Consider the following 71,202-nt stretch of genomic DNA (forward strand, 5'->3'; position numbering starts at 1 on the left):
TGCAATTCAATGTATTGGGCGTGTAGATGAATTTTTGTTTTTGTTTTTTTTTTTGCTAAACTGAAATTTTGTTTTCTTAGCTATAAATAAAAGGGTGAAGTTTATTTTTACAAAGTTAAATAGTAGTGAAAATTACAACAATGTCTTGAGGTATGAGTAAACGTCAATAATTTTTCAATTTTTTTTTTGGCGAAAAATTACTAATTAGGATAAAGAAACCCTTTTTTTTTCATTGAATTATCAGATTAAGTGTTCCTAATTCTTGGATAAATAGGATAGATTGAATAATTCAAGAGAAATATAGAGGTTTTCTTAATAAATTAAGGACAAATTAAGAACATTATTGCTTAACTAAAAGCATATTCATCTACAAAATATACTAATTTAAGGATAAAATTGTGATTTTATTGTAATTAGTATGTAATTATGTTTATCAAAAAACTCAAGAGAAGAATGTTATTTTTCCAAAACTTATGGGGCCACTGTCTTCTTCTTCTTTTTTGAATTAAATTAAAATTTATTTTTATAAACCATAACGAAGATTAGCATAATTTTCCTTAAATAATATTATTGTAACAACCTAGAAATAGTACTTCATATGAAATTGTCACATTTTTTTTTTTGAAATCACATTCTTTGATTATACCAATGAAGTAGCTCTGTCACTTTCTCCTCCTAATTCTTTCCCCCTTTAAGCATGCTGATTTCTCTCTACAACTGTCTTTCTCCATCTTTCTTTGTACCGTAGCTATCAAACTATTTAGTCTACAATATATTTTATTTATCTTCAATTTTATTAATAACTTTTTATTTCTTTCTTCATCATGTATAGTATGGCTATTTATAATGAAAAATAAAGCGGGAAATTACTGAACCATACCATTTGGATATTTGCTTGTGTCTGTTCTAAAATGGGGCCTAAACCGTATAGTGGGCCAGTGAGTATGGAGTGATGGGGCCTAAACTATATTGTGGGCCAGCATTTTGGTGTGTGAGTTAAAGCCCACCTCATACATTTCATAATTTCATACGGCTACCCATTTTGGCCATGGAAGCTTTTGCGGAGATATGTTCGGTTAAAAAAAGTGGGCTTTACAAATGAGAACGAACATTAAATCCCAAGATGGTGACATATTTGCACGTGTGGACACTACTTGAACCCACAGTCCACAATATATATAGTTTGATAAGGTGTTGTTGGTCCACAATGAGAGAGTACTGTAATAATGAAAGGATAGCAAAAAAGTTGGATTTGATTTATAATTAAATTATTAAAAAAAAATGGAAAGGAAAAGAATGGGGGAGACTTTGACTAAAATCCCATTTGAGAACCAAAATCCTCATGCTAAATCTTTTAATGGGTTGGTAAGTGGTACTTTGGTTTCAACTTTCAAGTTCAACAAGCCTGCTACAGAAATGTTAGCTTAGCTCATGTTTGAACTATGAATTCGATTTTGCTCCTGTTTTTGATGCCCTGTGTGATAAATGTGCTACAATTTTGTACCATGTAATTAGTCTAGTACTTGAAAGAGAAGAAAGAAATTGCCAATAGTTTGGTATTATTAGCACTAGGATTAATAATAAAAACAGAATAAAAAGCATAAACAACAGTAACACCACTAGGGTGATGGAACTTTTTTTTTCTTCCATTGAATAGCTTTATAATAAACCTAGACACCAAGGGCTTTATAGTTGAATTGACATCTCTCCATGCACAAAGTGCTTGAGGGTTTAGGGGGGAAAGGGTTTGAGTTGCAGGATTAGTATTGTAATTATCTCTTAAAAAAAAAAAAAAAAACCCTAAAAGATAATGGGAAAGTATTTTATGACTATATCTTCTTATGTAAACTTCTTTGGCTGCTTGCTCTGTAGTTTAGTGAGACCATATTAAAGGCATATGGATTCTGGAATCTATTTTGAACTTTCATGTCTCCATCTACATTTAATTTCTCAATATTAATCAGATCCTGAGTCCAATTGCTCCTTCAATTAGGTCCATTCATTTGCTTTGGCCAAGCATTTCACCAATAGTGAGTTGATTGGAAATTCATTCTATCATAGGCCATTGAATAAAAAGTTTGATATGTGTCCCCCCAGACATACTGAACAAAAATCCCGTAGAATGATTTCCTTCTAACTTATTTCCTTATTTTTTTCTGTTGTGAAAAGTCTTATCACGTTTGTATGATAATTTAGAATTATGGGCCTACAAGACTCAAAGGGCAGGTTCGTTGAATCGAAGTTATGTCTGCTAGATTTTGGGATTTCACAATCGATTTAGAAAATCACAAGACGGTATAATATCAATACATTTGAACACAACTTAGTACTTTGTCCCCACAAATATCAAGGACTGATTGGTTGCTTCCATGAAAAGGTAAGAGATAAACAACCAAAACACAACATTTTGAACTCCACGACATTAGGTTGCCTACAAACCAATAACAATTCATAACCCCCACCTCACAATAGCGACATGGACCACATGGTAGATGATCAAGCTCTAGTAGAATAGTACAGAAAGCCGATCGAGTTTTTTTAGAAATTCTGAGGAAGAAAAAAAAAGAACTATACATTTTTATTGATATTCCCACAGGCTCCTGACTCAAATTTCTAGATGTAAACTTCATACCAAATTTTGAGATGGAAGACAAAAGATTTCTATGACTGTCTATGCAATATGGTCCCAGACTCGACAAGGTCAGCACATCTAACACCTGGATGCCATGATAATGAGTAATGACTATGGCCATGTAATATAATCCCAGATTCATAAAAATTTGAGGAGCTGAGGATCATATATTGTGGTCTTGATATGACCTATATGATCTTAAAGTTTTACCTTGGGTGCACGCAGTTGTGAAGAAGTCAAGAATATCACACTGTAGGCTACTTTATTGATAATCATTCTCAAAGGTGAAAGGATGGCAGAGGCAGTGCGTGACAGGCTGCTAGTTTAGAGTAAAAAAAAAAAAATCTCCAAGTTGATGATTTGAGATAAATCAATAACATGTGCTTACTGGATGAAATGCGCATCCCGCGTAAAGAGAAACTCTAAACGTGAGGCATTTATATCAGAAAATGCTTCCAACACAAGGGTTTGATCAGACTATTAGATCATTCAACGCTGCATTTGTTAGAATAATGTGGCCAACATAATATATATGATGCCTTTATTATTAACAAATAAATATTCAGTCTCTTGTGAAATTATGCAATACTTATATGATGTAAGATATTGATATCTTGAAATAGGTCTACTTGGTTTAGTAGACTAAGATTATGAATGCATTCATTGTAGTCCTTGACTTGACCATATCCATCATGATGTAGCCTATTCTGATAGGTACATTGTTGGACCATGATGGAAAGGAGGTGCAAGTTAAAATTGCTCAGAATATGGAAGACATTAAGGGCTAGTCTTTCGATGGTTAGTGCATAATAATCTCGGAAGTCCTTCCATAATGAGATTCATGCACATTGAGTGTTGGCTTTAGTAAATCTATCATTTCATTACCAGTAACTTGAACTCCTATTAAAGGTGTTGTCATTATAGTAGTTCTGGATATGAACAAGAGATGAATCCATGTATTAGCACGGAGTTACAAAAGTAATAACACATTAATGAACTTCTTCATTAATAAATCTAATTAATAAAGTTGTTTATTAACAAATGTAACATATTTGTTACATGAAGTGTTGTTGCGATAGGAAGGGTTTTATGGCTGGTCATGTCATTTCTGAATATCATAAATATTGTCAAGGTCACACTTGCAAGGGGGTGTGAAAAGAGAAAATAAAACTCTTGTTAATCCTGACCAGCTGGGGAGAGCATCCTGATTGCTTGTGAGGTCCTTGAATAACATTAACCTAGTATGTATATTTCTCACATTTTATTGTTGAATTTTATTACATATGCACATGATATAATTGTTAATTGATAGATGTATTATATGTGTTTCTCTTGAATTATTACTTTTTTAAGTATTCCAACAGCATTGAGGCATGTTTTCAGTCTGCACACATAAAGCTTTGTCCTCCAAAATCTATGGGCTCTATAGTGTTGGGAAAAATCAGTACTTTAACTTGACTGGCAACCTTCAACCAAAGAGAAGGAGGACATTCAATTTGGTTCATCAATTTAGCCCATTCGCTTAATTCATGTTCAAGATTGACTTCATTTCATTGGATGCGCTAACTGTTCAATTATACTATTTCAATAATTGAAACACAAGCAACTGACAGTGCTACAAATATTCTAACTAGTAATCAACAAAATATCGATATTATAACATGTACAGTTCTACCTGTTCATAACAAAATTGTCAAAACTCACAAGTATTCATGAGTACATCAGACTGCACAAATCCCTTAATTCTAACTAGCAAAGCGTTAATGAAAGGGACAACCTTGAAGTTGCCTGTATTCAACTCATACAGGTCAATATCAAATCTGCATTGCTCACCATGGTCTACATTTAACTCGGGACTAGCATTAGCATGATATGCACATTAAATTTTGTCTAGTTCTACCATTTTGTAACAAAATCAACAGGCCTCATAAGTTTTTATGAGCATATCAGACTGCACAAATCCTCTATCCTTGCTTGTGAAATGTTAGTGAAAGGGAAAACCCTGAAGTTTCCATCACTCAGGCAGGTCAATGTCAACTGTTCATTGCTTACCATGGTCTGCATTTAAAATTTACCAGCATTAGCATAGAATATAAACTAGAGTCTATCGAAGTATCAATTTTCTTTTTTTTGATTGGTCTATCAAAGTATCAATTATATCATAACATGCTGTAGCCCATTTGTAGAGACTTGGAAGGAAGAAGAAATTTTATGTACAAAGAAGTCTTTTGAGGTAGACATTCTTAAAACAAATATTTTTTGCCCCTTACGGAGAAAACTTAAGAGGGTATCAAACTACGTAAGTTGCAGACAGAGTTGAAATCAAAGCAAGCAAGAAAGGCCATCAGGAAAGTACAAAAATACAGATGAATATGAACTTAATTGATGCAGAATTGTATTGGGAGAAGCCATCCATCTTCATTAAAAATAATTTGACTAACCATACTGAGAAAAAATCAGTTACGGCATATGGCAGTAATTTTAACAAATAATCTACATTCAGTATGAGGCAATGGTTTCACTTCCTTTGTGCAGTCAGAAACATACATACCAGTACTATCATACAAATCCAAAGTTGTTATCCTATCTCTCCTGATTTTTTTCCCATTTAGATTGCTACTTTCAGGTTTTGACATTATAAACAATCAAATTGCTAAAAAAAGCCATTAGTCTTTGGACCAAGTGGCATTTCCTCCCTCCATAAACAAGGGGTGAAGGGTGAAGTCACAGGTTCAATGTCATACTGGAGCGTGAATTAATTGTCATTAATCCATCAAAAGAATTGCTAATAGTAAATAAATCTATACCTCACAAGAAGTTGCTTTGTCTATGCAGCTCCACCATTTGAAAGGAACACAATCAACGTATTGACACCATTTGCAATATGGGCTGATGTTAACACCTTGAAGAACTGCTACAATACATCCAGCAAGTCTGCATGAAGAACAAGCTCCTCTTATAACATATCACCCGCCAAAAATTTCTAGCAACTAGTAAGAGAAAGCTTGCCATGCAAAGAAAGGAAGAAAAAGAACTTACATAAGACCAAAAAGAAGAAGAGAAATACTCCTCAGGACTGGCCTGTCTAGCTTCTGCTTCAACTTCAACTTGATAGAATCTTTAACACCATACTCAAAGAGGTCTCCTTTGTTTTGAGCCACTAGCCTGAGCTGAGGGCTGAACAAAAGCACAAATCCAAGCAGGAAACCTGATATAAAACCTCCAATATTTGAAAAATTGTCTACATAAGGTAGCAAACCAAGGACGAAATTGATCATGGTGACAAAGAAAATTGATGCTACAGCTGAAAACTGCAATCAAAGAAAAAAGCAATTATTAGACCACTTAATCAGACTAATGGTATGTCTTCTTAAAAAAAAAAAAAATCAGACTAGTGGTATAGAGTGATAACTGGTAGTTGAGAAAAGAAGAAGGTGAAGGACCTTATTGGAGTAAATCTTCCAGTTACGAATAAGCACAGAGAGCATAGCTCCAAGCAATCCATATAGAGCTCCGGATGCACCAACTGCTGGAATGTTTCTGACAAAAAGTGCAGCCACCAATGTACCAACAAAAGCCGAGAGTATATATACTAACCCAATCCTTACTGCCCAACAGAAATAAAAACAGCAAGAAGGTAAAATTCTTTACAACACTTTTCAAGATTTAGCTGTATACTTATTTGATTAAGCGAATCAGACTAAAGAGAAGAAAATAGTTACACTGTCCAAATTCTTTCTCTAGGAAAACCCCTATAAGGACAACACTGCAGAGGTTGATGACAAGGTGGATAGCTCCAGCATGCAAACATGGAAATGTGAAAAGACGCCAAGTTTGGTGATATTCTGTTAAGAATGAATGTTGAAGAGCTCCCATTTTACCTAGCCTGCAACATTGAAAAGCATCAATTTGAGATTGTTGGAAACCACCAGATAGAGCCAACTAATAGCATTGGGCTGAGATCTGTCTGATCAGTGAAAAATATAAGGCAACATATTAGAATCATGTTCTAACATGTAGTTGCAATTATTCAGTGAAAATGACAAGTCAAAACACAAAAGGCTAAGAGGATAACAAACAGAAGATTTACATACTAAAACATGAACTAAAGACAACACAAAGTACTATTAAGCTGCACTACAAAACTTTGGTTCAGTCTCCAAAATTAGAGGATGTTAAATTGGCTTTGGAACTAAAGAACCACTGAACCACACACACATTTTTAGTTCTCTAGGGCTGAATCACCATCACTATCCGAACTCCAAAGGTCCTAACTTTTATTAAGCAAGCTTAAGTCCATTAAACATATAGAGAGACCCAAAACACACAAAAAAAAGAAAAAAAAAGAAAAAAGAAGAAGACATTTCTCAAACTTCCTTGTCAACAATATTACTATATATAAGAAAGACAGGTAAGAACATAATTTTAGAGACATACATGATAAAAAAGGGTAAACTACATTTTAAACCCTCATAATCTATATGCATTAATTTCACTTAAATTGATTCTAAAGGATTTAATTTGTTACACCCTAAACTATAGGCATTAAAATGTAATTTTCCAAAAAAAAAAAAAAAAATTCTCAGAATTTACTAGAAACCCAGCATAAAAGATTAACAGCTGCTAAAACCATTACTAATTTCTTCAGCAATCAACAACAAAAAGACAGTTCCAATACAAACTTTTCAGGTCAAAGAAACTCAAACCCCAAAATGAAATTAACCAATTAGAGAAGGAATCATCAAAGAAACTGAAACCCAGATAAAGAAACCGATTAAAGAAGAAGATTTTGTTAGTAAAATTGGAAAAAAAAAACTCACGTGGAAGCAGAAGGACCAAGCAAGGGATTCTCAGAGAGAGGCTGAAAAGAGAGCCTCCCAAGCAGCTTGAAGGCGCAGTCTTGGTGGGAATTGTTCCAGCAGTCATTGACGAACATGGTGGCGAAGAAGGCAACGACGTGGAGGATCACGAAGACGGAGATGATCCACGTGTCGCCGCTGCGGCGGCGCTGAGAGCGGGAACCGAAGCAGCTGAACTTGATTTGGTCTTGGAGTTGGAAAGTAGTAGTGTCAGCGCTATCGAACGTGAATGGTGGTGGTGGTGGAGGAGGAGGAGGAGGAGGAGGGGCCTTGATTTCGATATGGGTCTGGAACTTGGAGTTGGAGTTGGAGTTGGTGTCTTCTTCTGCCATTGGAATAGAATAGCGGGCGTCTTTCACTCTTGCAAGCTGCAAGAAAAATGGTTTCTTGGGTTGGAAGGTACTGTGTTTATTTAGAGAGAGAGAGAGCGGTTGGTTCTTTCTGTTTCTCGAAACGGTTGGGCTTGGCGGGAATCTTTTTTTAAGCTTAGCATACGATATTTTACTACTATCTCATAAAATAGTAAATGAATTGCAATAATAATAAAAAGTGAAACAATCTCACACTTACGATGAGTGTTTTTTTTTTTTTGGACCAGGGAAATTATTTTAACCCTTAATATTTTTGTTGAAAATACTATTAATCGATTGAGTTACAATACCCTTGGTCACTTATAATGCGTCTAATTATCAAATTCTAATATTCATAATTATAAAGAGAAAGAATATCATTAGATTGTGAGTAGAGTTGATGATTGGATTTGCCTTTGGTGCAAAATGGAGGATGAAAGCAGTATTTCTGTATAGGATGAAACCCACCAACACACGTGAAAAAAAGAAGTTTATTGGTAGTCATGTGTAGAGTTGATGATGATCAGTTTTGCCTTCTGTGCAAAATGGAGGATACATGAAAGTAGTGTTCAATTATTCATCCCTTGTAACTCTGATGCCAGTTCGAGTATGGACAAGATGTTAATATCAAAACTATCTCTAATCAAAGTATTCAAATTCTTCTCTGCCTGAACACATGATGCAGCTAACACTTCACCTACGTTGTTGTGTAGAAGAAATCCAGAACCCACTGATGTAGTCTTCTTTGACAGTGAAATAGACAAATACAATTTCATGTTGGAGAAGTACCAACGAAGTATTGCAAAAGACTCATACTATCCCTACCTATAACTTGTTTTTTGTGAGTAGGAGAATCCAAAGGAGTGGAGGCTATGGATGCACGCTTGGCTAGATGAGAAGAATGATTCAAGACATCAATGGATGACTGGTTGTTGGGATCAGGTAATATACGTTTCCATGATCGAAGGGATGATTTGTTGTGGCTTGATAAATCCTCAGGAAAATTTGTGGTTATCTCCTTCTCCACATCAATGTTTGAGTACCCCCCATTTGAATTTTTGTTTTCCATAGTTGGGATCGTTTTCAAATTTCCTTTGATAACCATCTTCTTATCCTTCTCACCTACTAGTTGTGCCCCAGACTCAGATACTGGGGTGTAACTTCCTTATCAGTTGTTGTCGTAGTTGTATTTAAAATTCTCCTTAGAAACAGGATTAGACTTATCCAAAGGAATTTGACAGGATCTTTGGAAGTATTCAAAATGATTTGTTGTGGGTTATTTGGTGATTTGGAATTTAGATTTGACGAGGGGATGAGATTTCTGGATATTGTGGATTTAGTTAGGATACTATCTTGTTCGAAATTAGAAATTTGATTATGATCCAACCTTTTGGACCTATAGCACAAAGCCATGGACCAAATTGGAACTCATCCTCATCAGAAAAAAGACAACCTTTTTTGAATTTTTTGACATTCATGATCTTGATGACCAAGAATACCACAATGATAGTAGAAACTAGGTAGTCTCTCATACTTAAAAAAGACCCATCCTTCTTCCACATCTTCAATATGAACTATTTTTCCCCTTATTAAAGGTTTTGTGATATCAATGTCTATTCAAATACGAAGGATAGGGCCCCAAGCAAGACCACTCTTTGGAGCTTCAACCAAAAGAGGAGTATCAATCTCATTGGCAATATGAATATCAACAGTTTTATTCATACTTTTAGTAAGAATGTTGAAACCCTAATCCAAAAGGGAGAACGTTGGAAAGTATCATTAGTTAGGCTGAGATCACCATCGAAATGCAATAACAAAATAAGTCTTTTATCAAAATACCATAGACTTATGTCTAGAACTTCAACCATGTCCTCCTCATTTGCAAAGATAGCCATAAATAGATTGTTCCCTACTTCTTTGATAGTTACACCATATGTGCATCTCCAAAGTTGTTGAATGGTAGATTTGAATGTCTCCTTATTAAAATATTTGTTGATCTGTAATTTGAAAAGAAGGCTAAACTGAGCTTGTTTAGAGAGAGCTACTTCTTGAGAATTAATAGCTAGAATTCCTTTTTCCTCTTAAAAAAGATGGTACTTCTTCCAAAGCTGATAAAGATCTATTGATCCTTAATGTTCTTTTGACCTTTAAACCCTTGTAGTTCTTCGAGGGAACTAGGCCTCTAATAGTAACTCAAAGAGAACTATTCAATGTATTATTCTTCAACTGAATCCATATTACAATCAGTTTAGTCTTATACTCTACTCACTAACTAACAGAGTACAACTACTGCTACTAACAGAGTACAACCCATTACAGCTTAGTCACTCAACTAACTAAGTACAAGCTTTTAATACATGTCTTAATCAACTAACTAACTCTGTACCAGTATTCACTGCATAAGAATGCTACAGTAATGTATTGTACTAGAGTCTTAACAAAAGCTCCTTTATAGCTGCATCCATAATTGGTACAAACTGAAGAGGTTTGAATCTTATATTATACAACACAAGTTGGTTTCTTTTACTTTCTAAGACTTCTGAGAGCAAGTTGAAAAAAGTTCATTTTTCACTCCTCAGGTGAGTTAACTAATTATAGCTCTTCCTTAGAAGAAAAAACCTATAGTTATAGGGTTTTTTTTTTTTTTGTTGTTGTTGTTGTTGGAGGATAACCTATTAGTGATAGCTAATAATATTACATATTAAGGAGGGAAGGAAGAAGAGGCTACCCGCTACCCTCATTATGCAGTCCATTAGGCCTCTAATGGGCCAATAAACAATTGTTATCATAAGAGGTTTCTTCCAGCTGTATAGTCCATTGGACCTAAAATGGGCCATCCAAAAAAACAGTGGTTATAAGACCAAATCCTCGTAGGTAAAAGCCTTTCGGTCCACAAAAAGGGAAGGAAGTCATAGGATTCAACTCCCAGTCCCAACATGATTAAAATGATCTCAGCTGTCTCTTTTAAAGAAGTGGTTAGTGGATGGTGATCGATTGTGACTTCCTCACAATCCTCCTTGGTTAGAACTAATAGACCCAAAAATGTACCTTATTTAATGTCTTTGATCAACAAAGATAAGCTGTCCAAATCATGAACTAAATAGAAGTTGGATGGGTCTAACTCCAGCCTAAAAAAAACTAACACTTACGGGTTTTTAAATGTAATTGAATTATAGTGTTGACTTTGATAACTACTTAAACTTTGCTCCTACGAATATGTTATATCTCCATCATCACAACTTGCTTTGTCATATGAGTAGAATAGGATGCGGCAAAGTCATCTCATGAAATGAATATGGTGTCGGTATGCCGCAATTTCAGATTTTTGTATTCATTTTTCTCGTGTTCCAACCAGTCCTTGCCCTAAAATGAGAAAAATGATAGAAAGAAAATAAAATTTAATTTTGAAATCTTAGATTTTGTTTAATTAATTGAGCGCGGAATTAAATTAGTTACTTGGTGTGGAATTGTGATAAAAGTTTTTGGCCCCTAATTTGGTTCTCTGGCTTATTTGTTTGTTTGGATTTAGATAAAATTCCTAGAAAGGTGAAAATCGAACATCTTCTTTTATGTATTCGTTTTTCGCTATTTAGAATTAGAAATTTAACTAACTGATTTGACCTATAACTGATTCAATGTTTATTTTGTTTTGGTTTCTTGGTGGTCAAACAGGAGCTTTGGATTCTTCATGTTGTTTAATTACTTGACTTCATATGATTACGATGGATTTGTAAAAAGTAAAAAGTTCTATGCAAAAGGTTTAAATGGATGACGTTTGTTCATCTTAAAAATTACTATAACTTTTGAGTAAGTTTGTGACGTGCCTTTATATTAGAATATTTTTTCCTCTTCCTCCTGTGCGTGTTTGTTTCTCAAAAAAAGAAAAAAGAAAAAAAAGGTGGTGTCTATTTCTCAATTTTTTTAAAAAGGGTTGAGATCATTATGATCCAAGATATTGGAATTGTATGATTCATATCCCAGTGTGACCCATAATTTCGTTTTTTAGAAGACAATGTGCCCTATAATTAATTTGTTAAAGACTTAATTTTTCTATGAGCATATAACAACAAAGAGCACATTGAAACATTAGGGAAAAATACCCATACACTTCCTAAACTTTCAACCAATGGCCAATTTACTCTGTAAACAATATACATCTGCCAAATCAATATCTCTGTTAGTTTAGTGTCAAAAAACTAACAGAATAAAAGCATGTGAAATGCATGTGTTCCTTAAAAACTAATTAAATCACACACGATAGAAAGAAGAGAGATGAGAGACTAGAGGTCTGACCAGAGAGAGAGAGAGAGAGAGAGAGAGAGAGAGAGAGAGAGAGAGAGAGAGAGAGAGAGAGAGAGAGAGAGAGAGAGAGAGAGAGAGAGAGAGAGAGAGAGAGAGAGAGAGCCACTGCAGAGCGTCTTTCCATTGTTTCGTTGCCCTTGGATTGGTGGCATCTTAGTGGTTCCGTCATGTTGTTCACCAGCCACCAACTGGTATGTTTTTTTTCATCTTCATGTGCGAATTTATATAGTAAAAATTCTTGGTTTGGTTTAATTTTTCAATTGGATCTCTGTGAAATTCCTGGTAGTAATTCTTGGTTTGGTTTAATTTTTTGTTTGGTTTAAAATTGAAGAGTGATAGTGGACATTCATCCATGACTACAACAAAAAATTAACAAGAACATTAATAAAAGAGCTGGAGGAAAAAAAAATAAAAATAAACACAATATAGAGAATAGAGGGAAAAAAAAAAACTTGAATTCAATAAAAAGGACAATTCCTCTCTTCTTGAATGTGGTGGCTTAGCAGTCTATCAAATTGGATTAGAACTATACGAATCTACAGCTTCCAGTTCAATATGATAACATCTATCATTCTGTCTTTGCACTTATCACACCTGTTGGAGATTGCAAAACGTGGGGCCAAGTCAATTATGAAACTCAAGAGGAATATCATATCTCTGAATTTTTTCCAGCCTTTTGACTTTTTTAATTATGATAAGTCTTTGTAGTTAACGAAAATTTGAAGCCAATGTTTTTGTCAAGACCTGTTTTGGACAAGTAAACACACCCTAATTATAAGAATTTATGAGAATAATTGTTGATGATGCAACTTTATCAACTATGGGAAGTTAGTGATTAGTTGCAAATAAAGTTGCCATATTGCCCACAAGATTAAGCAATGGATTTTAATTATAAATTCTGCACCAGCTGAAATAGAGTGAGGAAGCATTATGGTTAATTAATTGTAAACCAGTTGGCTTTATGGATTTAAGTAGAATTCTGCAACAGTGTCAAAAGGCGAACAAGTGTCATTCCCCTCGCAGCAATACTGGATGGCAGACAAAAGTTGCCAAAAGATTACTATAAAGAATTTATTTGTCCCATATTTGACAATTGCAACATTGACATTAGGTGCATATTTTGCACACCCACTAATAGCCTCCACATTAGTGGAGTTATTTTTTTAGTTATTTAGTACCATAAAAAGTTATTTTATCTATTTTACCTACTCACTTTACAAAACATCAAGTAGCATTAGTGGATCTATTTTAACTTTCAACACAATAAAATAATATAAACATCACAATAAAATAAACGTCACAATAGCAGTGTGAATGCACAAACAATATATAGCTGTGTGAACACTATATAAAAAAAGAAAAAAGAAAAGTAAAAGATGTGTGAACGCACCAATAATAACAGTGTGAACGCAAAAGAAGAAAATAAGAATAAAAGAAAGAATAAAAATGAGTAAAATAATCAAAAGCAGTGTGAATATACAAATAATATATATATATATATATATATATACACACATATATATATATCAGTCAGCTAAAAGTAGTGTGCACTGTAGTTGTGTGTGGAGCCAAAAAATATAGCTTTGGCTCCACCATTATAGGGCACATTTTGGTACTTGGTGATGCTAAAAATAGCAATATAGCTATTTAGCACAAATGTGGATGCTCAAATGCGTGTAGCTAGTTTCAAGCATTACTGGTAAGATTAATGGCCCATTTGGTATTGTTGTTTAAATAATCGTTTTTGTTGTTTATACACCATAACATGTATTTCTACAACACTCTTTCACCCACTCGTATTTTCACAATATTTAAATAATGTTACTAGAAATCTCTTATCAAATGGACTCTAAACCATTAGAGTAGTAATCATATCTCTCTCAGACACTTAAACAAATAGCTGTGTAGCATACTCAAAAGCAACAATTGGTAAATGACACATGGAGATAAAAAAAATCCAAGAATATCACTGGGACCCAACCCAAAAATTAAACTAAACCAAGAATTTCTACTATAGAAATTTGCACATGGAAATAATAAAAAAGTTCTTTGTGGAATTAAATAGCAATATGTAAGAAAGGGGGAAAAAAATTACCAGGTGGTGGTTGGTGAACGGCTTAGCGGAACTACCGAGGCGCCGTTGGTCCAAGGGTGGCGAGACGACAAAAAGATGCTCTATAGCAGCTTTGGTTCTACTGTCTCTTTCTCTCTCTCTTCTCTACCAGTCAGACCTCTGGTCTCTCCTCTCTCTTCTTTCTATCATGTGTGGTTTAGTTAGTTGTTAAAAAACATGTGCATCTCACATGTTTTTATTTAATTAGTTTTTTAACACCAAATTAACATAGGTATTGATTTGGGAAATGTGTATAGTTTATGGAGTAAATTGATCAACATAAAAGTTTAGGGGGTGTTTTGGCCATCAGTTGAAAATTTACGGGGTTGTATGAGTATTTTTCTCAAAACATTATTTTTTTTAAAAATTATGGATTAAATTTTGACACAATTGATTTTATTAGGAACAAAAAATGAAAAGCAAACTCTAAAAATTAAGGACCAAATGTGATTTAATTTTTTTTTTGGTGTAAAAAATGTTCAATTACAAAAAAAGATGTTTTTTTTTTTTGGGTGAGTAGAAAAGAAGAAGCAGGTTTAAGCTGTTGAATTGGGGAACACAAGCTGACTTACAAGTTACAGATACTTATATAAGCAGTAACTATGTATATATCAAATAATGGTACCCACTTGTCTCCAATAATCAAGTTGTTTGTGGGTTTCAGTTAGCTTAATTGGTAAAGTCTCTGATGGTTGAATAAGAGATTTGAGGTTCAATCCCTGCTTACACTAAAAACTGATTGGTGTCTTGGTCTGATGACAAAGAGCGCTCATCAGAAGCGGACGACATAAGTTGAAACTCTTTATAAAAAAAAGAAAAAGAAAAAGAGAGAGCTCAAAAAAAAAAAAAAAAAAAACTATCAAGATGTTTCCATAAATGAACTCAAATTTAATTCATATGTATATTCCCTATCGGCTACCGCCAAATGGATCACTCACCCCAAACCCAAACTTTATTCTTTTAGGAATTGAGTGGGACATGTTACTTGGGTCGGTGCCTCACCCTTACCTTAATTGTGGTCTTTGAGTTTGTGGTAAAGCTACTGTCATCGTTGATATTGGCGGGCGGCTATTAAAGTCTCACTCTTTATACATTTGACTAATAATTAAAATCACTTTAGAAAAAAAAAAAAAAGAAGAAAGAAAGAAAGAGATAGACTAACGTTTAAAATTAAAAGATCTGATAAATTTTTTTTGATAGTTGAATAAAAGATCTAAGATTTAATTACTGTTTATACAAAAAATTAATTAGTGTCTTAATTTAAGAGTATAATCATTAAAAGTAGACATTGAACGCAAAACATTCAAAAAACAAAAAACCAGAAAAAAAAAAAGAGAAAAATTACACTTTACCCACATATGATTTATTCTAAAAATACCATAACCACTTTGAATAAACAAATGAAATTTTACTCCCCTACAGCAACAAGACTTTCCCCACATGTGGCCTTGTGTTAGTCTAACACTATTTAACTTTTTTTTTTTTAAAGATAATTACAATATGCTGCTAACCTCGCAGTTTGAATTTTTTCTTCTTTTAGACCCTAAGCACTTTGTACATGAGGAGGTGCCAATTCAGCTACAAAACCTTTGGCAACACCATTTAACTTAAATACATAATAGAAATTGATTCAAAACATAAAATCTTAGAGAAACAAACCTGCCCTAGAACCTTCACCCTCTCTCTTTATTATTTATTCCTTTCATTTTCTTGGTTGAAAAATACTAAAGCCGTTCATCAGAACTTAGCCCTCAAGTAAAATAAGTTCCCACCAAAAATCAAGGTTCCATATTTCACTCCAACACTTCCTTCCCAGTTACCAGAGTCCTATGTTATCGGACAAATCCCGTACGCTTAACAGAGTCCTATGTTATCGTATCAACAAAATTTCATTATATAAAATTACAAATCCAACTTTACATGTCTCCTCCTTCAATTTCAACCCAATTAATATTCACTCTCCTCTCTCTCTAGCTTCATCAGAGTCCCTTGCCTTTTAATTTATCAGGTAAGACATTCTATACTTTGGATATTTCTCTTTGCGTTAAATTATAGAGAAAAATTAAAATTTTTGTAACAAAATTGGAATCTCAGATTTGTTTTGATTTATTCAAACTAGGTTTTTTTTTGGTTATTTTCCTTGGTTTTCTCGGCAACCAAACAGATGGCTATTGTATGGTTATGTAGGTTTGATTGCCTAATTATGAAATTGTGTTGATATTGAAGAGAGAGGGTGAAGATTCTAATGGCCTGTTTGGGAGTTTAGAGAAGGAGGAGAGTAGAGGGGAGTAGAGGGGAGGGGAGTAGTGGGGAGGAGAGTAGAGTAGAATGATTACCCTCCACCTTGTTTGGATGTTTTTATAATTAGTAAGGGGGAAGGGAGTAATTAGCCCTTCCCCTTGTTTTTAACATTGTAATTTTATAAATATAATAAGGGTAAATTAGGTAACTTACTTTATCAATAATTTTATGTGCTCTACTCTCCCTCCAAATCTCTCCAATTTGGGGAATTAAAAATGAGGGAGTTGGAAGTAGTTGAAACCCCTTCAAACCCCTCAAAATCCCTCCCCCTTCTTCCTTAAAAAACTCCCAAACAAGGTAATTGAATTACTCCCCTTCCCTCTACTCTACTCCCCCTCCTTTTTTAAACATCCAAACAGGCCATAAGGCAGGTTTGTTTCTCAAAGATTTGGGGCCGTTTGGTATGGTAATTCAAGCAACATTTTTCAGTTTTTAAACAACACCACACTAATTTTCAAAAAATACAAACAACGTCATTAGAACAATGTTACCAAACGACCCTTTGGTGTTATTAGAACAACGTTACCAAACGGCCTTTTGGTGTTTTCATTAAGTTTCTATTGTGTTGATTCTCAAAAAAAAAAAAAAAAGAAGTTTCTATTGTATTTTTAAGTTAAAATGTTAAATGGAGTTAAGTGACGGCAAGTGGACAGCATTTTAATAACAGATTGGAACACAAGTGAGTAAAGTATCATTTTTAAAAAGTGTTTTTCACAAGCAATAGGGGCTGTTTGGTGTGGTTATTTGAACAACACTTTTTAATATTACACGTATTTTTATATACATTTTTTATCTAATCATATTTGAAAAAAATATAATCAACGTTACCAAACAACGATTTTTTAAAAGTATATTCCAAGCAACAACACATGCGGACAAAAGTGTAATTTCCCAAAAAAAAAAAAAAAAACAGAAAAGAGAAAGCACTACTCTTTTATAGTAAACGAATCTCACTGCAGAAACATTTGAGCTCTCGAAACAGTCTCCCTGGGAATGGGATATCTATATAAACGCTTTCAAGTCTTCTTATCTCTCACACACAATTGAAAACTTTGACCCTTTCACTCATTTCTCACATTTTTGGGGTAAGTGTTTGTACTGTAAACTCAATCAAAGTTCTTCTTTTTTTTTCTTTGCTTCGTTTTTATATTGGTTCTGGTAGCTCAGTAGGTTCATATATATTGATGGGGTTACAAATCCCATCATTTAAAACTAGTTTCTGCGTGGGATTTGTTTGTTATGCTTTCTCTGAGGTTAACATTTATCTAAATTTTAATGGGTATTCTTAAAAATTAAAACTTTATTGCCTAATTGGATCTGTTTTCAATTCCTTTCATATTACAGTAATGATCTTACGGTTATTATTATTATTATTTGGTTGGGTTTAAATTTAGTATTCATATACTTGAGTATGAGGTAGCTTTTATATCACACTGAAGTTTCATATTTCATTCACTATCTTTTTTTTTTCTTCTTTTGTTGTTGCACTTAATATCCTCTATCAACTATCTAGTCCCAAACTTGTGGGCTATGACATGATTTCTGTGTGTGTGAATTCGAGTTTGGGTTTTTTTGACAAGAAAATAGCTGTAGGATTTTTTTGATGGATGTAACAAATGAACTGGGAGTTCCACAAGAAACACTGGATGCAGAAATCAAATCATTTTTTGAATCAGCTCCTCCTCTAAAAAACAGTGATGATATCGGTGAAAAATTGAAGAAATTCATCGAGAGGAATTTGTTATCACTAGGCAAGTTCATCCTCTAGTTAATCACATGGATACATTTTTTAGTTTCTTGACTTGAATTGGTCTCCATTTATTATATATTAAATAGTGTGTTCGTTTTGATTTGAAACATGCTTTTAGGAAATGGAGAAGCTAGGAGAGTTGTGTGTGTGACATCCGGTGGTACAACTGTTCCTTTGGAGCAACGTTGTGTGCGCTACATTGATAACTTCAGCTCGGGCCATAGAGGGGCAACATCCACGGAGTAAGGCACTTTACTCCTTATTGAACAACTTTTTTAATTTGCAAAGCTATATGATATGTTAACTATATTGGTAAGGTGATTATCTTGCAGGTATTTTATAAAGGCCGGATATGCAGTTATCTTTTTATATAGGAGGTGAGTTCTAGTCTTCAATGTGTTTTATGCTATCCATTAACTCCAAGAAGTTTACAAGTGGGAATTCTTCTTGTCATATGGTGGGTAATGTATGTAATTTATGCAGGGGATCCTACCAGCCATACTGTAGATCTCTTCCTGAGGATCCCTTACTCGAATGTTTTGAATACACTGATGAGTCTAGTATACGAGGTTTGTAGCTTCTGTTACTTGAAAGCCATGACCCAATTATTCAATATAAAAAGTGCCAAGATGTCAATTTTTCTCCACAATCACCTTAGTTGCATTATATCTTGTTGTCTATTATTTATGTTTCTCATTAGGAGTTTTAATTTTTTATATTTTTTTTTCAGATTTTGTGAACTGATATGTAGGATTTAATCATAGAATGACATAAATAAAGTAGAATTTTGGGGGGGTTTTGTCTTTTGATTATGGGAGGGGAATTTTTTACTGTTACTTTCTCCTTTATTTTTTTTGAGAACTTTAATTTGTCAAATTCTTACGATCAAATATTATATAATGCACTGATGGTTCTTATAAAAATGACTGAATTTTGTTTCATAATTCAGTGCGCGAGTCACATTCTGAAGCAGTGAAGAAGGCTATTTCTGAGCATCATGCTGTATGGACTATTTATATATGTATATATGTTCTGCATGTTTTTCTTCACCTTTTCCCCCTGAATTTTGAATCTTTGCTCTCTTTGTTTATAATGGGATGGATGAAGATTAGCTCAGCATAACAGTGGGCCACTTTGGCTTTTTGTTATTGCAGGCAGTAGCAGAAGGCTTCTTGTTAAAACTTCCCTTTACAACCATATTTGAGTATCTTCAGGTAATCATTATTTTTTTTTCTTTAACACCAAAATGTGCTGCTGTCAGTTTACTTTTAATTATATAACTGTGTATTTTTCTTGAAGACAGTGAAAGCTACAGTATATTGCTTAGATGAAAAAAAAAGTTTATATATAACATTTAGGAGTCCTAACTCTTAAGGTTGTATGATTTGTTTTCTGTTGGATGGCTTTATTTCATGTACCATGCCCCTTGAACAGTCAACATTTTTTTCCCCTTTTTTATTATTATTTTTTGGCACTGAATGGCATTTGATGATTATATTGAATCCCTTGTGGTGCAAATTGCTACCTGTGTATGGTTAGCCTTTCCCTTGTATAAATTACTATTTCTTTTTGGTAAAACCATTTTGTTAAAGTGCCTAGGTATTATAAAATAGTTGCTTTATTTCTTGTTTTAGGCTAATTTTCCAACCTAGGAACTTGTTGCTGCTTTATTTGATGTTGCTAAAGTGTGTGGTGGTTTTGGATACAATAGTTGACTACCTACTCCTTGATTATGAACAGATGTTGCAGATGGTTGCAACTTCATTGAGGAGTCTTGGGGCACATGCAATGTTTTATCTTGCAGCTGCAGTTTCTGACTTTTATGTTCCTTGGAAGAGCATGGTAATGGTTAACATGTTGAATATTGCCTTTCTTTTATTTCATCCTTTTGGATGCATTTGGTACTCTGCCAAAAAAAAAAAAAAATATATATATATATATATCCCTTGAGGGTTTTTAATTCTTTTTTATAGGTGAGCTTATGCCTGGCCTTTATGGTCCTTGAATTCGCATAGCAATGATTTAATAAATTTAGAGCTTTTAAAGATTGCACTTTATAGTTTTTACTCCCTCTGTACTGCTGCATTTGGTACTCCGGAAAATGGATTTTGTGAACACTGAGAATTTTTACTTAATTTGTAAACCCACAATAAGCTTGGTGCTATTTTTTCTGATATTGAAGAAAGTCTGACAGATGATTATTTATAATTGTATGTCTGAGGTTTTTTTAAAAGGGGAAAAAGAAGATAAAAAGGTTAGTTATTGTATTTTTTTTTTGGATAGGTATATTGTATTTCTTATTCATCTTGTCTCACACATCACTTAATTGGCAGTCATATATTGCAGGGGTAAAATAATTTTGATCTTCTTTGTCATTTTATTTCGACCATGGTAGAGCACATGATTGTTTACAGAATTTTCCCAATATCATCATCTATAACATACTGAAAATCAATTATTTGTTGTAAATGTATTAAAAAAAATGTTATTTAACAAAATGTATCAGATATTGGTCTGACTTGGAGTAAGTTCAGTCTTTTGTTGGTTAGTTGCATATTGGATTTTAGGCTGACTATATAATTCAAATTCATCTAAAATTAGTATCATATTTTATATCAGTAACAACAAAAACCTAAAAAGAGCACAAATTTGCTTTTTGAAGCTCCAACTATAGCCAAGGAAGTTAGGTCAAATTTATTTAACTTAGCATATTAGATTTTGTGCCATTTCCTTAGCATAGGCTTCCTCTCTAGAAACTTGTGACTGCTCTCATAACTGTCGCCCACTCTTCTATTGACTCAAACAAGTGCTGACAAATTCTTTTCATGAAATTTAAAAGTCTTGTACTTTTCTTTATAAAAGATATGGTTTTGTTTGCAGGCAGAACACAAAATACAATCAGCATCTGGTCCTCTGGACATGCGACTTGTTCAAGTGCCAAAGATGCTCACGGTACTGAGGAAAGATTGGGCTCCAATGGCTTTCTGCATATCTTTCAAGGTTGGATATTTTTGCCACCACTGGTTAATTGTACTTGGGTGAATATGATAGGTTTGACATACCCATAAATTATTTTATAAGGATACATAGCAACATCTACAATGATGTCATGCAAGAGAGAATCAGTGAGGCAAGGTCATCTGTGGGGGACTTACATAGGTTTTGTTTGGGACTTCCACTAAACTAAGATGTAGTCACAATGTTTTTAGCTTCATATACTTCTTTGGTAGTGTGAATTTGAGAAATAGAAAAGGGTAGGCAAATGATGTATGGTCTTTCATAATCCCTTATGTCTTGAAGAAAGTGGAGGGCCTATTAGTCTCCCTTCCATTGGAAGTTTGCATAGAAAGCCTTTTGCTATAAGTTCCTGAACTTATTTGTTATTTTATAATGAGATGGGACTAAAAGTTTTCCTCTGCCTAACTAAACAGCTAGAGACAGATATAAAAATACTTTTGGAGAAGGCTGATATGGCTCTTAAAAAGTACAAGATGCATATGGTTCTAGCAAATGAGCTTTTAACTCGCAAAGACGAGGTTGTAGTTGTTACCAGCAATGAAAAGATATCAGTTCGCCGTGACAAGACTCAGGTTGGTGATGTTGTGGAGAATCACCTTATTAGAGTTATTGTGGAGAGACATTCAGCTTATGTTGAGAAGCCGGATATATGATTTCTAAGCCTAAAATATTATCAAAAGTTAATATAACAGACATTTACCAAAAATTGCTTTATGGTAGCAAGTCCTTATGATAATCATTTGGATTATCTGGTAGGCTGACTTGCCTTTGGGCATATTTTGATTTCAATCAAAGTGCTTATAGAATGACTTCAAAGGGGGGAGATTATGGCAAACATTGTAATCTCTCTATATACTGTGACAAAAAGTGAATAAAGTTGTTCCAACATTGTAATCTCTATATACTGTGGCAAAAAGTGAATAAAGTTGCTCCTTGTATTGATGATAGAGTTTCCTCTTTCCTATTATGTCTCAAAGAAATTTGAAGTTATGAAATATAAAATATTATTGTCCATTGATGCAGTCTGACTTCGCATACGTCTGTATTTTGTGTTATATATTTTGTTAACGGTTAATCCCAAGCCCACAAAAACAAGGGTCGTAAGTTGATGGTCAACGTACAATTTATTCACTTGATTATGAATTACTGCAGTTTCATTGAACATCATAAGCAGCTACACTAAAACCATGATGTCGTGCACTTATATGTATGTGATATCAGGCCGATATATGTGAAATTGGAAAAGTTAAAAATCCTTCTTAAAAGAGTTGACGTCTGTCAATGCTGTATGCTGTGGTCTATCAAATAACATTGCTTGACCTCCTTTCTGTACCTAACCCTACAGGCCAGAGGTGCGTCTCCTGAGTCTTTGAATCCAAAGAATTCATGGATGGTTTGTTTGTTGTGAAATTGTTATCTATGTTTTATATCTTTTTTATTTTTCAGCGTGAAATGGAACCAACACAATTGTGTTTGCACTAGCATCTGACAACCCATGACAACCCAAAAAACTGGACGTCAAGTTTTTGGGCTGATTGCATTAGTCAGAAAATATTGAAGCCACACTATCAGAGATCCTAAGCCCAGCTAGGTGCATTTCAAATTTTGAAGTAGCAGAAAGTAATTATTGGCAATAATGTTGCCTCTTCATTCGCTTGACAGCCTTGAGTTTTAGGTCCTGCTAGATGAGCTGCATTGTTGCCATTTTATTTATTCAGATAGCTCTTTCCTAGTTGTCAAGCCCTGACCACCTGGAGTCAGTTAACAAAGCTGCGATCCTAATACAACATTTCTGAATACAACGTTTCTAAATGATTTTATCTTATGTAACGGTTGTATATAACACCCCGCTTACATGTGAATTATACGGAAAGCAAGAAATAAAGCTGATTCTAAAATACAACTTCCCATTGTTCAAATTGTAATTTGATTACCAACACCCAAATTAACCGGTTTAACTCAACCTCAAATTTAAAGAAATTGCAACTGTTTAGGTCGTGAACTTACGGCTCCTTAAGTTTCAAGCGCATTAAATACCAATGTTTCAGCCAATAAGGCTGTATGGAATAGTTCCAGGAAAGAAGGGATATGTGGACCTGATATCCCTTGTGAAACACTTTTTTTTTTTTTGAGAAGCAATGTCCCTTGTGAAACTATCTATTGCCTAGTGAGGGTACAAGTACAACTTCCAAGTCAAGAGCCTATCAGGCTACAGGTCCGCATACAACTTTATCACGCTTATATAAGTTTCTTATAGCATAATCACCTTTCACATTCCAGCAAAATAAATACCAGGTACCAACTAAAAACAAAGGCTCCATTCCAAACAGGTGAACAACTGACTAAACATCATGCCGGGCGTGTGAGTGTGACACACCCAGAAAACACTTTTTCATTTGTAAATGGTAATTTCCCATTCATTTCTCTGAACTCTTGAAGGAATACTATACAATTTCCCCTTTTTATACAATAAATTTATGTATCACCAACAGATACTCTAGAATGTATTCTATAATAAGATTTGGGATGACAGTGAGTGAAGTAAATTGTCTACAGCGCCTCATCATCATCTGTCTCAAGTTCAAGACCCTCTGCAGCTAAAAGCTGACTGATTACCTTTTTCTTCTCTTCTTCTGCTTTCTTTCGCATCAAATCCCTTTTCTTTAGGACAAGTGTATGCCGTTTAAGGGTGCTGGAGAAATACTCCTGGGATGCCTTTTTTTCTCTGGCCAGAATTCTTTTCTCTTCTTCAGGGTCAACCTGGAATTGCAATAGATTTTAAGCAAGAATTGCAGTAAAATGTGGAGAATATATAATTGAAGGATTCTATTAGAGAAAAGTGAGATCAAAGAAGAAACTTCGCGGAAGCTATTATTTTAAATGTGAATCACCAGAAAATATGGTGTGGTATGATGCCTATAGCTATACTTTTCTAACTGCAATAGGCAGGGCCTTTCAGCATCCATCAAATAATTAGAAGGGAAGAATTATATCTTTAATGCTGCACAAAACAATTATGATTTGCAGAATAATTGTCTCAATTCTACTTTCCATCCAGTTTTGAGAATCAATTTTCAACTTATCTTGTTTTAAATAAAAGGTATTTATATGGTGTGCAGAATCAGTATAATTTTATTTGAAAAATATAAAAAAGAGAACAAAGAACTAGGTCAATAGGCTGTTAGAAGAGAGATATGGAGCTTGACAGCATTCTTTTACTGGTTAAGTTACATTCAAACCTATTTTTAAACCACAACCTCACCCTCCACCCCAATCTTGTCAGAGGAGGAAGTGTCGTTCGAGTCAAGACATAGGTAGCTTGAGAGCAATTTTTTCAACTAGCTGGAGATATAATTTAAATCAATACCTTTGAACGAGCAAGACGGCGAGCCCGAAGACTCATTTCACGCTGCTGCTGCTCAGCCCAAGCTGCAATGGCCATATCTCCCCGCTGATCAAAAGCTTTTCTCTTTTTCATAAGCCACTCCATCCATGCTTGAGATGCCTGATATATTAGTGAACATAAAACACCGTTACTAAAGCAGCTAACATGAGGATTCAATTAATAAATTTGCAAAAAACGCATCATCTAATCAATAACCAATGAATTATATCATCAATTTTATGCATATATAAAAGAGATAGTGCATTTGGAGGCTGGAAGTTTATGTATTTTGGAAGCTGAATGATGCACTAAGTTGAAGATTCGAACGTGAACAGTTTAAATAAAACTGAAATTGATTATTTTAGCATCAACATTTAGGTGAAAAATAAACTCCAAAGCATCTTGGTCAATATCTCAACCAAGAGTTTAGAGCCTTACATATTTACCCTGTAGGACAACCTATGTGAAACACTAAAACAAATTATGTATATTTACAGGTATGATATTGAATATATTTATACCTTTCATAAAACTAAAGCACAGAATGAAAAGCAAAGACTTAAAAGTAACTATACTCAACAAAATTGTTAGAAATCAAAATAAGGCTTAGTAAATTGGACTAATTGATTATGCTAAAATACTTTGCAAGTATTGCACATAAAAGCAGAAAAAGTTAGAAGGATTGGCTTGATTTTTTTTTTTTGATAGGTAATAAGAGTATTATTAAACAAACTGTAAAACTGAAGAAAGCAAATACAAGGCGTTCATGATGGTGAACACAAGAAAAAGCAACAAAACAACAAACAACAATGAAAAAACTTAAGGTGCAATACTAAGAGAAGAAAGAAAATGATAGAAGAACAATTCAAGAAGCCCCAACACCTAGACCAATCAAACATGGCTTGATAATTGATTAGAATATGAAGAGAGAATTTAGAGTGTTCCTTGTATTGCTTAATGATTGTTATATTCTTGCTTTCATATGTTTGAGCAGTCCTATAATCTCCCCAGCCAAAAGTTTCACACTGGAGTAGCAAATAAAATTTGCTAATGATTATCTATGTATTTTGTATGTCACAAAACTGCCAAATTATGCTAACTTAGAACTCCTAAGCTTATTATTATAGTGATTATTTTCACATTTTCTTGTATAAATAGACTAAATAGTGGTATGAGAATTTGAGTTTTGAAATTATTTAACAATACCACAATAGGTGACTCATAACACAAAGGTCCCAAAATATCTCATGAATATGCATGCTTCATGTGGCATTACCGTGAAACTAGAAAATTTTAAAATTCATAAATAAAAGGGCTTTGCTCATTCTCATGGTTATGTTGTGGTGAAGAAATTCTCCAGTACTGCTTTTTACTAAATAGAACAATGATACAATTCTTGTGAGCATGTGCAAAGTTGTCAGATTACAAATGCAGCTAGTATTGTGCTACAATAGTTTATAATGCAATCATGAACTTCACAAAGGATAAATGACAGTAACAACATATGATTCATAATAAAGGTAATCACCAATTATAATAATCAATAATTTCAATATAACACTAAAATTCTTAAATACCAAGCTGTCCAATGATTAACAAATATAAAATAAAAATTAGACATCTTTTCTATGCTCCATAATAATACTAAAATATATTAACATGTGGACATCTAAAGCAAACTATGAAGTGACACAGTGATTAAAATATAAATTATTATAACTTACTTTCATTGGGTTGACCCGGTTATCCATATCATATTTCCTCCGCTTCTCATCATCTACGAGCAACTCATAAGCAGCTTGAATCTTAATAAATCTAGCTACAGCTGTTTCTCCTTCCTCAAGAGTCCCTCTACCATCATAAACTTGAAACAAGAAAGATGACTGGATCAATACGAAGTCCACGAATAAGGGCCAACTTCTAAGCATACACAGTACAGAATAGCAAATAAGAAACAAGTTGCAAAGAACATTTTGCGCTGACATCGACCATGAAATTAACAAACCCCCCCCCCCCCCTCCAACCCAAAAAAAAATCTATAGAAACAATCTGTATGAAAACTTAACCCGAAAAGTGAAAGTCATAGTAAAGGACAAACCATCTGGATGATAAAATTTGGCCAAGCGTCTGTAAGCCAACTTTATTTGCTCCTCATCTGCATCTCTCTCTAACTCTGTATCAAAACCAAAGGAAACAAATTTGAGACACAATTTGTTAAGCACCCATCAACATTAAAATAGAACAAACCTTCCAAAAGTCTACAAGTTACCTAACAGCACATAAACTTGAATAACATGCTTATGTACAAGTTACAAACATATATAAAAACCATACCTTTTAAATGTATAAACCTTTAATTTTTTCTTCTTCAATAATCTAATTTATCCTTTTGTCCAATTATTCACACATATAAGGATGTTACAAATTGTTACATTAAATGATAAATTACCGATTATCTAAAATGTTTAAACTTTTGAAACAATCAGAATTTTTCACGATATCAGGGTAGATTAAAACCCTGTCTCCTGAAATTTTGGACCCCACAGCAGTTTCGTCCCACAAGTAAAGGAATGTTAGATTAAATTATTAAATTCATCATTTCCTCACGGCTTTTAAGACAATAGGCAATTTATCACAAATTATCCAAATTCAGCAACTGATCCACACGCATATATTATTGTAAAAGCTTACAAAGCACATAATCACTAAATAAATAAAATAAATAAAAATTGCTTGTAATTGTAATTGAGTTTATAATTTCTAGAACTGATTTGAAAGCTATGAGGAACTGGAAAAGAAAAAGGAGAAATAGATACCGAGAGTTTCGTAGGGAGATTTCTGATCGGACCAATTGGAAGCGTGAACCATGGTCCTCCTCTGGTTGACACGAAACCAGGGCTCAGCACCATTGGAATTCAAGCCCAAGGAATCGAACCAGGTAGAGGAGAATTGAGGCCTGTAATTAGGGTTTGAAAGCGAAACCCTAGGTCGAGCTCGCTGTCTCTGTCTGCAACATATGATGGAGGAGAACACCGTGTACGGCCTACATACTGTTCTCAGATTGCTCATCTTCTCAGTTTCGAACCCCCCAAACCCTAAAAGGCTTCAATTTTATTTCACAAAATTAAAAAAAAAAAAAAATTAAAAAAAAAATAAATTGCGTGATTTGCGTAGCTGAGCTGAGCTTTTAGCTTTCACAAGGTTGAAGACGTGAAGGAAGTTGAAAGAGGTTCTGATAATGGGACCTACATTTGGGAATCTTACTGAATCTGAATTTTCTTTTTTTAAAAAAAAAAAAATTTCAAAATGATTTTCCTATATAGTCCAAATCTTTTGGAATATTTTTCTTTCTTTTATTTTTATTTTCTGAAATTTGGATTTATGGACGGTTAGGCTTTCTTTACAATGACAGTTGAGATTTTTAGATAAAATTAACATTTTTAGATTTCCAATGTTTTTTTTTTTTTGGAATCAGAATTCATATTCCTAATAACATGGCCTTTTTCGCCAAATATTCCGTTTTTGCAAGAAAATATTATTGAAAAGTCTTTACTAACATCGAGTTTATTGAACTCGAATTTTAAGCAAATGGGTGCTCACATAGATACCTTTCTTACTGATAATATTCTCTATTTCTAATTCTAAAGCATTTCTAGCAATTATTTCTTTTCTGCATTTCATTTGCCCATCGGTGGGGTCAATCTTAAGCTTAAAATATCAGTTTAATTTAACCAGTAGTTTATATACAGCCTTTTTTAACACACTCTTTTTTTTTGTACATTTTATTTAAGAAATTGAAATTAAGCTCAGCAAAATAAAGCAAAATGTTTAGACAATAAATACTTACTTAAATTTACCTTTTATCACAATATACACAATACAGTCTTACAACATGCATTGTACTTTATAGGGAGGGAAACTAAAAATTTCCCAAGTTTCTTCTTGATACACAACCTTGAGGTTTATATTTACACCTTATCAAACTAGATAAAACTACCGTGAAGCAGAAAGCACAGGATTCTATCCTTTGCAGCTGCGTCCTGAACAAGGGTGGTGACTAGTACTACAATCTATATATATATATATATATATAGTGATTCTACAGGTGCTTTCTAGGCTATGCAGGTTCACGAGGACGAGCAGACCAAAGTGAACTGAGAGCACGGAGACGATGGAAGTACTCCCCCAAGCCAAGCAAGCCTCGAGCTGATTGCCGGATTGTTAGGATACGAAACATTTGCTGCAGAGTTTGTTGCCTAAGGTGATCTGCCTGCTTTGTACAAGGGTGACAGTTCATTGATTAATTTGAAAGGGTAATGCATAATATAGACAAGGTAAAAATTATAAAAACTCTTAAAGACACAGAAACTTTGGTCCTAGAAGATAAACATTTGTTTCACCGTGGTTAGATCCTTGGGCTAGATTTTAATATTAATAGGTGAATGAGTATATAAACTATAAACTGGTTTAGTTTTTACAGCCCAAAGGTCTGGCTGCTCTCTTCATTTGAAGACACGTTGGTGTCTTACATCTTCAAGAAGCCAACTTTGAACTCATAGAAGCTTACTTGACATTTGTGAGTTAACTGCCCTAAATGCACTTCAACAGCAACCATCTAATATAAATTACCTGGTTCACAAATCCCTCTAGGGCCTCCAACTTCTCCATTGCAGCAATCATCTGAGACCCATAATTACTTGTATTTACAGATTCAGCTCCTATGTTCTGAGCCAGACTCTGCTGCAGTTTATCCATTCCCTGTGAGAGAGCATCTTCCGCTTGCTGAGATGACCGTCTGAGGTTAGAAACACTCTGAATTTGGGTATCGGTCAATGGTTCAAGCTGTGGCAAGAGGACCTACCAAAATAAAAAGAGCACCTCATATTTTATGAATAAGGTTGCACTATAGCACAATCAAATCATGATGATATAACTAATTAATTTGAGACTCAATGCATGAGACTATTGTTAAATGAACCAAAAACATTGGTCTAAATAGGTAACAGCTTGAAGTAGATAAGCAATTTAGCATAATATTAACTTTCTGACTGACCTAGATGTATATTCTTGAAGAGCAAATAGTTCATTTCACAACAACTAAACAAAATTAAAAATATTGCACAACTCATAAAGCATCTTATCAAAGTGACATTTCCTGCTATATTGATGTTTTAAAAATTATTTGAAGGCACTACCAACATCCATAATGTCCCAAATGCTATGTATTTCTGTACCACCTTGCTCTGCTTATTATCATGCAACAACTTCAAAGTGGTAAAATTTTCTGAATTCCTTGAGGTTGAAGAATTATGGGGACTTCTGTTTGCAACCATTTTTCCAAAACAGTGGCAGAGTGCTGCATGATTAAAAAAATTAATATGCCTGACTAAAAATAGTTTGTTCAGATATGCAGTCCTACTACAGGGTTGAAAATAAGGCATTCCATAGTGATGACTCCCAGATAGTGATGATGTAAATAGAGAGTCAATCCCAAAAACTAAAAAGTAAATGAAGAGACTAAAGCAGCCTTCAATAACTGAGATAAATGAACTACTTATTACATTTAGAAGCTCTGACGGGCGGAATCCACCAATCCAATGGAAGAAGCGTTCTGCTGAAGTTCTCCACACTCCAGATATTAAATAAAAGACATCAGCCTTTGCAGCATCTGCCTTCATGCGAAAAAGATTATAATAATGACTGTAGCCATTCTCAACAAGTATATTAAGTTCTACGTCAGTTATATGAGCTTGCAGTGCATTTCTAAGCTCACAAATCTGTCTATTTTGTTCTTCGACCCAGTGTGCATATTCCATTTCAAATGCTGCTATGCCTGCAAGATCCACAGTTGGGACTATTTCAAGAACAAAACAACTTTAATGACAAAAGTAGTAAAGAAGACAGGAAATTGTTTTCACAAAAAGGAAATTTTCAAATGTCATGCTTATTTTTGTATGTATGCTATATACATACACATATAGAGATATAAATTTAATTATTGCTGATCATATGTACTTAAGAATCATATCAAGATGTTTGGTTCTGCACATCATTCTTTGAGAGGCAAACCATTCAAGAGAGTGAGACAGTGCTTCCCTACTCCACACGCACACACACACACACACAGCTCTCAGAAATAATTAAAAAAGCACTAAAGAAGATATTTTCATTGTTCTCTCTCTGGCTTGGTAAGATTAGAAGCTAAGACCTTCCAACAACCCCATACCTCCCCTCAGATTATCCTGAGTTTATGAGGAACTAGTCTTATATAACAGGTACATAACATAAAAACGCTGCTTTATGAAACTATTGAAGACACAGTGATTAGAAGATGGAAATGGGCTCGTCTGTTGGGTAATCAACACCATGTTAGTCTGTTTCTTTTATATGTCAATACAACATTCCTACCTCAGAAGTCTGACAAAAAGATGCAACCCTGTTGCATTAGGTATCAGGGGAAAAAAAACTTAAAGCATGGGAATAATGAAACTTGGAGTCTCATCCAAGGAAAAGAAATCTAGGTCTGAAAGTATGGAACAGATCATAAAAAGAACTTTTAGGGGCAGTGCAAGAGTCATTGTCTTTGTATCAGAATACAGTTCTTCTCTAGTAACTGGGCAAAACAACAGCTAAGAAAACTAGGATGACTCACTTTTCCACATTTTTCATAGGAACCTTCATTAAATTTCAGAGATACATTTACTGCTAAGAGATTTCTACATTCAATAAAATATAGGGATTACTGACAGAGATATTATGATTATTATATTATGTAAACTTGAATATGAAATATCAGTGCATGAATCTGTCAAGCTGAACTCCACTTGTACATTGTCTACTATCTCATACACAGAAGGATGCATAGTCCACAATTTAGGTTTTAGAAATTGCATAAGAAATAAAAACATTGACTGAACTCTAAGAGTAAAGAGAAGAAGAACACATAGGTAGAGCAAATACATGATATAGAACAACAATTACCAGCAGTTGAATCACAAACCTGAGTTCACATTTGCAGAGAATCCTACATGACCGGTATCTGGTGGACATATGTAGACACCCTACAATCAGGCATTCAGTAGTTATCAGATGGATACAAAATTTGAATGCATGATCAATGAGTAAACACATTTGATGATCAGGGGAATAATGAATATGGTAAGGTTCCACTAACCTGCTTCCTAGCTCTCTCGAGTTCTTGCTCCAGTTGTGCCAGCTTCAAACGGCTTGATTCCAACTGTTGGACATAGGCCTACAAAAATAAAGTAAAAATTGAAACTTAATGAGCTCGATAAATTCCAACAATGAAGTTATTAAAGGAATGCAAATCTTTTTACCTTTTTCCGCAAGCGACTTTTTCGAGCAGCTTCACGATTTTGTGCTAGACGTCTCTGTACCTGTACATAGATATGTGCATTTGCATTACCAACACTGATTTATCAACTGATGGCCTACTTAGATCAGATGCTTATGTGATCAGTATGACCAGGTGATATTGGGTTACCCACATGGGTCCTAGTCAAAGTAAACACCACATAATTGAATTCGAATCAAGTACGGAAAAAAAAATCCTTGATGAACAATCCATAAAAGTAGCAAACAGTGTTTAGCACTTGAAACAGCACATATTTTCTTTCATGTAATATATGCACAATCAGATGCTCTCCCAACTTGATAATAATATGATGCACTCTGTATGATGAAATATAAAATAAATAACAAGAAGATGACATGGATATATTTCCTAAGAGTACAGAATTGTGGATGGGGGTAGAGATAGACCATATGGTGCAACTTTTTCACCTTATCACCAGGCTTGTTCGCTTCTTGCTCATTTCCAGAAGGTCCCATCGAATCATGAGAAATCAATTCAGTCTAGCAGATCATTTGAGAAAATCATTAGAATACAATATATAGAATAACTCTAATATTATAAAAAATAAAATAAAAAAAGAGATCCAATTTCATGTATATTCACCTTGTTTTCCAGCCTAGCATCCACCTGTAAAATTGTGGAAGCATTCGGGATACTATCACCTTTAAAGGTATCTCCCCACATGCTAACCTGTTGGAATGGCTCATATATGCCCATCCTTCTTGAGGTGAAAATATCAGTTGATGGAAAGCTTCTATAAATTGACTAACAAGCTTATTAACTCTCCTGCAGCATCACAATAATGAAAGAATGAAATCAAATTAAACTTGTCATCCTGAATTAAAATTAGAAATGTTTGGGAAAAGAGATTAATAGAATGACCAATTGTAAAGTGGACGATAACAGAGCAACAAAACTCCAAATTTTATAAATGGTTAGCTCTTTTCCATGCATACTGTTTCTGATCAATGAAATGAGTGGTGCAAATTTTTTTGAAAACCATCTACCACTATTGCCAGATCACAAATAATGGTTTCTTCAACAATTTGGTCACGCTCAGGATAAGCAGTATCTCTGGTCAAAATCAGCTAAGTGACACACAAAGCATACAAAGTGTGAGGGCATATACCTACAATGGTGGATATATGCTCTCACACACAAAGCTAATTGAGCGGCTGTCAACCGGCATTTTCATTTTGTTGCTTACTGATACACCATGAGATTTCTACCTGAACTTACATGTTTAGTTGTTTGCACAAGAAAATGATAGGCAACAAAAAGACTTAAACCTGAAATTTTGATGTTGAGATGTGTAAACTTATGAAACACTTGCTGTTCTTCATGCATTTCTGCATCCATCAGGATGATGGTGAAATTTCCCTATTATCATCCTCTCATAAAACAACCAAAATATATTCCAAGCACACATAAAAGCATATCTTTGTCATGCTTGTTGCATTTTTCTCACCTCAACCAATTTTTAAATCTCAATCAAGAGTAAAGTCCAATTTTAAGACTATTAATTGTATTCAACAAACCCCAAATATATAGCAGCTTCAGTGATTTCCTCATTAAGATAGGTAAAAAGTTCTTAGACAAATCAGGTTAAAGTAGGAGCTACATCAACATCCATAAGCACTGACAATATTAACAGTACAAAGCAGATAGGGGGAAGTAAAACGGCCCTTGTGTGGTTTAAACCCAATCATGCATATTCTGTAAGAGGAAGAGAGGCCAGAGTCCACTAATGATGTTCTAAAGGCAACAGCGGTGCTCCCTTTGTAGCATTCACCGTGTTGGTACTCTCTTAAGTGGCCTCAATATTTGTTGAAAATGAGTGAATGCAAAAGGCTTGTTGGGCTCATAACTAGAGATCTAAATCCTCTGTTGTGTTATGTATCTGTTTCTAGAAACCACATCATGTGTCAAAAGTCAAAACAGTAAATTGTTGGCAACAATCAAAGCTAGCTACCATATGAACGGTTCTTTTCTCCACAGCTAACCTATGAAAATTTCATCAAAGTTTAAGCCTCTACGTCTTTCCTTAACAAGAATCTCGAACATGGGGGACTAATAAATCAACGTTTCTGACAAATCAAATTCAAATTGAGTAATTCAACTACTAAGATATTTAGCTATACTTTTGCCTATATTCTCCACCACATGTCTCAACAATCTAACACAAAATTGTCCTACAGAATGGACAGCAATTGCAATAACATGTTCTGATCTTTCATAAATCAGAATAGGTGAAAAGTCATTTCATCAATAAAAGAAGCACAGTCATTAACTTATTAACCAGTGGATTAAAATATCATACTTAACTGGAAGCAGAATAATTAGAAAATTGGACTCGTTCCCCAATTTCTTTGTGAAACTAATTATACTTATTAACCTGTGGATTAAACTATCATAATTCGGGTGCTTGAGCAAAGGGAATCCAGTCTGCGCACGTGCCCCGTGCACGCACACACACGTGTATTGAGATAGATGATTTCAACATCTACAGCCACTGTGATTGAGCTCTAGCTCAAATGGCACCTATGGTCACGTGTTCAAAATCCATACCACTTCAAAAAGAAAACAAGCAAAAAAAGAAAGAACTTTCAGGTAAAGTTGACAAGAACAAGTAATCATAGTGCGTTTACCTTCACAAAAAGCGGCAATGAATGAGTCCTTTGCAGCAAAATGGCGCCAAAATCACATGATTCATTAAAAACTAGCCAAAAACAAAGAAGTACTTAATTAGCCAGAATTCTACAAGTACAAACAAAAAATTCCCACCAAAAGGGTATATATAACAAAGTCCCAACTTTGTAAACAACATCAAAACAACCCCACAATAGTTTTTTCTTTCTTTTTCTTTTGGGATGAATATGGAGATTTCATTCAACCAAACCGAAAAATAGTACAACAAAACTGCTCCACCAGTACAAAACTACAAATCAGAAGCAGCTTAATGCTGCAAAACCATAAGCACTATCAACTAACTTAACAAAGAACAAACCAGCTAAGGCTCAGTTCAGTTTGGAACTCAAATTGGAACAAACAGAGAGAGAGAGAGAGAGAGAGAGAGCAAAAGGGTGAGTAGTACCTAAACTTGATGATTTAACTGCAAAGTTCCAAATTCAGCTGAGTGAGGCCTATAATTTGGTATTTAAAACCGTCTTAAGCTCAGCTTCAGCGAATTAATTATGTCTATTCCACGACGAAAGCGAACAAGAATCCAAAAGTAACATAACGACTAAAGATTAAAGAAACGGAACCCAATAAAAAAATATAAAGATGAATAAGAACACAACATTATTATATTTAATCAATAAACTAGTAAAAATGTTTGGTCCATTATTTGAACGCTACAGTCAAACGTTAACGTGGCTGTGTTCCCACTAAAGAAGTACTACTAATTGTGAGAGCCTCCCAACCAAAACCAAAATAAATAAAGTAGTGGTGTGGTTTGTTGAAAAAAAAAAAAAACTTTTATTACTTCATATGATACTCGTCCGAAGTGGAATTCGCGCTTCTAAATGTGTTGTACACACAACAATAACTTTATCAATTAAGCTCGCTAGTATACGTGATATTACTCTTAATTAAATATGTTATACATGCAACCATGACTTTATCAATTAAGGCAAATAGTATATGTAGTATTATTTTTACCATCATGTGAACTTAGTACCAAATTTTAAATTTATATAATAATAATAAAGTAGTTTTTTTTAAGAAGAAATAAATAAAGTAGTTAACAAAGTGAGAAAAATGCTTTAAAGAATTTAAATTGCGCACCAATTTGGTCGCTTAACCTACGCACTCCCTTCCCCTTAAAGTGCGCATACTAATGCTGTCAAGCCCATTGCGTATAGGCTGACGTCATTAATAGGGAGGTAATTGTGATTGGTCGGATGGGTTCGATGTACCACGTGGCGATTCTTGGTTGGCGGCTTACTTGCGAAGTCAGTGAGGTTATCGTTCGTTCCCCTCTATTGATTAATTTTACATTTTTTATTTATGTAGTTGTATCTGATTTTCTCGAACATGATATACACGTAAGCAGTTGAGTCAGCACTTGGCGAAAAGTCCAACAAGCGCGTGCTTTGTCGATTACCGTGGAACGGTTTTTTTTTTGGTGATAAAATTAATAAATAAATACTATAAAGGTAGGTACATAAACATCACTTTCACATCTATATACTACCGAAACATGATTCTTATAATTTACATTTGAGCTCATATATAATATATATATATATATATATATATATATAAAGGTCCATCCGTTTGGGTGAAAAATAGGAAAAATAAAAAATAGAAGAAGAAAAATAAGATGAAAAATATTGTTTTTCACTATTCGTTTGGAAAATGAAAATAAGAAGGAGAGAAAATCGGGGAGAAAATTTTCTCTTCGGACCCACATTTTTTTTCTTCCAAATCAGAAGGAAAATTTGGAGAAAAAAGTGTTATGATAGCACTTTTACAAAAATACCCTCTTCCCACCTATTTTTTTCAACGTTCTCTTGTCTTTTTTTTTTTTCATCATGACTTAAAACGTACTCTTGTCCTTTTTTTTTTCAATGTGACCTGATCTTCAATGTTCTTTTTTTTTTTCAACGTTACTTGAACGTTCTCTTCTCTTTTTTCTTTTTTTTTTTTTCAATGTGACCTAATCTAATTTTTACATTATAATAATAAAAATATAAATAAAAATTTATATATATGATGTGATAAATTTTATATTATATAATGAGTACAAATAAATCTATTTCTTACATATTATGCAACAAGGGTATAATAGTCAATTTATATAAATTACATTTTCCATCATTCCATTTTTCTCTCCAACCGAACAAAAGAGTTTTCTACCCTCCCACTTTTCCACCCCTCCAATTGAACCCATAAGAGGGAAAATTAAATATTTTCCATCTTCCCACTTTTCCACTCCTCCAACCGAACGGACCCTAAGAGTTATGTTAATGAGTGTTTTTAGGATAATTATTAGTAAATCATATTAGAAAAATTTTGACGTCATTTTTATGAAAAATATAAAAAGCTATCAACAAAATTAAATGTGTCGAGTTGGATCATAAGCCTAAAAGGTAATGGGATTAAGGCCCAACAAGCCTAACACAATAAATTTGTAGAGAGTGGGTTGGAAACTAGGCTTTAATAAGTTGGATAGCAACTATTGGTGGATCCAAATGACAAGAAAAACCAAGGTAAATAGGTTTTATGTAAAATAACTATTCCTCGGCAAAGTCTGAGAACAATAGCTCTTGTATATATCTTTCTTAAACTTGGTTACAATTTCAGTTCTTATTGCTACAATGTTTTCTCTACCGATTCTCAGATGAACCTCTCCTATCCTAGAGGATTTCTTACATTATATAGCCTCTTTCAGCTGATCTTGGCTCTTCATTTATTAATCATGTAGGTCACTACTCGAGTGCTTGTCCCATCAGACGCCTTCTCAAATCTTCTGTGAGTTGCGGCAACCAAGACAGCACTGTTCAGGGGTCTTCTCTATATAAATGCAGTCAGAGGGTTTGGTAGGGTGCAATAAATGTGGTGGCAGCTACCATCCCTTCAGACACGCCAAAACTAACCCCCTCTATGAAGCCCTTCCTTTACAGTGCGACCTCTTCTAGTAATGTGCCATCGACGTGGCTAAGGCTTGCCTCTCTAGCCTTGCCATCTGACGGTATGGTTTTCTCGAAATTGCATCGGCCTCTTCGGCATCGAATATGACACGTGGCACTGTTACCTTATTAAATTTCAGCATCCCATAATAGCTCCTTAAAACTCCATTTCTTCCCTTTTATCCGAGTAGTAAAGTAGGGTTTTGATCTTGAGTCATTGACTCTACACATTTCTTTGATTTTCCCACGTGAGAACGTCACCTCGCATGTCTTGTAACCATTCTTGACACTTTGGAGTCCAAAACGTCTCATTAAATGCTCTATGCGGCACCCTATCCCCCATGTCCTACGGTGAGATGGAGATCCTACGGCTGATATTTTTCCTTGAAATTTGGGCGGAGTAATTCCCGCCCAATTCTACTTCCTATGTAAGGCGCTTGGGGGACTCATTTCTCTCATTTTCCAAATCTTCAAACTTTCAAGAAGTTCCTGAGGTAACTCCAATCATTATTTTCATAAGTTCCCTATTTATCTCAACCTTACTCTTAAGTTCTTTTCTCCTCAGCCAATCTCCTCGACCTTCTGTTTTCTATTTCTTTCTTCAAAAAAGTTCTTTCCATTCACCTTAGCCTGTTTAGATGGGTAGGTTTACTCACTTGGTAGATACCCCCGCAGGTATAGAAGGGATTAGGGCCTGGTATTATATCCCCCGGGGTGTCTCTTTGCGGTATTGCCCTTTGAGTGGGTGGCACACCCTCCGAAGAGAGGGGGAGGTCATTATTCCCATGATCGCCTTCATAGAAGGGGGAATGAGGCTTCCCATGGGTAGAGTGACCAGGGACTATTTGATCACCCATAGGATCTATCCTCATCAATGCGTGCCCAACCTGTTTAGAGTCTTGGGTAGCGTAGACGCTCTTAACAAGAAAATGAAGTTGGGCCTCACTTGGCATGACATTGTTTAGATGTTCGAGTGCTATTTTCTTGCAGACTCTGGCTACTATCTTAAGCTAGGTCTTCCGAAGTTAGGCTTACCTCGTGTCTCCCCAAATCAAACAAGGGCATGAAAGATGACTTTCTGATCATCTCGGGTGAATGGCATGACGGTCTTCACTGCCCAACACAAGAGAGAGCACCAGGTGGGGTACCCTAGGTTTAGGTCCTTTAACATAGGAATTAGTTTTGTAGTTTGCTTCTGTCTTCATTTCTTTAGTAGTTTGTTTCTTTCTGATTGATGACTTGCCTTTCTAACTGTGGTTTTGCTTCTTAGCTATATTTTGTAGATAAAAGATTCGTGGCCCCTAACCTTAACCTTGTCAACATGCGAGATCTCAACAGGGTGCTGAGATCCGAGGTGTTTGTGAGCGAGGATAGGCAATTGAGAGCTGCCCATCTCATCCTTGATTTCAAGCCCTTGTCCAATAAGTTTTAGGACGTGGGCAACGCAATCAAAGCGGGTGATTCTCGGTTGGCTCGGATTGACGTCTCGGTGCCTGGATTCCTAGCTTGGGAAGGTACCGTGTAGGTCAAGCTGTCTTCCCATTGTTCTCCACGTGAAGGAGTGGTTCTGAGAGAAGAAACAACTTCCTCGCACCTGTCACTCGAGGAGGAGATAGACCAATTTCAACTTGAGAAAGAGAGGGAGGAGCAGGGAGAGCCTATGATTCAAGTCTTAGGCTCGGAAGACGAACTTGACAAATCTTCAGGCGTTCGATAATCCGGCTTCGTCGTCGTGCGCATAATCAACAGTTTGGAAGAAGAAGAAGAAGAAGAAGAAATGCCATTTGAGAGAAAGAAGGGGTTAGGCCCCCGTGACCTCCTTGCGGGAATGTCTAAGGGGTTGGCGCCTAAGGATGCCTCAGGCTCTTAGCTTCCTCCTTCTCCTCCTTCAGCTAACCCCTTCGCGCCTACTAATTTGAAAAAGAGGAAGAAGGACAAGGAAGGGGAGTTGGTCCCCTACAATGAGGGGGTTCCTCCAAAGATGCCCAAGATAGCCAATTGCAAAGGAAGGGCTTCCTCGTCTGAGGGTAAAGAGGCTGGGCATGTGGCCGAGGTGCGCCCTTTGAACCCGATGTGGAACCCTCGGTTGGAGTTGGATGGGGCAGTGATACCATGGAACTTCACCATCAAAGAGTTCTAGAAAGGGAACGCCCATTACCTTGCCAATGCTCTAGAGCAGCTCCTTTTGTTGCCGAAGGATATGGCGGCTCTAAAAAACGTGAAGCAACAGGATCTGTTTCTATCCCTAAAGAGCGACTTGGCCATGGTAAGTTTTTTGACACGCCTTTCTAACTTCATGATAGGGTATCTTTTTTCTTATCTAATAGGGTATTCCTTTATCATTTTTGTACAGGAAATCCAAGAGGTTTTCATGGCCGAAAAGTGGGTGAAAGATGCCCGATCCAAGGCTAGGCTGGCGAACAATCTTCACACAAAGACCAGCAAGGCTTTGGACACCGTTGAGTAGAAGAATAAGGAGCTTACCATGAAGCTGGCTGCTGAGGATAGGAGGAGGAAGAGCGCTGAGGCTGGCCTTAAGAACGCTTGGGTGTAGGCTAAGGAGCAGCGTAAGAAGCTCCATTACACTGAGATAGAGTTAGCCACGGCCAACTCGCAGGTCGTGGATTTGAAGGCAGAGCTAGAGAAGGCTAAGGAGGCTGTTCGAGCAGCTTAGGTAGCTATGGATTCTTTGGATTAAAAGGAGGTTTGAAAATGTGTACTATCCATAAGACCTCTGAGAAGCTCCTAAAGTAGCCTCGGGCCTTGAGACGGATGCTGCCCCTGCTACAATAGCACTGGCGTAGCCTCCCAGCACCCAGGCCCTTCTTCCCCCCCAGAGACCTCCAAAGGGCCTAGCAAGGCTGGTAACCTAGGCTAAGAGATGGAGGTGGCTAAGGGCAAGGAGACTACCTAGGGTAGAACTTGGCCAGAGGATAAAAGCAAAGGCAAGGAAGCTAAAACTCTGCTAAAGACCAAAGGCCCAAAGGCTAACCAAGGCAAAGGAGCTACTCCTAAGACAAAGGAGCCTGAGCCGGTCAAGCTTCAAGCCTTAGCCCAGGAGAAGAAAGCCACCTCAGGCAAGGCTGCTGATCCTCTTGTCTCCCAGCCAGCCAACAAAGAAGATCCTCATTCTCCAACCCAAACCTAGCTTAGGATTTTTTTTTAAAATTTTTTTATGTACTTTTCTTTCTACTTAGTTTGTTGCTTATCTTCCTTAAGATGTATCTACTTTGTCTTTTTCAAGATTGAACTTTAATGAAAAACATTACACTCTTTCATACTTAACTGCGTTTGTGTGAAGTTACATATGATGTCTCTTCTATTGAATGCTTAACTGGCCTAAACACAAACAGCCCATGATGTTCAACAAAGTGTAATTACATTTCAAGACATACCTTAAGTATAGTTAACTTAAAGGATCCTCTACATTGCTGGATTCTCCTTTAACTTCAAATAATGGTGAAGCATCTATCCATTCAAGGCTCCGCATAACCTTCCACTTAATAGTGGATCTAAGGAGTTGTAGGTGACAATTAGCTCACGAACAGATCATGAATATACTTGCAAATGCTTTAAGTGATGCTCAAGAGTGTCCTTTTAATTAAGTTACTACAATGAGAGTCTTGGTTGTTCACCATAGCTAGGCTGGTTACTAATTTACTCAAGACATGTGATTCGAGGAACCTAACATGGGCGAGGTTCTTAGTATTCTCATAATCAAAGAAATGTTAATTTACACAAGGCATGTAGTTCGAGGAACTAGACATAGCTAATGTTCTGTTTAACACTTAGTCAGATGCTTAGCAATGCTAATTTACCCAAGGCATGTCGTCCGAGGAGCCAGACATAGCCAAGGTTCTGTTTAACACTTAGTCAGATGCTTAGCAATGCTAATTTACCCAAGGCATGTGGCTCGAGGAACCAGACATAACCAATGTTTTGTTTAACACTTAGTCAGATGCTTAGCAGTGCTAATTTACCCAAGGCATATGGTCTGAGGAACCAGACATAACCAATGTTCTGTTTAACACTTAGTCAGATGCTTAGTAGTGTTAATTTACCTAAGGCATGTAGTCTGAGGAACCAAACATAACTAAAAATTCGGTTTAACATTTAAACAAATAATGAAGAGTATTAATTTACCCAAGGTATGTGGTCCGAGGAGCCAGGCATGACAGATGTTCTGTTTAATACTTTAAACAAGTAGCCAAGAATATTAATTTACCCAAGGTATGTGGTCCGAGGAGCCAAACATGATCGATGTTCTATTTAATATTCAAACAAGCAATGAAGAGTATTAATTTACCCAAGGTATGTGGTTTGAGGAGCCAAGCATGACCGATGTTCTATTTAATACTTAAACAAGTAGCCAAAAATATTAACTTACCCAAGGTATGTGGTTCGAAAGACCAGGCATGACTGAGATTCTGTTTAATATTCAAACAAGTAACAAACATAACAGACAAGGTTAGAAATAAGAACATGGCAAAGCTGCCTTTCATTAATAATAGTACCTTCGCAGGTTACTTATATTCCAAGGACGTGGTACGGCCTTTTCATCTAAATCTTCCAAGAAATAAGCACATATACCAGTCACTGAGGTAATACGGTATGGGCCTTCCCAATTGGGCCCTAATTTTTTCCATGCTGGGTTTTTTGCAGTACTCACAACCCTTCTTAACACTAAGTCTCCAGGTGCTAATGGTCTCAATCTCACACTTGAGTCATACCCCTACTTGAGCTTCTGTTGATAGTATGCTAACTGAACTATGACATTTTCTCTCCACTCTTCAATAAAATCCAAGCTTTTCTCTAATAGGTTGTCATTGCTGTTTGGAGTTTGTCCTCAACATTGGGAATCCCGTCTCTAGAGGAATCACAGTCTCGGCCCCATAAGTTTTTGAAAATGGGGTTTCCCCTATTGACCTATGAAGGGTAGTCCGATATGTTCAGAGCACATGTGGCAACTCTTCCACCCATTTACCTTTCACATCATCTAACCTCTTCTTGAGCCTATTTACTATGATCTTATTGACAGCCTTGGCCTGCCCATTCCCCTGGGGATAAGTCAAAGTTGAATACCTATTCTTAATGCCCAGTTCACAACAATACCTCATAAAAGCTTTGCTATCAAATTGAAGTCCATTGTCCGAGATGAGGGTATAAGGAATCCCAAATCAAGTGATAATATTTCTCCACACAAACTTCTTGGCATCCACGTCCCTAATGTTTGCCAGTAGCTCTGCTTCAACCCACTTGGTGAAGTAGTCAGTGCCAACCAAAAGCCATCTCTTATTTCCTGCTACTTTAGGGAAGGGCCTTACGATATCTAAGCCCCATTAAGCAAAAGGCCAGGGACTAGACAGAGGGTTAAGCACACCCCTTGGCTGATGAATGAGCAAATCTCTGGCATTTGTCACACTTCTTCACGCATTCTTGTGCTCCCTTTTGCATATTTGGCCACCAATATTCCTAAATGAGGGCCTTGTGAGACAATGATCTGCCTCCCTTATGACTTTCACAAATCCCTTCATGTAGCTCTTCTAGGAGTGGTTCTACTGCTTTGAAATGGATGCATAGCAAATATGGTCTAGAGAAAGAGCACTTGTACAACCTCTGATCCTTGGACAACAAAAATCAAGGAGCTTTTCTCTGCACTTTATTGGCCTCCCCCTTCTACCTAGGCAAGATGTCATTCTTAAGGAATAGCACAATAGGATCCATCCAACTAGGCTCTGCCCTAATTTGATGAATCTGAGCGTTCTCCCTCTTCATCTCAATGGGCTTACATAAATCCTCGACCAAGATAACCCGAGGTAAGCTTTGTGCTAAAGAGGTTATGAGAGTGGCAAGAGAATTTGCATGTGTGTTTTTGCTTCTAGGGATCTAGTGTAAGGTGAAAGACCCGAACGATGATTGTAAGTGCCTAACCTGATTCGAATACTCTTGCATTCTCGAATCCCTAGCCTCTAATTCTCCTTTCACCTAGCCTACGACCAACCTCGAATCTTAAAATAACTCGACTGCTCTTCCTCCCATTTTTTGAACCATAGTCATTCCTGCTAATAAAGCCTCATACTCGGCCTCATTGTTTGTGGCAGAGAAGCCCAACCTTAAGGATTCAAATCCGCGAAGTCTGCATATACTCACCACTTTCCACTTTTCTTCCTTACCACAATTGTATTAGCTAACCACTCAGGGTAAAAGACCTTCTTTATGGCACTAGCCCGTTTAAGCTTAACCACCTCCTCATTGATAGCATCAGAATGTTCATTAGATGAGTGCCGAGGTGGTTGCTTTTTGGGGACGACGGAGGGATTGACATTTAGATGATGGCAAATAAAATTTGGGTCAACCCTAGGAGCTTCTTAAGCACTCCATGCAAACAAATCAATATTTCTCCTCAGAAATCCTACCAGCTCCTCCTTCTCTTAAGGAGGCAACTAAACTCCGACCTATAAGAACTTACCCTCATCATCACCAATAATAACTTTTTCTAACTCCTCACACCTGGCCTTTTCTACCACCACGTCCGCAAACCACACTAGCACCTTGATTGCTATAAATCTTGCTCAACAGCAGCCGAGGACTCACCTCTATCTTGATGTCTGATTACAACCACAAGCCCTGCCTGGCTAGAGACTGGCTTCCAACTAGCTCCTCGACCCGATCCCCTGATGGGTACTTCACCTTCAAGTGCAGGGTGGAAGACATAGACCCCTTAGTATGGAGCCAAGGTCTTGCCACAATAGGTCGGGGTACACGATCTTTACACCGCTGCCCTGATCTACTAACACCATGTTCACGTCATACCCTCCAGTCCTGAGAGTAACTATTAGGGCATCATCATGTGGCTACAATGTTCCAACTTTATCCTCATCGGAAGAGTTCAAAGCCAGTCGGGCCTCTAATCTCCCCCTCTTCGAATTAGGGGGCGAGTCCTCTGTAGATGGTTGAGCTATAGATATCACCCTAGATGGCTCAAAACCAGTTCTTCTTGGAGCAGTAAGAATGGCACTAATTGTACCTAAAGGTGGTCTTGTAGAAGCATCTCTTTGAGCTTCCGACCCTGCCTGACTACACTGTCCATTAGGTTGATACAGGAATTGCTTCAATTTTTCTATCTTAACCAATTGCTCCAAATGACTCCACAACGTCCTACAATCCTCGTTAGTGTGCCCCCGCTCTTGGTGGTATTGGCAGTGAAGGCTTTGGTTACGCCTCATGGGGTCTCCCCCATCTTATTTGGCCATTTAAAGTACAGCTCACTCTTAATTGTTTCTAAGATTTGGTGCATAGGTTCTCGGAACACAATGCTAACCACTTGAGTAGCGGTAGATCCAGACAGCCCAGCAAAATCTCTCCGAGGTTGGTTATTGTTGTATCTATTAAACCTAAAATCCCTTCTATCTTATGGGACCACCTTAGCTTTCCCCTTCCCTTGTTGCTAGTCCTCTTCGACCCGCTTATACTCATCATTGTGGTCTATAAGTTGACATACACTCCTAACAGGTTCCTCATCAAAGATTTTTTTAAATCATGCTCGGCGGGTAGGTTGACCTTGAAAGTCCTTATAGCCACATCATTGAAGTTCCCATCTATCTCATTAAATATCTCCTAATATCTGTCAGAATACGTTTTTAGGGTTTCCTTTTCTTGCATAGTTATAGATAACAGAGAGTCTAAGGGCCGAGGAACTTTACTACAAGTAACAAAACGAGCCCTAGATGCTTTAGTAAGCTCCTTAAAGGAGTTAATAGAACCTTCCTGCAGACCATCAAACCACCTTATCGCCACAGGCCCCAAACTAAATGGGAACACCTTGCACATAAAAGTCTCATTCTTGGAGTGAACAACTATTCTCTGATTGAAATGACTAACATGTTCTACAGGGTCCGTTCTGCCATTATACATGGTGAACACCGGCTGAGTAAACTGCTGAGGAAGCTTTCCTCCTTCAATCCTACGGGTAAAAGGAGATTTAGAAATCTGGTTAAAAGCCCTGCTCATGGCATCATTTCCCAGACCTTTGCGAGATGGACTCTTATCTCTATGCTTATAACGGTGATCCTCATCACGATCTCTCCTACGTTCAATGTTGAGGAAATGATCTTGGCGCTAGGAACCAACAAAATCTTCCTTGTTGGGACCTAAACCTACCATAGCTGAATGTTGATCTCACTAAGACTCAAGTTTTCCCACAGATGGTGCCAATTGTAAGGGCATGAGTTGGATCTTAAGCCCAAAAGGTAATGGGATTAAGGCCCAATGAGCCCAACACAATAAATTTGTAAAGAGTGGGTTGGAAACTAGGCTTTAATAAGTTGGACAGAAACTATTGGTGAATCCAGATGACAAGAAAAACCAAGGTAAACAAGTTTTATGCAAAATAACTCTTCCTCAGCAAAGTCCGAGGAGAATAGCTCTTGTATATATCTTTCATAAACTTGGTTACAATTTGAGTTCTTGTTACTATGGTGTTTTCTCCACTGATTCTCAGATGAACCTCTCTTCTCCTGGAGGATTTCTTACATTATAGAGCCTTTTTCAACTGATCTTGGCCCTCCATTTATTGATCATGTAGGCCACTACTTGAGTACTTGTCCCATTAGACGCCTTCCCAAATCTTCTGTGAGTTGTGGCAACCAAGATAGCACTGTTCAGGGGTCTTCTTCACATAAATGCGGCTAGAGGGTTTGGTGGGGTGCAATAAATATGGTGGCAGGTACCATCCCTTCAGACACGCTTGGACTAACCCCCTCTCTGAAACCCTTCCTCTACAGTGCAACCTCCTTTGGTAATGTGCCATCGACATGGCCAAGGCTCGCCTCCCTGGCCTTGCCATCTGAGGGTATGGTCTTCTTGGAATTGCATCGGCCTCCTCGGCATCAAATATGACACGTGGCACTATTACCTTATTAAATTTCTGCATCCCACAAAATGCTTTATCATTTTCCCATAAAATATATATAAAAGTAGTTCATAAACCAATGTTCTTAGGGCATTATTTAACATTTCGTTTTATATAATTTTACTAATTCATACAATCATATATTAGGTTGATCTAGTTATAGCTTACTAAATCAATTATAATGTTGGTATTAGCTTAACTATTAATGAAATTCAAGTGTTTTCTGATTCACTTTTACTATAATTAGGATTTCAAAAGCTAGGTAGATAGAAGGTTGTTGAGATCTACATTAGAGTATTCCTTTAGAGTGGATATAGGCTTTAGACTGGTCTTCATTTACGCCTCACCTTATCCTTAATTGCATAGCAAAAGAAATGAAAACTTTGAAAGTAATTGGATGTCAGTTTTTAAGTATTTAAACCATTTTGGGAGTTAGAATACTCTTTTTGGGGTTAGCTTGGGATTTAATCCTATAATACCTTATGAAAGATTTATTGGAACTAAGAAGACGTTTGGAATGTGGTTTTGAAACCCGGACCATTTAATGAATCGAAAAAGAGAGAGGTTCAAGGTTTTTGAGATCAAACCGAGGTTCAATCGAGGTCAAATCGTGACGTGTTATTTAATTTTTTAATATATTTGATACTTAAATTAATTTATATTTATTAATTTTTCATTCCTGACTAACAAGATGTATGGCTTCTTCTCAAAAAAAAAAAAAAAAAGTGCATGGCCCAATGATTTGCATGTTGGAAATGTTATTTTACTTAGTGAGAGCAAGTTTACGCTATAAGTAGGGTACCAAACACATCTTGCTTAGAAATGTGTATTTTTTAGAATATTGAGATTGATTGTCTCACTCAACTAGACATGAAACTTGCTTAAGTAGGTGTTACTGTTTCACTTGAGTGAGAATCAAGGTTCGTTCAAGTAAGAATTGAAGTTCACTTGAGTGAACTTTTACAAAAATCACATCTTCAAAAAATTTTCAATCTTTAGGGATATATGTCAATTCAAGATCCTAACAATTAGAACATTGTAGGAGATATGTTCGTTGTATAGGGAATGGTCCCAGGCCCATTGAGCCTTGGGCCCACATAAATGAGATCAGGAAGTAATCATAACACCTCCACCCATCTCAAGTTATAAATAGGGGAGTAGAATGAGAAGTGGGGGTTGGCAATTGGAGAGAGAAAAGAGAGAGTAGAAGAGTGTTAGTATCATTACCGTTAGGAGGAAGAGCAACCTAGAGGAAAGAGAGGAGTTCCTGAAAACTAGAGAGAGTCATTGGGTCGCCTGGCAAAGGACTACCCATAGTAGGAAACACTAAGCCCACTTTACAAGTAAGTTGTGAGCACAATTTTAGGCCTAGCCTGTTAAAGATATTTTGGGTACGCACAATTGGCACCGTCTGTGGGGGTCTCCTACATAACTGTAGTTTTGCCGAGGCTCACATACAAGGAGAATGTCTGGGAGGCAGTCAGAAAGTTATGTTGAGAGTGGCTCTAGAGGATTTTCTCGGGGATCCGGTTGGCAGGAAAGGAGGCAAAAAAGGCGTGAAGATAGGGAATATGAATAGGGGGAAAGGCAGTCTGGTCTGGGAGAAGGGTCGTTTCAAACTCACTGGACATTATCAGGTGCCTCGGGGCATGAGCATTCTAATAGAAAGGAAAAGGAGCTTGAACGCTTACAAAGGTTGGTAAGGGATTTGGAGTTAGAAGTAAGAGGTAGACGACAGAGAAGAGACTGCGAAGAGCGTGTAAAAGGGTTGGCTAATGTGGGAGGTGGCTATGCAGAGGCGTCCCATCAATCCAATTCCTAGCGACGCTGGGATCGGTCTCAAAAGTATGTTGACCGGGACTCAATCTCTCTGGAGGGGCGACGACCCCGCAGTGCCACCATGGATGCTATGAGCCGAGCATTGCATAGAGCTGCTTGATCACCGTTCCCTAGAGATATCGAACGGGCATTGATGCCGAGTAGATTTGCTAGACCTCCATTTATCTCTTATGACAGGAAAACGGATCTGGTAGATCATGTAAGCCATTATATCTAGATGATATCTTTGCACAGTTATAATGACGCATTGATGTGTAAGGTGTTTCCTTCAAGTCTCGGGCGCACCTCTTTGAGGTGGTTTAACGGTTTGCAGAAGGGCTCAATTCATAGCTTTGCCGAGCTGATTCAAGAATTCGGGGTCCAGTTTATGACCTACAGTCGGGTTTCACAGCTTGTGGATGCGCTACTGTCAATGAAGATGGGAGCTGGGAAAACTCTTCGCAGCTATACTAGCCGGTACTGGGAATTGTACAACGAGATCGGAAGGGGTAATAAAAAAATCGCAGCGATCACTTTCCGGTTGGGATTGCCCTAAGACTCTAAATTACGAGATTCATTGACAAGGAGACCTCTTGATGATATGAGGTAGTTAATGAGGCATATAGAAGAATATAAAATGTTAGAGGATGATCAGCAATAGAACAAAGGCAAGGCACCGTCACGAGTCAGCCTCGACAAGAGGGCTTTTAGTCAAGGTCTCGGAAAGATTTGAGGATCCAAGAACCGAGCGCGCATGCGGGGGAAGTAAATGTGACGTTTAGAGAGCTAGTACACAGAATTGTGGACCGAATTAAAAACAAGCCATACTTTTGGTGGCCAAACAAGATGGGGGGACCCATCAAGGAGAAATCAGAACTTGTACTGCACTTATCATAAGGACAAGGGGCATACCACTAAGTAATGCAAGGTGTTAAAAGATCATTTGGAGTAGTTAGTAAGGGCGGGGTACTTAAAAGAGTTTGTTGTCAACCCGAGAAATTAGGAGACCGGGCAAGGTACTCGGCCTTGGGGGAATCCCCTTCTTCCTCCTTTAGGAGTGATAGAGGTCATCCATGTAGCTTCAAGGGGTACCCTAGTGACTAGGAGGAGAGGGATACTAGCAGTGGTTTTGATAGAGAGTTGTCTGGATGATCAACCCTCCAAGAAGAAGTTGAAGTTTACTTGGGAGCCCATTACCTTCAATGATGACGACCTAGAAGGGACAATCAAACCGCATGACGACGCCTTGGTGGTTACAGCTTGGATAAATGGTTTTATAGTGAAAAGGGTATTAATGGACCAGGGAAGTGGTGCCGAAGTGATGTATCCCGACCTGTTCAGGGGCCTGGGATTGAAGAAAGAGGACCTGTCTAAATACGACACACCCCTGGTGCTGGTGGGGTTTGATGGCCGGATGGTGATCTCAGAGGGGCATATTTTGCTCCTTGTGAACATGGAATGCAAGGAGGTAATGGTAACCTTTATAATGGTCAATTTGTTTTCTCCGTATACGGCGATTCTTGGAAGGCCGTGGATTCACGCGATAGGGGCAGTTTTGTCTACCCCGCATGTTAAGGTCATATTCCGCACTGAGCACAGTATTGCTGTATTGAAGGGAAAAAAAAAGTAGCCAGGCAATGCTTGGTGGCCGTTGTTAACCGGGAGATTAAACAAAAGGAACCAGCCGAGGAGGTTCCCTTATAGCAATTACATGAATCCCAGGGGGGAATGGGGGCTAGCTGTGCCGAGAACTTAATAAGAGTAAGGATACTACCAGACAAGGAAAGGAGTATCCAAATTGGAGCCGATATGAAGGACGAAGACAGTGTGGAGATGCTATTATTGCTTGTACAAAATGTTGATGTATTTGCTTGGAGTCTATACGAAGTATTTGGGGTAGACCCCGAGTTTATAGTTCACAAGCTTAACGTAGATCCATTATTTCCCCCTAAGATGCAGAAGCCGAGGAGATTGGCTAAAGAACACATCGAAGCGGTTAAGCAAGAGGTCAGGAGGCTGAAAGAGGCAGGGGCAATAAAGGAGGTTTTCTTCTCGGAATGGCTGGCGAATACCGTGGTTGTGAAGAAGAAGACTGGGAAATGGAGGGTTTGTATAGATTTTACTGATTTAAACTGGGCATGTCCAAAACACCCCTTCCCTATGCCGAAAATTGATTAGCTGGTAGATGCAATGATGGGCACTTAAGGATGAGTTTTCTAGATGCTTTCTAGGGTTATCATCAAATTGCCCTAGTTACCGAGGATCAGGAAAAGACAACGTTCATCTCACCTAAGGCCAATTACTACTATACCGTGATGCCGTTCGGGTTAAAAAATGCTGGAGCCACTTATCAATGGATGATGACGAGGATGTTCAAGGATAAGATTGGGCGTACAGTGGAGGTGTATATTGACGATATGGTGGTTAAAAGCAAACAAGAGAAGGGGCATATAAATGATCTTAAAGAAGTGTTCAAAATACTACAGTGGCATAAGTTGCGCCTCAATGCTGACAAATGTGCTTTTGGAGTGGGGGCTGGCAAATTCCTAGGGTATATGATCACGTGCCGAGGAATAAAGGTCAACCCCGATCAGATTAAAGCTGTAGAGCACCTCAAGTCACTAAGCAACCCAAAGGAAGTCCAGGTGCTGACCGACATGCTAGCTGCCTTAAACTGGTTCATTTCCAAATTTGCAGACTGCTGCCGTCCATTTTATCAGCTACTAAAAAAGTTGAAAGGTTTCCAGTGGAATGAGGAGTGTGAGAGGGCTTTTCAGGACTTCAAGGAATATTTGGTACAGGCACCTGTGTTCTCAACCCTAGAGCCCGGTGAGGATTTATTCATGTATCTTTCGATGTCCGAGCATGCCGTGAGTGCCGTGTTGCTGAGGGATCAAGGTGTGCAGCAGCCAATATATTATATCAGCAAAACGTTGGTCGATGCCGAGACAAGGTATTTGCCCCTGGAGAAGTTGGTGTTAGCATTAGTACATGCTACAAGGAAGTTGTCCCATTATTTTCAGGCTTATACCGTCTATGTATTAACCAAGTATCCTTTGCAGTCATTGAAGAGATCTTATTTCATAGGTAGAATAGCCAAGTGGGGAACTCAGCTGGGCTCTTTTGACATTAGGTGCAGACCGAGGAGTTCAGTGAATGGTCAGGTTCTTGCTGATTTCATTGCAGAGTTTTCCCCTAAAAGGGAGATGGAGATAGTTTGTCATGTGAGGGTCCAACCGTGGAAGGTATTCATGGACGGTGCGTCTAACGCGCTAGGGGTTGGAACTAGAATTGTCATCATCACTCCGGAAGGGATAAAGCTAGAGTATTCTTTTAGATTAGGTTTTAGGGCTTCCAACAACGAAGCTGAGTATGAAGCCTTACTTGCCGGATTAAGGGCTGCCCTAGATCTGGGCACCCAGGATGTGGAAGTTTGCTCAAATTCTCGGCTAGTGGTCAATCAGGTGTAGGGCAGCTTTGAGGCCAAAGACGTACTGATAATGGAGTACTTATGATTGGTAAAGCAGACCGTAGACCAGTTTCAGAAGGTGAAGGTGGTTTAAGTAACCAAAGGGCAAAACCGACACGTTGACTCTATGGCAATGTTGGCATCTTCTCTGACCAAGGAGGTACCCCGGCTGATTAAGGTAGAGGTGGTGGCGAGTATTGATGCGAAGACAAATGTTTTAATGATAACGAAGCCTAAGCCATGTTGGATGAGTCCAATCATAGACTTTTTGGCTGAAGATCGGCTACCAGTGGATGGGAAGGAGGCAAACAGAGTGCATCACATGGCTGCACGGTATTGGTTATCGGCATATCATAAGTTATACTAGAGGTCTTTTGGGGGACCTTATTTGCGGTGCCTACCCCCGAGCGAAGTTGGAGAGCTCTTAACCAAGCTCCATGAAGGGGTATGCAGTAGCCATGTGGAAGGATGTACGTTAGCCCACCGAGTGATGACTCAGGGATTCTGGTGGCCACAAATGTACAAGGATGCCACCGAGTATGTTCGAAAATGTGAGCAATGTCAGAAACATGCCCCTCTGATCCATCAGTTGGCAGGGAGTTTGAATCCTATCAGTAGCCTATGGCCTTTCGCACAGTGGGGGCTAGACATTGTGGGTTCGTTCCTACGAGCTACAGGGAACCGAAGATTTGTCTTAGTAGCCATGGAATACTTCACTAAGTGGGCCGAGGCTGAGGCATTAGCTAATATTCGGGATGTAGATGTTAAGAAGTTTGTGTGGAGAAACATAGTAACAAGGTTTGGAGTACTATAGTCTCTAGTATCTGATAACGGGTTGCAATTTAATAGCAAGGCCTTCTGCAAGTTCTGTAGCAATCTTGGTATCACGAACAGGTATTCCACCCCGACGTATTCACAAAGTAATGGTTAAGCTGAAGCCACTAACAAAAAAATTGTGAACGAGTTGAAGATAAGACTGGAGGGCGCTATGGGTAAATGGGCCGAGGAATTGCCCAACATTCTGTAGGCATACAGGACGACTCCAAGAAGGTCCATGGGAGAAACTCCTTTTTTTTCTAACGTATGGAGCACAAGAAATTATACCGGCCGAGGTTAATTTGTGCAGTGCTCAAGTTTCAAGATTCACCCTTGCCGAGAATGATAAGTTAATGGTGAAGAAGCTGGATTTATTAGAAGAATATCGGGAGTCTACAACCATTCAGCTAGCAGAATATCAACAAAAACTTGTCTGGCGATACGATAGGGATGTGAAGAGGAAAGAGTTTAGAGCCGGAGACTTCATACTACACAGGGTAGTGGAAAACACACGTGACGTCAATGCGGGAAAGCTAGCCCTGACTTGGGAAGGGTCATATAGAATTATCGCCATTGCTAGAGCAGGAGCATACTACCTAGAAGAGATGGATGAGAGACCACTTCCCCGGCCATGGAATGTTCATAACTTGAAAAAGTTTTACCACTGAAAGTTGGTATGTGGAAACTTAGGTGGGGCATAATGCCATGTGTGTATAATGTTATGCAATATGTGATTAATGTTATGGGGCATTCATACTCTTAACTGCATCGTTATTAATTTGTCGATCTCTAAGGACAGAAGCCTGTTCCTGGTTCGATCCTAATCATCGAACAAGTGGAAACCTAATGTTAAATTTCTCTAAGGACAGAAGCTTGTTCCCGGTTTGATCTTAATCACCGAACAGGTAGAAACCTTATATTAAATTTTTATAAGGACAGAAGCCTATTCCCGGTTCAATCTTAATCACCGAACAGGTGGAAACCTCATGTTAAATGTATCTAAGGACAGGAGTCTGTGTTTGGTTCGATCCTAATCATTGAACAGGTGGAACCAAGGCATTTATTTTCGTTAAGTACACAATCAAATGCTCGGTTCAATTCTAATTACTAAGTAAGCACACACCTAACGTTTATTTCTTCTAAGAGCGGGAACTCGTTTTCGGTCCGGTCCCGATCGCCAAATAGGTAAAGACATAGTCTATCCTTTCTAAGGACAAATGAAAGAGTAATATTTTATTACCGATCTGAGGTAAACTTCGATTTAGCTACCCAATCATTACAAATGAAAAGTAAGGTATGACAGAAGTAATTTGAAAATGATACAACAATTATTTATAAAATGGTTAAAATAGATGTCCAAACAAAATAAAATAAGCGTAAATTAAAATTTAACTAGTGTTTTGTCACCACATCCCGATAACCATAGGCAAACCAAATAAAGGAAAAATAAATGATGGGAAAGAAAAATAATAATAACTGGGGAGTATGGCATGGTAAGCAGTTCTTTTTCAGACTTAAGCAGCAAAGTCGGCAGATTGAGATAGGGTAGCGTCCTCGGCAACTTGCGCTGATGCATATTCAGTGGGTTGATCGACGGGAAATGATTGTGCTTGAATGTCTTAGGTAGGTAGGGTACCAGGCAGCGCAGCATTGAGGTTACTGGTGATTTCAAGATCAACCAACTCCACATGAGTGTCAATCTCGCGCACCAACTCCCTTATGTTGGGGGTATCCTCCTCGTCAGCGGCGCCAAATTGACTCTGAACGGGGGGAGGAGGTGGGGGGAAGGGAATCTGCTCAGGATTCCTTAGTGGAGAGTCGTTTGGCACTCCCATGGCTTGTAGGGCGGCCATCCATCCTTCCCCGAATCCATGTCGCCAGGCTTGATAAACAATGGGGTCCATAGAATTTTCTGCGTACGTGAAGCCCTCATTGTACCATTTCTCCTCGCAAGCTTCAAGGGTCACCCTAAGGTCAACAATCTCATCAACCTATGCCAAGTTTAAGCTCTCTGCCTCGGCCAATTTAAGCTCCGTCCCCCCCAACTTCACGTCCAACTCTGTCAGCCTCTTCTTCACCAATGTTCGGGCCTTTTCAGACGCCAAAGCCTTCTTCTCGGCGGCCTCAACAGCCTTGATCTTATCCTTCATAGTGGCGACGACAACATCTTTTAGAGCCTTCTCCCATTCAGCATCCTCGGCAGTCTTCTTTAATCGTTCATCAATAACATAAGCTAGCTGTGAGGCCTGGTAACACAACAATGACAAGCATGAAAAGAAAGAAAGTACAAGTGCATTTATATAATGGGGGAAAGGTAGGATAGTATACTACCACTATGGTATGCCACTGCAGCCGGTTAGCTAATGACTCATCGGCTCCGCGCGAGAAGAAATGCACATCCTCAAGTAGGAGGAGACCCTGTGCCAAACTCTGGGTGATTCACCCACCTTCGCCCTGTGCCCAGGTTTTGACGCTAGCTGTCACTGGGAGGGGCTCATTACCGAGACTGAAGATGGTTTGCTAGCCCATTTTTGGCTGAGAAAAGGACGTTACATGAAAACTAACCTAGGCAGTTGGCCGAGCATCTCCGGTAGGATCTCGGATAATGATCTCGTCAGACACCTGGGGAGGTGGGGTTCTCAAGGGAACGTCACTCAAGACCCCAGGTTGTTGTTCAGTAGTACGCTGCCTTTTTGGTGAGTGGCCAGGAGGGGGGAGTTGGGCTTCTGCCTTGGGGCTATTGTTGTTACGCTGTAAGATGGGCGCTGGGAACAAAGCGTCCAAGGGTTAGCATCCGCCTTGACACCATTTCTTCTTCACCTTGATCAATCTTTGCTTCGGATGAATGTACGGACTCGGCTGCTTCCTATTCAGTTGGCTGAACTAGGGTTTAAGGCTCACCAACGGGTCTGTGGACGATAGTGTTTTGGGAGACGAGATTCGTCTATTCGTCCTTCACAGGCTCTAGTGATTCTACTCTCACTATCCGAGGACCGAAGTCCCAAGCTTCACCTATGGTAAGATTGGGGGGAAAGAAATTAGGATGCTGTATGTCAATGTACAACAATAAGGGGCTATCCATTAACAGGGCTTGTCCAAAAGGCTGGCACGTGGAGTAGATTGGATTGCAGCCAAGTATGAGATGGGATGCACAGAGCTGCCCGTCAGAATTCACGAATATCTCTAACCGGAGCTCAAAATTTAAATCTCTCACGTGCACAACTATGATGTCCAGTTTGAACTTCTTACCGTCTGCATCAAAATAAGACGAAGTAGGTTAATATTTGTTTCAACAAAATAAGAGCAAGTCAAATACTAGAAGCAACACAGTTAAATATATAGGGTATTGACCAACATCACGCGGCAAAGTTGGGCAAGTAAGCTCGCTGGCGAGCCAGTTGCCTCTCACCCGGACGTACTCTCCTGCTAAGTTTCTGTTAGAGTCGGGAAGGCACAATATAAGCCGTGCTTGTACATCTCTAACCTTAAGTTAGTAGTCAGATTTAATGTTACTGCACAAACTGCACATAAAGTTTATGTCGTGGTGGTCTAGTTGTAACCCATATATTTGGTTTAAGCGGCTGACGCAACTCACTAATCGGTAAAAATTAAGGGGGAGTTGGTCGGGACATAAACCATAAAACCTAAGGGTGCTGAGTATAAGGGGATCTACGAGAAACCTAACCCCTCCTTCCAAAATGGCCATTAAAGGGAAAAACACTACATGAGGGCGTTGTTGAAAAGAGATGTCATCCTCATGGCAGTAGGCTATATTGTAAATTGCCCTAAACTAGGCAGAGTTGCCACAGTGTCAAGAAGGTGTGAATAACTCATTCATAATACTAGAGGGAGGAAAAGAAATTGAAGAAAAGAAAGAGGAAAACTTACTGGAGCTCTTAGAGGTAATGCTCTTGGTTGGAGGATTAATGCACAGGAGAAGTATGCTCAGCAAAGAGAAATTTGGAGGAGTGGGGAAGCAAAAAAAGATCTGAAGAAGCGGAAGGAACTATTTATAGGGTGGAAACATTTAATGGATTTAGAGGCGGGAAAACCTTTCTGAATTCTTTTCATAACCTCTATACACGTAGCCTCAGTTCATGAATCGTCAGGTTGTGATTGTGATTAGACATGATAGCCTGGCATAACGCTTCTTTTGAGAGGAAATTAATGGCCATCTTGTCCATTTAATTACTAACGAATGGGCTCCCCGAAGAGTCTCTTGTGCCCGTCAGATTGTCCTTGATTCATTCCCAGATGCTGGACACGAATCAAGGGGGGGCTATTGTATGGGGAATGGTCCTAGGCCCATTGAGCCTTGGGCCTAGGCCTTATGGTACAATGCATGATCCCATTCCCATTGGATCCTTGATTGTGGGCCAGACGCACTTTAAGGCCTGAGCTGAGCTCAAGTAGCATAATAGGTCCATCTTGTCCAGAACATATCAGAAACAAGCCCATACCGATCAATTATAGTTTGGTTGGGAACGTGCTCGCCGAGAACAGCCTATGTTCTCGGCGGCCCGGTATTGCCTTGGAGAGTATCGCTCCAAAGCAGTCTATTGGAGGCTAGAACTAGTTCCAATGCCATTAACCACCGTTCCCAACAGAGCATCTTTATATTAGAAATGATGGGATTGGACCCCATCCACACAAGTGAGATCAAGAAGTAATCATAACACCTCCACCCATCTCAAGCTATAAATAGGAGAATAGAATGAGAAGTGGGAGTTGGCAATTGGAGAGAGAAAAGAGAGAGTAGAAGAGTGATAGTATCATTACCGTTAGGAGGGAGAGCAACCTGGAGGAAAAAGAGGAGTTCCTGAAAACTAGAGAGAGTCATTGGGTCGCCTAGCAAAGGACTACCCATAGTAGGAAACACTAAGCCCACTCTACAAGTAAGTTGTGAACCCAATTTTAGGTCTAGCCTGTTAAAGATATTTTGGGTACGCACATTCGCATTTACCATTTATATGGTTTTTATTGTGTGCCAATACGATATACTCTAATCTAAAAAAAATTATTTAAAAAAAAAAAGGTATTGAAAGAATACTAAAAAAAACCATTATGGAGTTTACGGTGTTTGGAAGATATTTCATAGAAACAAAATTCTTCTCACAACAATAAATCCAAAAAAAAAAAAAACCAGGAGGTGAGCTTTTACTTTTTTCTCGTGCCGGTACTTCGCCGTTGTATTTTGTAAGACTGCATGCGTGCAAAGTAAAGAACCATGAATATGATATTGTGATTATTATCACAGTTGTTGATATTGTATTTTTATGAATTATATTTTAGACTTTATCCCGTATAACTACTTTAACGCACTTATTGGCTATTTGGCTAAGATCAAGTGTGTGGTTTATCTTTTTATCAGCTCCATATATCTATACTATCTATGACATGATTCTGTTCTTTGGACTAGATTTTTATGTGATTCAGAAATGCCCCCTAAACCTTAAGTTTAATGGGATAAAAACTTGAGGACAATTCAGTAAAAATTATATTTCTAACTCCAATTAAAATGCCTATAAAATAGAATACTCCCCTATTAATCCATGTCTTCAAAAGAAACTTAAATAGATGTGACTTAACCAAGATATCCATAGAGACCCAGCTTGAATGGATATAAATTATAAATAAACTTCATAATGGCAGCCTTAATAACGCCTTATTCCACTCTTCAACTTTTTTTTATCTCTTCCCCAGGAATTTGCTCAATTTTCTATTCAATCATTTTAGGGTTTGTTTGGTTTGGTATTTTGAGAGTATAAAAGCGCGTTTTTAAAATCCAAAACCCTGTTTTACAATCAAAACTTCTCATAACTTTTTTAAAATTCAAAAAATAGTTTCCCAACCGTTTATATAAACGCACCCTTAATCACCTTCTTGGAAAGGATAAAAACACTAGTCCAATGCACTTCAACACTAAACAACATATGTTGAATCAATCAAAGCCTACAGGCAAAGGACAACAATTTTGAGGTCCAAGAAGAGATCCTTGCTATTATCTTAACAAGGATGTTCACTTCCTTGCACTGTAGCCTCTCAAGAATATGGCCTTATTTAGAAACATCCTAGTACACAAGCAAAGAAAACATCACTTTTTTGAGGACTTGCACGCATAATGGACATCTCAAAATAAAATCCCAATGGACTGAATTGTAAATTTTCATTGTAAGGACGCGTTTTGAATCCTAAGCCCAAGAAGCAACAAAATTAGGGCCCAAAGACCTAATACAATGAATTTGTAGAGAATGAGATTAAAAACTAGGCCTTATTTGGATTGACTAACACACATAGTGGGTCAAAGATGATAAGAAAGTAAAGACAAACAAGCTTTACGCAAAGAAATCCTTCCTCGACAAAGTCCGAGGAGAGTGGTTCTTGGTTATATTTCTTTTAGACTTGGTTGCAGTTTCAGTTCTTGTTGCTACAGTGTTTTCCCCATAGGTTTTCAGATGCCCCATTCTCCTGAAGGATTTCTTACATTATATATCCTCTTTTAGCTGATCTTAGCCCTCCGTTTGTTGGTCACGTAGGCCACTACTTGAGTGTTTGTCCCATCAGACACCTTCTCAAGTCTTCTGTGAGTTGCGACAACCAAGATAGAACTGTTCAGGGGTCTTCTTCACATAAATGCGGCCAGAGAGTTTGGTGGGATGCAATAAATGTGATGGCAGCTACCATCCCTTCAAACATGTCAGGACCACTCTGCTTTCTGAAGCCCTTCTGCCACAGTGCGACCTCTTCTGGCAATGTGCCATTGACGTGGCCAAGGCTCGCCTCCTTGGCCTGGCCATCCGAGAGTATGGCCTCCTCGAAACTGCATTGACCTCCTTGGCCTCGGATACAACACGTGTCACTATTACCTTGTTAAATTCCTACGCCCCACATTCATGATGTCCACTTTTATTTTATCCCTATTGTTCCTAAAATTTTGAAGTGTTTGATTTTAGTGGATACCAAAGATCTTTTCTACCCTAGGTTGTTCTAATGATTTGTTGGGTAATTTGGCTCCAACTGGCACCAATACTTGTATAGAATTCACTTCGAAAGATTATTGGAAAATGATTTTAAATTTAGTAGTTTCTTTAAATACAATTTTCATTTGAAATAGAATAATCTTACATAGATTGAGATATCATTTCTTTATATTATAAAAAATATATATTTTTTGGTTATTTGCCCACGAGTCAAACTATATGTTTCCTAGGCTTTGTTTTCTTGTGTCCAAGAGCCAACTAGCTTTTGAATAACCCAAACAAGTTGGAAATTTTCTAAGTTAAAAGGATTAGATATTCTAGGCATGTGGTCCTCACTAGTGTATGATTTAGTATTAGGATCAATGAGTTCAGGAATAGGTCAATCTAGACGGGTGATCATATATGAAGTTTTCTGTAAGCTCCACTTGTCTTAATTGGGAATATTCTCTTTGCTTAAGGCAACAGAAACTTTGTAACTATTTTTTTTCCTTTTCATTTTGCTGAAGTCTCCTAAACTTTGAAGGTTCAATAAAAGAGTGACCATTTACTATTTTAATTCGAAAGAACCAGTTAAGAGCCTTGAGATTTAGTAACACTTGTTGTAAGCCAAAAAAAGAAAGACCTTGATTAAGCTTAGGACTATAAATGAACCAAGCCGATCATGAACAACTCGGGCTTGGCTCGATAAAAAGCTTGTTCATATTTGTTTGTTTATAAATTAACCAAGCTTGAGCCTTAGTTTTATGCTCATTTAATAAACAAGCCAAGCCCAACCAAAAAAAATTTGTTCATGAACAGCTCGTGAGCTATAGTTACATTTAAAAATAATTAAATAATTAAATAGAATGCATATGATCCTTCTCTATCAATTATCTAAAGTAAAGTTATGAAATATGTTAGTATTTTCCCATTCATAATAGTTACAAACTGGTATTTTTCTAGTCCTTCACCATCTAAGATGAATGTAAAAATTGTATTTTGAACAATTGCTAAAGCTGTATATAAAATATGATGAATGAATGAATTTAATTATGTAAATTATTAATTTGAATAATAGCTAATCATAAGTAAGACTAGATGCATGATAAAATGAGTATACTATTTTCTTTTTCTTTTTTTCTTATTTTTTAGAGATTTAAGCATTTAATAATGTAATTTTTTTTATCTCAAGCTCAAAAATTTGACCTGAGCTCGAGTTTGAGCTTGATATTAAGCTTGAGTTTGGCTTGACTAATTAATCAAGCTAAGCCAAGCCAAGCCAAGCTCAAGCTTTTTGGCTTTCCCACGAGCTCAAGCTCAAACATTATTTTTAGGCTTGTCACAAGCTCAACCAAGCTCGAGCTTTTTATCTTTCCTGACGAGCCAAGCTTAAACATACACTACTCGACAAAGCTCGGCTCGTTTACAGTCCTAATTAAACTAAAAACTTTCACGAAAGTACTCAAGAACCCCAATTACGTGGGGTTGAATTTCCATCAAGAAGTGTGGATAATCTCTAAACCAACTTTTACCCTTCAATCATAATATTTAGAGTTCGCTATGACAAGGCCATGAGGGTCCTTATCGTTATCTTTTCTCTTTCTCTTTTTTAATTCTAATTTGTTTTACATACATATATTCATAGAATTTATTGCATTACTAGAACCCTAGGGGAGATTAGGAGAGCGATAGCATATAATATTAGGCCAACGCACACAAAGAATCTTTGGCCAAACACAAAATACAAAGAAAGAGCACAAATTTTCTAACCCGAATGAGTAATGGCTAAAGGCCCCCCTTATTGACACAAATTTTTTAAAGACAAGCTTTTGTTTTGTCAATTGTACGCTTAGAACTCTTTTGAGATTCGCTATCCAGAGAAGGGAATGGGCCTCTAGATAATTGGGTTGCTCAACATAAGTACACAAACAGTAGGAAAGCACCTCTAGGTACCTCTTTCATATAAAAAAATTGCTAGTTGATCGCACCAAACTTCAGAACTATCCAATTCCTAATCTGGAGGGGAAAGTGACAGGAAAAAAGGACGTCCTCCATGCTTTTTAAAAGAAGATGAAGAAAAAGTAGACAGATCTCTCTTATCACTAAAAAGAGATGGAAAAAGATTCTAACTTGGTCCAAAACTTGAAGCCAGAAAAGGAATTCACATTGGATTTGAGTTTGCATCAAGAAGAAAATCGTAATCTGAAATTCATGTGAAGTTTCTTTTAATACTACAAACAAACTCACAACTTTTGTCATAAATCTCCTATATGATAGACTATATTAGGAAGGCTGTGAGTGACTATCTGTTGCTTTCACATGAACCCACCACTTTTTATCCACTAATCACAATTAGCTACGTAAAGAATTGTGACAAAAATTATGTTTTTTTTTTTTGTGGCATTAGATATTTTTTAGTCATTCGAGTCACGAACATACAATTTTTTTCTTATTGAAGCATATATACCATGCGAAATAGGGATTTGGTCAGCATTTTATCTTACTATAGCACGAACAGTATGGAATTTGGGAACAACATGGCATTGGCAGCATATTCCCCCCTTTGTTCTAATAGTACAGGGGAAAAGCCAGGACAGACAAAAAAATGTTGCGTCAACTTAGCATCCAAGGTAATAAAGAAAAGGGGAAAAGCCAAAGATTAAAATATAATAACAAAGGAATTATACCGCTAAGTAGCAACCATTTACCAAATGATTCTTGGCCATTTCTCATTCAAGCATGCTTGGTACTTGTTCCACTAAAGGTATGAGTTCGAGCTCTGGTTATATATTCTAATTGAAAACGTGACTTTTCATGATAATTCAAATTTAACCTAATTACAACACCTTTTATTGAGGCATTGCTTAAGTATGCAGTTAAAGTGTTTGTTAAATTAATTATTCTTCCAAAAGTTTATGTTCTCAAAAGCTTAAGCTAACCTTCTGTTTTAATACCATATTAAATTACTGATTTTTCTAAAAAATTTAAACTGATGAAGAATAATAAATTTAATTATTTAACCACATAATAGGAATGTTCTCCTAAACAACGAGTTGCATTGGTCTCGAGAAATGAGATGTCCTACACCTTGCTTGGAAACACCAGTAGAGGAAAACACCAACTATACTTATCCCAAGTTCTGAAAACACCAACTATACTTATCCCAAGTTCTGAGGCTCTAGAAGAAACAGGTTGGATGAAGGTGGCTTGGAGGATATCAATGCCTTGACTTCACAGTCGACCATAACATAGACATGGGCATGTTGGCTTGATTTTGGACAAGGATTAGGGTGGCATAAGGGTATGGTTTGGTATCCTGGGAATTTTTTGAGGATTTTGGCTTGAAGAAATTAAGGTAAAAGTTCAGACATCTTGGCAACATTCAAAGGACTTACGTTGTAATCTTTAAGTATAATATATAAAAGTGTTTTGATAAAAAACAATTATTATATGGAGCGAACGTTATAAGTTGAAATTCTATTTACTCATTTTAAAAAAGAAATAAACAAGTGTATTGGTAAAAAATTAATTTGGGGAGATTAATAGTTGTGGTGTAAGACAATTATTGTTTATCATTAACCAATCAGGTGGTTGATTTTTCTATTTTACATTTTAGGAGGGACATTACAACTGATCCCAATGTTTATAATTGAAAAGTGTAATTTTCTCTAATATTTTAGAATGTCTTTATTATAAATAAATAATTATTGAACAATTTCTAATGAAATTATTAACATTTTTTTTGCATAAACTATTTATATTTTAATCGGTATCTTGTAAAAAGGTCTACTAGATTATTGAAGTGAGTCTATGGATGAATTAATACCTAATTCTTGATCATATCTGAAAAAACAAAAACAAACCTTAGATTGACCCCAACGTACTAATTTATGGTTTAATTGTTTCGTATACCCAAAGTTATCAATTTAATAGTCAAAACAATTACAGTAAAAATCATCACAATCCCAAGCACAATATAAATAAAGTAGAAAAAGAACATTAGATTTTTTTTTTCTTGGCTGAATAAGAACATCAGGATTGTCTTAGCTAAGTGGAACACTCATAAATAACTCTATAAAAAATTAAAAATAAGACCACTTCGAGGGTAATCAACACTGTAGAAAATTTCATAATAGAAGAAACAATTATATTCAATTTATACTCATAAAACCTCTATAGACTAGACTCGACTTGTAGTCTCAATTTATAATCAACATTTGCCTTCCACAACAATGAACTTTCTCCCGAATTCGTCTACATCAACTAAGAATTCCAACACTTCAAAGTACTCATTGAAGAGTTTCTTCCAAATAACTAGGTAGGGTTTAGAACATGGTTTTAAAAACTAGATCGGGCCGACAGGTACTTGGTTGATTCGACAATCGGCCACTAGTTCGGCCTGGAAAAAACCCTAAAAACCAGTCAATAACCAGTCAAAACTGGCCAAAACCGAGAACTGGAGGCAAATTTAGTTTTGCCCCTGTCTGATTTTTAAAACCATGATTTAGAACTTCTTTAGTTTTGAAGGAAAATGGTTCAATGTGAAACTAACAACATGAAACACAAAAAGATTATTTATTTTATTTTTTTTGACTCAATAAAGTTTAGGCTCAAAGATTTTGATCTCAGCAATGCAACCTCACAATCATGGAGCAATTTTTTCTTTTCTTTTCTTTTTACATAGTTAAAAGTTAGGCCAATTGGTTAGTGCAAAAAAAGTCAATTTACTATTTTCAAAAATCTCACTCAAGCATGATCCATGATGGAAAGAAAGTGTAGATTAAAATAATTTAGACCACAGAAAGACACACACAACGAGATTACATGTATGTTAGCCATTACTTTTATTAGTACATTTGGTTTGAGGGATTTTAGGGGGATTGAAGATGGAGAGAGAAAATGTTTTTTTTTTTTTTTTGTATGTGTGTGTGTGTGTTTGGTTTGAGTGATTTGAGGAAGGAAAATTGGTGGGGTACCAGTGATTTTCTCCCAGAGCCCACCAAAACGTAATCTCTTTAAATTTGGGAGAAAATGGGAAAGAAAGTGGTGCAAAAATGTTTAGAAATAAATGCCCACGACACTAGCTCCATTATGTTCTTTTATGCTACCCTTTTTTTTTTTTGGTTTGGTTGTTTCCCTTTGCACTGCATGTACTTTTTTTGGTTTTTTAAAAAACTGGGCACCAATTTTTTTTTTCTTTTTGGTTAATTTGCCTTTTCTCTTTTTAACGGTGCAAGATTGTTTTTTTTTTTTTTTGGGTTAATTCTTTGCTCTCTTTTTTTTTTTCTTTCTTTTAATTGGGCATGATTTTTGTTTTAATAAACTTAGTGTGATTGCTTTTTTTTTTTTGTTGATTGTTTGCATCTTCTTTTTTATTGGGTGTACTTTTTTTAATAAAGGTATATCGGTCAATTTATATAAATTTATATTTTTCTTCCATTCACTTTTCTCTTCAACTAAATAAAAGAGTTTTTCATTTCTCAACTTTTCCAACCCTAATCAAACACCATGAGGGAAAATTAAAATTTATTTTATCACTCTACTTTCCCATCTCCTCTCCATTTTATGTCCTCTCACTTTTTCATCATTTTAACCAAACGGATTAGTAATCTTATTGGGCCATTGCCATGTAATTGACAATACTAAAAATATTTTAGTACTGACCAATAATCTGCCAATTTCAATAATTTTTTATTAAAAAAATGTATGAAACATATAGATTTTTAAACTCCAACTTATCCATTAAATATTTTGTTAGAATTTGTACGTTTTTAGACCCCTTAAAACACAAGTTGTTTAACCTAGTATTTAGCCAAGTGATTAATTTAGGTAAATTATTTCAGATCTAGGTTAAAACAATAATAATCATATCATGTAAAGCAGTGCAAAAAAAATAAAGAACACACGATATGATAACCCAGGAAAACCAAAGCAGTAAAAAACTTGGGGAGGATTTAACCTAGCTATCCTTAAGATAAAACAGATCCACTATGAAAGAATTGAAGTTTTACAATAGCGATTTAGACTACTAACATCCTATTGCTACCTCGAGTAGAAAGCTTACTACCACGATCAGGTAACAGCTCCGAGTCCACGGACTACTTCTTTCTCAGATCCACAGCATCCACAAGTATACCACTTGTATCTCTTTAAGTTCTTTATGTAGCAACTGAAACGATCACCAAGCTCTTGACATCAATCTCGATCTTGATAACCCTAAGTATGTATGAAGGCAAACACTTCTAGATCTCACAAGAGATTCGCATACATAGCATAAACAACAACCTAAAAACGTGGTTAGGGTTTTTCCTTTTATACTTAAGGCAAAACATTAAACCATACACGTCAAACGGGCTTGGACTGAGTTGAAAATTTCTACAAAAAAATAATCTGCATGAGTTTCGATTGATCGAGTCTAATTTTCAATCGATCGAGCATTGCAGAAATTGAACAGTAATTTTCTGCAATTACTCGATTCCAACTTTACATTAAACATACTTTGATCAGCCTAAATCTAGACTCTAAGTTTTGACCATAGTTTGCCAATATTTCACATTGAAGTTCTAATATATTTAGATCCTAAATCCTTATAACCTAACATAATTCAATATCTTTTGGATATGAGTGACTTATTAATGATCCTTTTGTCACCTAAAGAAGGCGTAACCTTTGTACTGAAGAATGTTAGAAGATTTGATGCAAGGCCTAGTCACGTACTCACGTCATTTCCAAAACTTAGTGTATGTCAAGGTCACACATACTGGCATTCAAGCTCATTCCCAACCAGTTGGGAAATCATCCAAAATTCCTAATTACTTGTCCTTGAATTGGTATAAACTTGTAACTGTAAGAGATTTTTGGCATTTTACCAATTATTTTTAATTATTATTTTTTTGCTAAGTTTAAATTTATATTTGATTCATGTTGTGCTAAATTTGTTCGTGCTATATATAATTGCTCTTTCACTAGTAAGAAAAATTAGTAGCAAGCATGTATGATGCGTGAGAATATGATATCGTTATGTAATGAGATATGATATATAATTTATTTTTTAAAATATTTTGAAGATCATATGTTAGAATTAGTCTCTATAACAAACCATTTTTCTCATATGGCAAACGTATTAAACTATAAATTTTAGAAATGCTCTTTTTTCATATAAACCTTTACAAAACCAACGAAAGGGCAAGGATTAATATTATTATTATTTACTAAAATAGATGAAGTCATGTTGCTTTCTTTTTCAACTAATGAAATTTGTGTTCTCTATATAAATAAATAAATAAATAATATATATACACACACACACTTTCTTTTCTTTATTAAAATTTTCATCTACTCCTAGTGTTGGTGCAAACACAATGATAATGGAAATAACACAAAGAGAAATTAAATAATGCTTCTGAATTTTAGTAATTTAAAGAGAGAAATTACACAACACTATTTGAACTGCGACGCGGCACTCACTCTCTTTAAAGAGATTCAAGCCCTTGGTTGGCTAAACTTTGTAATCGGTGCAGACCGTCTCTGACTTGTCTCCCCCAGAATACAACAGCCCAGTAAGTGTCATATGGCTAGAACAACCTCTGCACAAAGTGTTCAAGCCCAAAGCTCCACCAGAAATAATAGCCTTCCTTGCCAAGAATTTCTTTATTTTTTTTTTTAGTGTATATATTGTAGTAACTTGGATTGTGTCTAAATGGGTCTATTTATAGGCTCAATGGGCCTCACGAAATTACTACCCAAATTAATTTGATTAATTAGGTTCATTATTCTAATACAGTGGGTGTTACAAGATTAATTGTTGGATATTATTTTGATGGGCTGGAGTTACACAATTAATTGTGAGATAAGGAGTTTCTAAAGAATGAAAAGGCCCAAACGGATAGTCCATTAAGTGGGTTAATGACTCTTCATTTTTCATAATAAAAACGTAGTATAAATTTGGGTCATTTACTCACTAACAGATATGATAATTATTCTGAATGGGCTGCCAAGTAGGAGGATCCAAGAGGCTGATTAATTTCCATTTTTGACAACTCTACCCTTCACCACCCCTTTGCGCACGTATCTAGTTCAATATTTGAGTGAATTCATGTTAGCCCATTAATTACCATAATTAAAAAGAACAAAATAGTCTCTCTCCTTTTCAATGTGGAATTAAACATTTTCACTAACTCCTCATCTTCCATATTCACTCCCACATCTTTACATTTATGTTATAACATTTATTCATTTTAATTATTTAATATTAAAATGCTCCAACACCTAGTGATAGAATATAGTGGGCTTTAAGTATTTCCAATCATGATAGTTGAAAAGGAAAGAGAAAAGGAGAGTCTTCCCACTATTCAACAATCTTCAACTTGTAGCCCTCTATTTTAATGTTGTCTTTAATCCCAAGCCTATATTATCATCAAATATTATAGTTCTGTCTCTTTTGAAGAATACAAAAGTATAATTATAATCTCTCTTCTTGAATACATTGCAACATACCCATATTAAGATGCTTAGCAAACAAAATGCAAAATGTCATATCAACAATTGTTGTTCAATGATGATTAATTGGATCAATTAGGAAAATAATTTGTTGTTGATAACCTATTGAGATTACTTTCTTTCCAAAAACTAAAAATTCATTCATCCAAAAGATTATCATTGTAAGTGCACAATTGCGCCTGGACTCAAAAACAAACGTGGGCTCAGGCCCAATGAGCCTTAAACAATGAAATTTGTAGAGTGTGGATTCGCAATTTAGTTTAGTGGTGTTCGAAGCTTGATGAACATGCTAGAATGTTACAGTATTTGCAAACAATGGACGAATAGGGCAAATGAACCTCCTCGGATGTAAGCCGAGGACGATTTATGTATTATTTCTCTTTTTCTTTCAAAGATTACAGTTCTTAGTCCTTGTCTAGTTCCCTGAACCTCCCTTCTCTTTTCTTTACTCTCTTCCCTCCTTAAATACCTCTTCTCCTTCCCTCTTTATCCACGTGTCACGCAAATCTTACCCTTAGATCCTCTACCCTACTTTCCACCACCTTCTTGAAGTCCTTAAACAATGGCCAGAAGGTCTATTCTACTGTTCAGGGGTCACTTCCCCATTAATGCGGCCAGGGAGGTAGGTGCAGGGTCTTCAATGTAGATGTAGCAGCCTTTTTCTAAGATATTTCTCTCACTCCGTGATGTCTAGAAGGTATTTAGATCCCCCTCTTAACCAACAATTCGTCCAGAACACTGCCTATAATCTTCATGACGAATCCCAAGGTCATCGCGGATCTTTCCGAGGGGAGATTATTCCTCGGACGAATCCTCGGACCTTCTCCCTGTAGGCCGACCTACAATCTTTAAAGGCCTTTAGTAAAAAAACGGTTTGGAACCCGTCAATGAAGCCCAAGGCCCAAATACTTGCTCAGGTCCCTTTACTCCCCACAATCATATAAATGAACATTAGCTAAATCTCATAATTAAGCTTCTATAATAATAATAATAATAATGTATATGCAAAAGCTAAAATATATCACTTATCCAATTAATTTTGTTTGACTGGCCATTGTTTTTGTCTAAATAAGTACCAATATAGAGAATTTCTATACAACTATTAAGGGTATTTTTTCCACAAAAACTACAAATTTTTCCACCCAAAAGGATTAAAAAAGAAGAAGCAAAGTCTCATAGTTTAACATCTAAACATATCACTAAAAAAATCAAATTATAACTTCAAAACAAATAATTATTAACCTAACTCAAATCAAACCAATGAGATAAAAAGAAAGAACCTATAGTTAGGAATTGAAATACTCTAAATGCATAAAAGCCAAAACAAATTTGCCAAAAAAAAAAAACAAATGTGATGCAATAATTATATCAACAATAACAAAAAGAACCATGAGTGGAAAAAAAAAAGTGGCAGAAAAAAAAAAATCAAAGAAAGAGAGAGAGAGTATGACCTTTATTTTGTTGTGAACAAAACTTGGAAAGAATAGGGGAAAGAGATGGAGATGAAATAATAAAAAATTTATATGGAAAATAAAATAGAAGAGGAATGGTTGAAGTAGATAAAAGGTTTAACTAGGGGTGGCAAAATTTAACTTGATCCGTGAATCCGACATGACTAACTCGTTTATAAACTAGTCATGTGTTGAGGCTAAATGGGTTCAAGTTGACACGGCTAACTTGTTTAATAAACGGGTCGTGTTCATGTTTAACATGCGAATTCGTTTGACCTGTTTAACTTATAAAAGTATTGGTTTTTGTTATTATTATTGTTTTTATTATTGCTTAATTTATGGTTGTAATTATATGTTTATTACTATATTTATGGTTGTAATTGTGTTTTAATTTTAGATATATGGGAATTGATAACGAGTTATTTAGACCTATTAGTCAAATAGATTATTAAACGAGTCATTTGTATTGACCTTTACATGACTTGTTAATTAAATGGGTTAAATGTATTGTGTTGGGTCAATCTATTTAATAAACAGGTCGTGTTAGGATTAAGGATTCTTGACACGTTTACTAAACAAGTCAGGTTCGGGTCAACCCATATAACCGAAAATTCATAACTCAACACGACATGAACCTGACCCGTGAATACGAATTGCCAACTCTAGGTTTAACAAAGTAAAATTGTAGAATTTAAGAATTAATTAAGGGAATCAAATGGAAAATTTAAAAAGACAACAATTAAAGGAGATGAAAGGTTGATCTAAGAAAGCAACAGGTAGTTGAAGAAGATGAAAAATTGAACAAAGTAAAATTTTCAAAAAGTAAAAAATAATAGAGGATGTTGATGATATGGCACAACAGGGACTTTGCAAATTTATTGCAATGCTTTCATTATTATATTTCTTGCGTTGTAAATTAGAAGTGAGTAAACAACAATATGTTTCTTATCAAACTAGGAACAACAGTCCCTTACTTTCCATTAATCATAGTCATTGTCAAATCAATTTGTATAATTTGAGGTATCTTTAACATTAGGTGCAAGGACACCCATCCATCATCCTAAATTATGCCACCAAAGAGAGTTCTTTTGCTTTAATGCTTCTAGGTGGAAAATATTAGTGTTCTTTCACCTTTTGCTCTGAGCTAATGGCATCTTTAGCTACACCACTTATATCTAAAGTGGTGTTTCCTTGCTTCCTAAACAAATATCAAACATAAGATAACTTAAAAAACGAACAAATGAATCTCCTTTAACACGCAATTGGTAATAAGCATTAAAATTTGGACAAACCAGTTCACTTTTCCTTTTCTTTCTTATTTTCAGTTTGAAAGAAGTATGTCTTTATGTATTGCCAATAAAATTGACATAAAGTAAACGCAAAGTCTACTAAAGAAAAAGAAAAAGGTAGGACAAGTTGATTCTAAATTGCACTATAGTCCCATGTTAAGAAAACTTTTTCAATTAGACATCTTTAAAATTTCATGAATATAAGTACAGCAAAAAGGGAATATTTACAATTCAGGTTGCCATGTGTTACTAGTCAAAACCTTAGGATC

General features: G+C 36.5%; 6 protein-coding genes across 9 annotated transcripts; 2 read left to right on the plus strand and 4 right to left on the minus strand.

Annotated features, from left to right (window-relative positions):
- Positions 1-4,441: 4,441 nt before the first annotated feature.
- LOC142611782 (inactive RHOMBOID-like protein 8) lies at positions 4,442-7,823 on the minus strand. The gene is made up of 6 exons (XM_075783918.1): positions 7,453-7,823; positions 6,355-6,518; positions 6,076-6,239; positions 5,672-5,943; positions 5,440-5,566; positions 4,442-4,690 (listed from the first exon to the last, which is right to left on the minus strand). The coding sequence occupies exons 1-6, from the start codon at positions 7,821-7,823 to the stop codon at positions 4,568-4,570; spliced, it is 1,221 nt and encodes a 406-aa protein (XP_075640033.1). The 3' UTR covers positions 4,442-4,567.
- A 9,679-nt stretch (positions 7,824-17,502) lies between these two features.
- LOC142611722 (phosphopantothenate--cysteine ligase 2-like) lies at positions 17,503-22,272 on the plus strand. 3 transcript variants are annotated; one of them, XM_075783839.1, is made up of 10 exons: positions 17,503-17,642; positions 18,145-18,308; positions 18,426-18,549; positions 18,640-18,684; positions 18,791-18,876; positions 19,257-19,309; positions 19,462-19,521; positions 20,048-20,149; positions 21,188-21,307; positions 21,739-22,272. In XM_075783839.1, the coding sequence occupies exons 2-10, from the start codon at positions 18,161-18,163 to the stop codon at positions 21,976-21,978; spliced, it is 978 nt and encodes a 325-aa protein (XP_075639954.1). In that variant the 5' UTR covers positions 17,503-17,642; positions 18,145-18,160; the 3' UTR covers positions 21,979-22,272. The 3 variants fall into 3 exon arrangements, with proteins under 3 accessions (XP_075639954.1, XP_075639953.1, XP_075639955.1); XM_075783838.1 differs by having other exon boundaries at positions 17,512-17,642; positions 18,151-18,308; XM_075783840.1 differs by having other exon boundaries at positions 17,528-17,642; positions 18,138-18,308.
- Positions 22,273-23,713: 1,441 nt separating this feature from the next.
- On the minus strand, positions 23,714-28,124 carry LOC142611724 (uncharacterized). The gene is made up of 5 exons (XM_075783843.1): positions 27,527-28,124; positions 26,809-26,883; positions 26,435-26,574; positions 24,693-24,830; positions 23,714-24,085 (listed from the first exon to the last, which is right to left on the minus strand). Exons 1-5 carry the CDS (start codon positions 27,777-27,779, stop codon positions 23,876-23,878), a joined length of 816 nt encoding a protein of 271 aa, XP_075639958.1. The 5' UTR covers positions 27,780-28,124; the 3' UTR covers positions 23,714-23,875.
- Positions 28,125-28,537: 413 nt separating this feature from the next.
- On the minus strand, positions 28,538-35,366 carry LOC142611723 (transcription factor TGA7). Of its 2 annotated transcripts, XM_075783841.1 has the most exons (10): positions 35,180-35,366; positions 34,734-34,804; positions 32,689-32,871; positions 32,514-32,585; positions 32,048-32,107; positions 31,885-31,962; positions 31,711-31,771; positions 30,272-30,543; positions 29,340-29,567; positions 28,538-28,980 (listed from the first exon to the last, which is right to left on the minus strand). In XM_075783841.1, the coding sequence occupies exons 3-10, from the start codon at positions 32,800-32,802 to the stop codon at positions 28,828-28,830; spliced, it is 1,038 nt and encodes a 345-aa protein (XP_075639956.1). In that variant the 5' UTR covers positions 32,803-32,871; positions 34,734-34,804; positions 35,180-35,366; the 3' UTR covers positions 28,538-28,827. The 2 variants fall into 2 exon arrangements, with proteins under 2 accessions (XP_075639956.1, XP_075639957.1); XM_075783842.1 differs by lacking the exons at positions 34,734-34,804; positions 35,180-35,366 and adding an exon at positions 33,215-33,320.
- Positions 35,367-44,575: 9,209 nt separating this feature from the next.
- LOC142612401 (uncharacterized) lies at positions 44,576-45,731 on the minus strand. Its single transcript, XM_075784497.1, has 2 exons — positions 45,485-45,731; positions 44,576-44,961 (listed from the first exon to the last, which is right to left on the minus strand). The coding sequence occupies exons 1-2, from the start codon at positions 45,729-45,731 to the stop codon at positions 44,576-44,578; spliced, it is 633 nt and encodes a 210-aa protein (XP_075640612.1).
- Positions 45,732-50,178: 4,447 nt separating this feature from the next.
- On the plus strand, positions 50,179-50,628 carry LOC142612402 (uncharacterized). The gene has a single exon (XM_075784498.1). It carries the CDS (start codon positions 50,179-50,181, stop codon positions 50,626-50,628), a length of 450 nt encoding a protein of 149 aa, XP_075640613.1.
- The last annotated feature ends 20,574 nt before the right edge of the window (positions 50,629-71,202 follow it).

This window comes from Castanea sativa, chromosome 10 (assembly GCF_040712315.1).
Source record: "Castanea sativa cultivar Marrone di Chiusa Pesio chromosome 10, ASM4071231v1".
Lineage (NCBI taxonomy): Eukaryota > Viridiplantae > Streptophyta > Magnoliopsida > Fagales > Fagaceae > Castanea > Castanea sativa.

Coding starts and splice junctions, on each gene's coding strand:
- LOC142611723 (XM_075783841.1), bottom strand. CDS start 32,802: ATGGGCATATATGAGCCATTCCAACAGGTTAGCATGTGGGGAGATACC. Junction 31,772..31,884: donor TCGAGAGAGCTAGGAAGCAG/GTTAGTGGAACC, acceptor GCCTGATTGTAG/GGTGTCTACATATGTCCACC. Junction 28,981..29,339: donor TAGAGGGATTTGTGAACCAG/GTAATTTATATT, acceptor TGTACAAAGCAG/GCAGATCACCTTAGGCAACA.
- LOC142611722 (XM_075783839.1), top strand. CDS start 18,161: ATGGATGTAACAAATGAACTGGGAGTTCCACAAGAAACACTGGATGCA. Junction 18,550..18,639: donor AGAGGGGCAACATCCACGGA/GTAAGGCACTTT, acceptor ATTATCTTGCAG/GTATTTTATAAAGGCCGGAT. Junction 19,522..20,047: donor CCATATTTGAGTATCTTCAG/GTAATCATTATT, acceptor GATTATGAACAG/ATGTTGCAGATGGTTGCAAC.
- LOC142612401 (XM_075784497.1), bottom strand. CDS start 45,731: ATGAGCAGGGCTTTTAACCAGATTTCTAAATCTCCTTTTACCCGTAGG. Junction 44,962..45,484: donor GTTTGATGGTCTGCAGGAAG/GTTCTATTAACT, acceptor TGGCCAAATAAG/ATGGGGGAGACCCCATGAGG.
- LOC142611724 (XM_075783843.1), bottom strand. CDS start 27,779: ATGAGCAATCTGAGAACAGTATGTAGGCCGTACACGGTGTTCTCCTCC. Junction 26,884..27,526: donor ATCTCCCTACGAAACTCTCG/GTATCTATTTCT, acceptor GTTTTGATACAG/AGTTAGAGAGAGATGCAGAT. Junction 24,831..26,434: donor ACCGGGTCAACCCAATGAAA/GTAAGTTATAAT, acceptor CTAATATATCAG/GCATCTCAAGCATGGATGGA.
- LOC142612402 (XM_075784498.1), top strand. CDS start 50,179: ATGGGGGCTAGCTGTGCCGAGAACTTAATAAGAGTAAGGATACTACCA.
- LOC142611782 (XM_075783918.1), bottom strand. CDS start 7,823: ATGGCAGAAGAAGACACCAACTCCAACTCCAACTCCAAGTTCCAGACC. Junction 6,519..7,452: donor CTTGGTCCTTCTGCTTCCAC/GTGAGTTTTTTT, acceptor TCAATGTTGCAG/GCTAGGTAAAATGGGAGCTC. Junction 5,567..5,671: donor CTTCTTCTTTTTGGTCTTAT/GTAAGTTCTTTT, acceptor TTCTTCATGCAG/ACTTGCTGGATGTATTGTAG.